Here is a 72,089-nt window from a genome sequence, read left to right as displayed (position 1 = left end):
ATCTAAATTTGTATTCTAAAATTTAAAGAAAGTCATATAAAGATGGATTTTAGCGAGCACACACTTTCTCTTTAAGAAATAAGAATGTAAATGACCAAAGGAATAATACAGATTAAAATCATTGGAATGATTCAGAGTACTCTTTTCCATTTTTGGTCATGAATTGATCAGTAATCTACTTTGTCACAAAGGATATTTTAATCTGTAGATCAATTAAAATACATTTGGAACTATATTTTCACACCACTGCTGACTCCTAGTTTCTTGACCTTCTACCTTATCCCTTCCTTTGAGTGTCTGCCTCAATTCCAGGCCAATGCATTGCCATGACCCCTAAGTAGTGTCATTGTCTATGGCTTTCATATATTTCCCAGGTCAGATTCTCTAAGCCCAGCTATGTGTCCTCTCCAGTGACCTTCAGCCAGCCTGCTCCTGGCATTTACCTAAGAACAGCATATTAAAACATTCCTTTGTATATGTTTGAAGTTCATACTCATTGCTCAGTTATTTCAGAAACATTTTAGAACAACTGTTCTACTTTTAAAGTGTCTGTAGACAGGTGTCATGGATGGACCTCTAAGAGTGTCAGAAGCCATTAAAGGATTAGTAATGTTATTCACAGAACACAATCCCAAATCTTGCAGGTCATCTGGTCCAATTCTTCATCTAATTCAAGAATTCCTTCTCTACCACTTGTGGAAAGAGGACAGAGAGGGAAGGAGCATGGTATTTGTGAAATCCTGGTTCCAGCTCATTTGACTCTTACGTTACGTTTGATCTTAATCAAAATACAAACTATCTGAATCTCAGTTGCACATTAAGCACTTGGGTACATAGTAAGTGCTTAATAAAATAATCTTGAATGAACTAACAAGACAGTAATATCGGTCTCTCAGAGTTGTACTTATAGTTTTCCAAATCATTCTCTTCATCTCAGCTGTGCTTTCGGACATTCTGTATTCTCTGTCTGGGATTATCTCTGCTTTTTCTCACTATTTCACCTAGTTAACTTGTACCTGTCCAAATAAATCTCTCTTATAATAGCCCTCTACCCCAGCCACCCTGCAGTCTAAGTACTATTTTTAAGCAGCCTGTGCTATGTCCATTATTGAAATAATCATGTCTCCACCTTATCTGCCTGTTAGAGTTCCAGGAATGAGTTCCATGAAGACAGGGACAGTGTTTCATTCCTTTATTTATATACTTTTCTCAGGTACAGATGTCAAGTTAATTAAACCCCTCTGTTCAGGGAAATGGAATAGAGACTAAATAATAGGAAAAAAACCCACTGAAACACTGAAAAGATAAAATAGCCAAAGCTTCAGCTGGACAAACCAAGGAAAAAAGAGAGAAGACTCAAATAAATAAAACTGAAATGAAAGACGATGTTGAATTTTGCAGAATAATTTTTCTCCATCTATTAAGATGATGATACAATTTTAACTATTAAATTGATTTGCAAAACTAATACCTCAGAAATGTGAAAGTTCATGAGACTACTATGAATAATTATGTGCTAATAAATTGGACAACCTAGAAAAAATGGACAAATTCCTACAAACACATAATCTACCAAGATGGAATTATGAAGAAATAGAAAATCTGAACAGCCCAATTATTAGTAAGGAGATTGAATTGGTAATCAAAAACCTCCCATCAAAGAAAAGCTTAGAACCAGTTGGTTTCACTGGTAAATTCTCCAAATATTTAAAGAAGAATTAATGTCAATTCTCAAACTCTTCCAAAAAATTGAAGAGGAGGCAACACTCCAAACTCATTTTAAAGGCCTGATACCAAAGCCTGATAAAGACACTACAAGGAAAGAGCTAAAATCCAATATCTTTGATGAATATAGATGCAAAAATTTCAACAAAATACAAGCAAAATGAATTCAATAGCACATTAAAAGGATCATTCACCATGATCAAGTGGGATTTATTCTTGGGTTACAAGGATGGTTCAACAAACACAAATCAATAAGTGTGATGTACCACATTAATAGAAAGAAAGATAAAAATCATATGATCATCTCAATATATGCAGAAAAATAATTTTTACAAAATTCAACATCCTTTCATAATTAAAAATTCTCAACAAATTGGGTGCAGAAGGAACATACCTCAATATAATAAAGCTCATATATGACAAACCTACAGTTAACATCATACTCAATGGTGAAGAGTGAAAAGCTTTTTTGCTAAGATCAGGAATAAGACAAGGATTCCCCCTCTCACCACTCCTACTCAACATAGTATTGGAAGTCCTAGCCAGAGCAATCAGGCAAGAAAAATAAATAAATAAATAAAAGGCATACAAATCAGAAAGGAAGAAGTAAGACATCTTCAATCTGTGGTTAGTTGAATCCACAGCTGCAGAACTCCGTAAGACAGAGGGGTGACTGTAGGCAACTGATATTTGACAAAGAAACAAAGGCAATACAATGGAGCAAAGATAGTCTCTTCAACAAATTGTGCTGGAACAAGTGGACACTACATGCAAATAAACAAATCTAGACACATAACTTACACTCTTCAAAAAAATTAACTCAAAATGGATCAGAGACCTAAATGTAAAATGCAAAACTATACAACTCCTAGAAGATAACACGGGCAAAAATCTACATGACCTTTGAAATGGCAATGGCTTTAGATATAACACAGAAGTCACAATCCGTAAAAGAAATAATTGATATCTGGACTTCATTAAAATTAAATACTTGTACTCTGCGAAAGACAGTGTCAAGAGAATCAGAAGTTAAGCCATGGACTGGGAGAAAATATTTGCAAAATACACACCTGATAAAATATGTACTGTTATCCAAAATATAAAAAGAACTCTTAAAACTCAACAATAAGAAAATAAACAGAAGGGAGGAGCTTCAAGATGGTGGAAGAGTAAGAGGTTGAGATCACCTTCCACCCCACAAATGCATCAGAAATACATCTACATGTGGAACAACTCCTACAGAACACCTACTGAACGATGGCAGAAGACCTCAGACCTCCCAAAAGGTAAGAAACTCCCCACGTACCTGGGTAGGGCAAAAGAAAAAAGAAAAAACAGAGACAAAAGAATAGGGTTGGGACCTGATCCTCTGGGAGGGAGCTGTGAAGGGGGAAAGGTTTCCACACACTAGGAAGCCCCTTCACTGGCGGAGACTGTGGGGGGCGGAGGAGGGGAGCTTCGGAGGCTCTGACGAGAGCACAGCAACAGGTGTGTGGAGGGCAAAGCGGAGAGATCCCCACACAGAGGGTGGGTGCTGACCAGCACTCACCAGCCCGAGAGGCTTGTCTGCTCACACGCTGGGATGGGTGGGGTGCGGGAGCTGAGACTAGGGCTTCAGAAGTCAGATTGCAGGGAGAAGACAGTGGTTGGCTGGGTGAACAAAGCCTGAAGGGAGCTAGTGTGCCACAGCTAGCCGAGAGGGAGTCCGGGAAAAAGTCTGGAGCTGCCGAAGAGACAAGAGACTTTTTCTTGCCTCTTTGTTTCCTGTTGCACGAGGAGAGGGGATTAAGAGTGCCACTAAAAGGAGCTCCAGAGAAGGGTGCAAGCCACGGCTACCAACGTGGACCCCAGAGATGGGAACGGGATGCTAAGTCTGCTGCTGCAGCCAACATGAAGCCTGTGTGCGAGCACAGGTCACTATCCACACCTCCCCTTCCGGGAGCCTTTGCATCCTGCCACTGCCAGGGTCCCGTGATCCAGGGACAACTTCCCCGGGAGAACGCATGGTGCACCTCAGGCTGGTGCAATGTCATGCTGGCCTCTGTCACCGCAGGCTCGCCCCGCTCTCCGTACTCCTCCCTCTCCCCGGCCTGAGTGAGCCAGAGCTCCCGAATCAGCGGCTTCTTTAACCCCGTCCTGTCTGAGCGAAGAATAGACACCCTCAGGCGACCTACAGGCAGAGGCTGGGGCCAATCCAAAGCTGAACCCCAGGAGCTGGGCGAACAGAGAAGAGAAAGGGAAATCTTTCCCAGCAGCCTCAGGAGCAGCGGATTAAATCTCCACAATCACTTGATGTGCCCCGCATCTGTGGAACACCTGAATAGACAACGAATCATCCCAAATTGAGGAGGTGGACTTTGGGAGCAATGATACATATATTTATTTCCCTTTTTCTCTTTTTGTGAGTGAGTATGTGTATGCTTCTGTGTATGATATTGTCTGTATAGCTTTGCTTTTACCATTTGTCCTAGGGTACTCTCTGTCCGTTTTATTGTTTGCTTTTTTTTTTTAGTATAGTTTTCAGTGCTTGTTAACATTGGTGGATTTGATTTTTGATTTGGTTGCTCTCTTCTTTATTTTTTCTTTCTTTCTTTTTATTACTTTAAAGATGTTTTTAACAATTATTTTTTATTTTAATAACTTTTATTTTATTTTACTTTAACTTCTTTCTTTCCTTTCTTTAGTTTTCTCCCTCTTATTCTGAGCCATGTGGATGACAGGCTCTTGGTGCTCCAGCAAGGTGTCAGGGTTGTGCCTCTGAGGTGGATGAGCCAAGTTCAAGACATTGGTCCACAAGAGACCTCCCAGCTCCACGTAATTTCAAACGGTGAAAATCTCCCAGACATCTCCATCTCAGTGCCAAGACCCAGCTCCACTCAATGACCAGCAAGCTCAAGTGCTGAACAACCTATGCCAAACAACTAGCAAGAAAGGAACACAACCCCACCCACTAGCAGAGAAGCTGCCTAAAATCATAATAAGGCCACAAACACCCCAAAACACACCACCAGACGTGGACATGCCCACCAGAAAGATAAGATCCAGCCTCATCCACCAGAACACAGGCACTAATCCCCTCCACCAGAGAGCCTACAGAATCCATTGAAGCAACCTCAACAACTGGGGGCAGACACCAAAAACAACAGAAACTATGAACCTGCAGCCTGAGAAAAGGAGACCTGAAACAAAGTAAGTGAAGCAAAATGAGAAGACAAAGAAACATACAACAGATGAAGGAGCAAGGTAAAAACCCACCAGACCTAACAAATGAAGAAGAAATAGGCAGTCTACCTGAAAAAGAATTCAGAATAATGATAGTAAAGATGATCCTAAATCTTGGAAATAAAATGGAGAAAATACAAGAAACATTTAAAAAGGACCTAGAAGAACTAAAGAGCAAACAAACAGTGATGAACAACACAATAAATGAAATTAAAAATTCTTTAGAAGGGATCAATAGGAGAATAACTGAGACAGAAGAATAGATAAGTGACCCCGAAGATAAAACAGTGCAAATAACTACTGCAGAGCAGAATAAAGAAACAAAAGAAAACAATTGAGGACAGTCTCAGAGACCTCTGGGACAATATTAAATGCACCAACATTTCAATTATAGGGGTCCCAGAAGAAGAAGAGAAAAAGAAAGGGACTGAGAAAGTACTTGAAGAGAATATAATTGAAAACTTCCCTAATATGGGAAAGGAAGTAGTAAACCAATTGCAGGAAGCACAGAGAGTCCCATACAGGGTAAATCCAAGGAGAAACACGTCAGGGCACATATTAATCAAACTATCAAAAATTAAATACAAAGAAAAAATATTAAAAGAAGCAAGGAAAAAACAACAAATAGCAGACAAGGGAATCTCCATAAGGTTAACGGCTGATCTTTCAGCAGAAAATCTGCAAGCCAGAATCTGGGAGTGGCAGGACATATTTAAAATGATGAAAGGGAACAACCTACAACTGAGATTACTCTACCCAGCAAGGATCTCATTCAGATTTGATGGAGAAATTAAAACCTTTGCAGACAAGCAAAAGCTAAGAGAATTCAGCACCAGAAAACCAGCTTTACAACAAATGCTAAAGGAACTTTTCTAGTCAGGAAGCACAGAGAAGGAAAAAACCAACAATAACAAACCCAAAACAATTAAGAAAATGGTAATAGGAACATACATATTGATAATTAACTTAAATGTAAATGGATTAAATGCTCCTACCAAAAGACATAGACAGGCTGAGTGGATGCAAAAACAATACCCATATATATGCTGTCTTCAAGACACCCACTTCAGACCGAGGGACACATACAGACTGAAAGTGAGGGGATGGCAAATGATATTCCATGCAAAGGGAAATCAAAAGAAAGCTGGAGTAGCAATTCTCATATCGCACAAAATAGACTTTAAAAGAAAGATTATTACAAGAGACAAAGAAGGACACTACCTAATGATCAAGGGATCAACCTAAGAAGAAGATATAACATTTGTAAATATTTATGCACCCAACATAGGAGCTCCACTTTCACCAATGAACAGATCATCCAAAATGAAAATAAATAAAGAAACACAAGCTTTAAATGATACATTAAACAAGATGGACTTAATTGATATTTATAGGACATTCAATTCAAAAACAACAGAATAAAGTTTCTTCTCAACTGCTCATGGAACATTCTCCAGGATAGATCAGATCATGGGTCACAAATCAAGCCTTGGTAAATTTAAGAAAATTGAAATTGTATGAAGTATCTTTTTTGACAACAACACTATGAGACTAGATATCAATTACAGGAAAATATCTGTAAAAAATACAAACATATGGAGGCTGAACAATACACTACTTTATAACCAAGATATCATTGAAGAAATCAAAGAGGAAATTTTAAAATGCCTAGAAAAAAATGACAATGAAAACACGATGACCCAAAACCTATGGGATGCAGCAAAAGAAGTTCTAAGAGGGAAGTTTATAGCAATACAACCCTACCTCAAGAAACAAGAAACATCTCAAATAAACAACCAAACCTTACACCTAAAACAATTAGAGAAAGAAGAACAAAAATCCCATAGTTAGAAGAAGGAAAGAAATCATAAAGATCAGATCAGAAATAAATGAAGAAGAAATGAAGGAAATGAGAGCAAAGATCAATAAAACTAAAAGCTGGTTCTTTGAGAAGGTAAACAGTATTGATAAACCATTAGCCAGACTCATCAAGAAAAAAAGGGAGAAGACTCAAATCAATAGAATTAGAAATGAAAAAGGAGAAGTAACAACTGACACTGCAGAAATACAAAGTATCATGAGAGATTACTACAAGCAACTGTATGTCAATAAAATGGAGCGCCTGGAAGAAATGGAGAAATTCTTAGAAATGCACAACATTCCAAGACTGAAGCAGGAAGAAATAGAAAATATGAACAGACTAATCACAAGCACTGAAATTGAAACTGTGATTAAAAATCTTCCAACAAACAAAAGCCCAGGACCAGGTGAATTCTATCAAACATTTAGAGAAGAGCTAACACCTATCCTTCTCAAACTCTTCCAAAATATACCAGGGGGAGGAACACTCCCAAACTCACTCTACAAGGCCACAATCACCCTGATAGCAAAACCAGACAAAGATGTCACAAAGAAAGAAAACTACAGGCTAATATCACTGATGAACATAATTGCAAAAATCCTCAACAAAATACTGACAAACAGAATCCAACAGCACATTAAAAGGATCATACACCATGATCAAATGGGGTTTATCACAGGAATGCAGGATTCTACAATATACACAAATCAATCAATGTGATACACCATGTTAACAAATTGAAGGAGAAAAACCATATGATCATCTCAATATACAGAGAAAGCTTTTGACAAAATTCAACATCCATTTATGATAAAAACCCTCCAGAAAGTAGGCATAGAGGGAACTTACCTCAACATAATAAAGGCCATATATGGCAAACCCACAGCCAACATCGTTCTCGATGGTGAAAAACTGAAACCATTTCCACTAAGATCAGGAACAAGGCAAGGTTGCCCAGTCTCACCACTATTATTCAACGTAGTTTTGGAAGTTTTAGCCACAGCAATCAGAGAAGAAAAAGAAATAAAAGGAATCAAGTCAAAAATAAGAAGTAAATCTGTCACTGTTTGCAGATGACATGATACTATACATAGAGAATCCTAAAGATGCTACCAGAAAATTACTAGAGCTAATCAATGAATTTGGTAAAGTAGCAGGATACAAAATTAGTGCATGGAAATCTCTTGCATTCCTATACACTAATGATGAAAAATCTGAAAATGAAATCAAGAAAACACTCCCATTTATCATTGCAACAAAAAGAATACAATATCTAAGAATAAACCTACCTAAGGAGACAAAAGACCTGTATGCAGGAAATTATAAGACACTGATGAAAGAAATGAAAGATGATACAAAGAGATGGAGAGATTTGCCATGTTCTTGGATTGGAAGAATCAACATTGTGAAAATGACTATACTACCCAAAGCAATCTACAGGTTCAGTGTAATCCCTATCAAACTACCAATGGAGTTTTTCACAGAAGTAGAACAAAAAATTTCACAATTTGTTTGGAAATAAAAAAGACCCCAAATAACCAAAGCAAGCTTGAAAAAGAAAAACGGAGCTGGAGGAATCAGACTCCCAGATTTCAGACTACACTACAAAGCCACAGTAAGCAAGACAGTATGGTACTGGAACCAAAACAGAAATATACATCAACGGAACAGGATAGAAAACCCAGAGATAAACCCACGCATAAATGGTCACCTTATCTTAGATAAAGGATGCAAGATTATACAGTGGAGAAAAAACAACCTCTTCAATAATTGGTGCTGGGAAAACTGGACAGCTACATGTAAAAGAATGAAATTAGAACACTCGCTAACACCGTACACAAAAATAAACTCAAAATGGATTAAAGACCTAAATGTAAGGTCAGACACTATTAAACTCAGAGGAAAGCATAGGCAGAACATTCCATGACATAAATCACAGCATGATCCTTTTTCACCCACCTCCTAGATAAATGGAAATAAAAACAAAAATGACAAATGGGATCTAATGAACCTTAAAAGCTTTTGCACAGCAAAGGAAACCATAAACAAGACAAAAAGACAACCCTCTGAATGGGAGAAAATATTTGCAAATGAAGCAACTGACAAAGGATTAATCTCCAAAATTTACAAGCAGCTCATGCAGCTCAATATCAAAAAAACAAACAACCCAATCTAAAAATGGGTGAAGACCTAAATAGATATTTCTCCAAAGAAGATATACAGATTGCCAACAAACACATGAAAGTATGCTCGGCATCACTAATCATTAAATAAATAGAAATCAAAACTACAATGAGATATCATCTCACACCATTCAGAATGGCCATCATCAAAAAATCTACAAACAATAAATACTGGAGAGGGTTTGGAGGAAAGGGAACCGTCTTGCATTGTTGGTGGGAATGTAAATTGATACAGCCACTATGGAGAACAGTATGGAGGTTCCTTAAAAATCTAAAAACAGAACTAACATATGACCCAGCAATCCCAGTACTGGGCATATATCCTGAGAAATCCATAATTCAAAAAAGTCATGTACCACAATGTTCACTGCAGCTCTATTTACAATAGCCAGGACATGGAAGCAACCTAAGTGTCCATCAACAGATGAATGGATTAAGAAGATGGGGCACATATATACAATGGAATATTACTCAGCCATAAAAAGAAATGAAATTGAGTTATTTGTAATGAGGTGGATGGACCTAGAGTCTGTCATACAGAGTGAAGTAAGTCAGAAAGAGAAATACAAATACTGTATGCTAACACATATATATGAAATCTAAAAAAAAAAAAAAAAAAAAAGAAATAAAATGGTCATGAAAAACCTAGGGGAAAGTCGGGAATAAAGACACAGACCTACTAGAGAATGGAGTTGAGGACATGGGGAGGGGGAAGGTAAGCTGGGACAAAGTGAGAGAGTGGCATGGACATATATATACACTACCAAATGTAAAATAGATAGCTAGTGGGAAGCAGTTTCATAGCACAGGGAGATCAGCTCGGTCTTTTTGACCCTCTAGAGGGGTGGGATAGAGAAGGTGGGAGGGAGAGGGATACAAGAGGGAAGAGATATGGGGATATATGTATATGTATATGTATATATATAAGTAATTCACTTTGTTATAAAGCAGAAACTAACACACCATTATAAAGCAATTATATTCCAATAAAGATGTTAAAAAATAAAGAAGAGATAAGAAGATAAAAGCCAAAAAAATAAAAATAAAAAATAAACTCTATTTTAAAATGCACCATGGGACTTCCCTGGTGTTCCAGTGGTTAAGACTCTGCACTTCCACTGCAGGGGGCATTGGTTCAATCCTCGGTCAGGGATCTAAAATCCCATATGCTGCGTGGTGCAGCCGAAAAGAAAAAAAAATGGGCCAAAGACCTTAGCTTACACCTCACTAAAGAAATATACAGATGGCAAAAAACTTATGAAAATATTCTTCACATAATATGTCATCAAGGAAATGCAAATTAAAACAACAGTGAGATTTCACTACATATCTATTAGAAGAGCCAAACTCCATAACACTGACAACATCAATTGCTGGCAAGTAAGTGGATCAACAGCAACTCTCAATTATTACTGATGGGAATGCAAAATGATACAGCCACTTCGTAGGACAGTTTGGTAGTTTCTTATAAAACTAAACATACTCTTACCATTTTATCCAGCAATTGTGCTCCTTGGTATTTGTTCAAATGAGTTAACTTACATCCACACAAAAACCTATTCATAGATATTTATAACAGCTTTATTCATAATTGCCATAACTTGGAAGAAATCAAGATGTCCTTCTTTACATAAATGCATAATTAAACTGTGATTCATCCAGACAATGGAATATTATTCAACACTAAAAAGAAATGAGCTATCAAGCCATGAAAAGATATGGAAGAATATATATATATATTACTAAATGAAAGAAGCCAATGTGAAATGCTTAAATATATATTACTGTAAAGTGAAAGATATATATATATATATTACTAAGTGAAATATATATTACTTAAATATATATTACTAAGTGAAAGAAGCCAATCTGAAATGCTACATACTGTCTGATTTCAATTATATGACTTTCTGGGAAGGCAAAACTATGGATACAATAAACAGATCAGTGGTTGCCAGGGGTTAGATGGGGGAGAGATGAATAAGCAGAGCACAGAGTATTTTTAAGACAGTGAAAATATTCTGTATGATACCATAATGATGGATATATGTCATTATATGTTTATCCAAACCCATCAAATGAACATAAACCCACAACATCAAGAGTGAACCTCAATGTAAACTGTGGACTTTGGGTGATTATGATGTGTCGATGTAGGTTCATCTATTGTAACAAAAGTACCACTCTGGTGAGAGATGTTAATAATGTGGGAGAGAGTATGTGTGTCTGGGTAGAGGATATATGGGAATCTCTGAATGTTCCCCTTAATTTTGCTGTGAGCCTAAAAGTCTCTTTAGAAAGTAAAATCTTAATGATAAAAAAATACAAAGGGTCATTAAAAAAAATGGAGGCTTACCATTGGTCATCATGATCTAAATGCTGTGGTTTCTCCCATCAAAGCACCCATACCCAATATTGTTGAGATGACTGAAGACAAAGGCACTTGGGAAATATTTTGCTCTCATTGACCTAGCCAATGTGTTTTATTCTGTTCTTATACTGAGGCTTCGCAGACTCAATTTGCCTTCTTTCAAGGTACGCAATATACCTTTACTTATTTGTCTATGGGATATTTAAACAGCCTTGTCATGGTCCATAACCTTTGTCACCAAGACCTGGATAATGTACCTACTTTGTTTCTACTCACCGCTGTCATTATATATGTGATATTCTCTTAAAATCTCAATTACTAAAGGTCATCCAGGAAGACCTGGATGCCACAGTGACTCGGTTTCAAGTCAGAGGTTGGCTATCACCCCACATAATGTTCAAAGACCAACAACTTTTATAAAATTCCTGGGTAATAGCCAAAGTTCTTGCTTTTGGTCTGGCCAATAGAAGAAGAACAATTTCATTATCCAGGATAATGAGCCATAGGGGCCATCCATTTGGCAAGAGCTGATGAGTATTGTCTTAAAATCTGGGTCACCTATGTCCCTGCTCATACCAAGGCCAACAGTACTGAGGCTCTTTTCAATGAACAAGCTGACCCATCCATGATAGGTTGTCCTACAGGCTCAGCATGCATCCACTTGCTAGGGGACCCATTTGAACCTAAATTTCCATCACCTAAAAATTTTCTATACTATTCAAGCAATAATGAATGGATGATTAATCCAGCCTTTCAGTCTCAACCCCTCAAGGAAATTGAAATTATTGCTCCAGGGCCATTTCCACAGATGATGTGGACTACCAAGAAGGGAGATGAGCAATTCCACTTGATAAATTAAAATCACACTTAAAAATAATGTTAGAACCAACACTCTACCCCATCATGATAAAACCAGAACCCCCTCCTTGGTAATAATTCATGCCAGACAGAAACACAAAGCAACAAAAAACCTTTAAGATATAGCTGTACACCATTCTGTTGGATCTTGGTCTTATTATGGGTTTAGGTACTTTCATTGGTTTGCAATCCAGACACACACACCCTCCAAATAAGCCATTATTTCAACCAAATATGGCAAATTCTGAGGCCCAAGTGCCATTGAATTTCAATAATGCAAACCCTGTAGCCCCAAATCTCAATGGCTTGCCCAACACCAACCAAGAAAAAAAATAACTGAGACAAAAACCCCATAGTAATTGGTTAAATTAGGGGGCTTGTCTGAAGCTAATACTGGAGCTCCAACCTCAGCCATGGATATTTTAATTGTCAAACCATCTAAAAGCTTATTAACCACATGGACCCAAATCAGGCCTTATGATTTAAAACCTGTTTGCAGCAGAACTCCTCTCATCACCTATCTGGGCAAAACCTTGGACAACTGAGAACTTTTAGATTCAGCTACTTTTAAGTGGAGCTTTAATTATGCCTGTCATGTTCTGGCACTTTGCTCTAATGACAGCAGTATCATGGATGCCAGCATCATGCTAGCTCTGCACCCACAAAACTTTTGACTTAAAAGATATTTGAAAATGAAGCTTCCAGGGCCCAACACTATCTTCACATTCTACAAGCTGCTCAGCCTCAGTTTAAAACCATAGAGCCACAAAGATATGACCCACTGCAACCTGAGTGCATATCTACATGGGAAGGATACTGCAGTATCACAGTGCCCAAGAGATGACTTCACCTCTGCCTCTCAACCAACAACCAGGAGTCCCAACTACACCAGAACTGGGAAAGCCTCACCACCCACAGAAGACCCAGACTCTTGATTTTTCCAATGATTTATTACTATTGAGTCCTGCTATAAAAGGTGGGACCCATCAGACTGGAGTGACTTTCCAGATATAGCAATTTGCTTGTTGCATGACCCAACTCTACATTTTGATACTTGTAAAACAATAAGTTCTATCCCTATGATTATAATTCAACCTATACCATGCTAAGCCCCTATGGGACCAAGTCCAATATCTTCACAATGTTCCCAAGATTCAGGTTGCTCTAATACCATCCACCGCTCCTTCCTAAAGGGCAGCCTTACCAAAGTATCCACACTGTGTGCTCTCCTAGCTTTAACAGGAGAATTCTTCTGGCCTCTCAGTGTTCAAACCATGCATTCCCCTTCATCCTCTTCCCCTCCCCCTCCACAGTTTTCAGCACCCACACCCACACCTTAGTCTGTCTATGCCTAAGTGTCTATGCCTCTTTCCCTCTAAAGGACTATAAGGCAAGTAAAATGCAAAACCAATACCCTAGACTCTTGAATATTTACACATCTAACATAGGCATACATTTGACTGAAATAGCCTCTCAGGCACTGACTACCCATAACTGTCAGACTAGCTATCAATCTGCTTCCACATATACCACACCACACATTTATTCAGGTGATATCTGGCCCAGAGAAGGAAAATATTGGGAAGTAGCCATCTCCCCTGATTCTGCAGCGCTCCCTCATGGCAAGTCACTGCTGTCATATTTCCTCAGTACATACCATGTAGGCGCTACTGACCCTCAACATATACTCAGCAAAAATTGCTGTCTTCCTCCAGTCCCATTCTTTGATAGTTACCATTTATCAAAATCAAGGTACAACTTTTCAATTTAAAGGCAACATCACAGAACTACACTGTGGTCCTACGAACGAGGGTCTCATCTCCTCTACTTTGCCCTTCCATTACCTCCCAGCCACAAGACACATGGATGAACTCCAGCCTCTAAGGATCTTCAATTTATATAAACTTTAATAATTTTTCCTGACCCTGGCCAAACATCATCGACATGCAGCATTTATACCTGTAATATTGGGATTCGCCACTACTCTGGGACTTGCTGGAATGGCCACATGGTTAGGCCATTGCTCTAACCCAACAGTCAAAAATCATTGAAACTAACCTACCAATGTCTGAAACTCTAGTATTTCATATTTCTAAAGTACAACAAATATTAAGCCTGCTTAATCAAGACCAGAGAACCCTGGCAAAAATAGTTTTTGACAATAGATTTGCCCTAGCTTGTCAAGGAGAAGTTTGTGATGTTATTAATACTTCCCTTTGTACACGGGATAAGAACACTAATCTAGTGTCCACTCAACAGAAAGCCTGGACCACAAAATCAACATCCTAAAAAGCATAACTTGTGCCTTTAGCGTACTCTGTAATTCAACCAAAATATTACTGGAGGCCTCTTTCATGACTGATTTATTCTTCTGGTTAACGTCAAACAAACGTGGAGCCTGGCTGCAAATCAGCCTTTCGGGATTCTTCATATTTTTCTTGCTTCTGCTTTCATTTCCTCCTTTTTACTGTCATAATGAAATGTTTTCTGTGCTGTTTAGGGCAACTTATATCCTACTCTCTAGAGGTCTCCTCTGCTATTCAGGCCACTCAAATACCCAAAATAATTGAGCTCAAAACTGATGTCAATCAATATATTTTTTCATTTACTCAGTCCTATAAAACACACAATGCAGTTTCAGAATTATTACACCTCTATCACTGTGAACAACCAGCTTACTAATTAGGGCTCAATATTTTTTAAGTTCTTTTTACCCTTAGACTGAGGGAATATAGTCAAAGTGCTGTGTTCAAAATTATTTGTTTTTGTTTTTCTATGTGAGGTGTTGTTCATTGGAAATACACTTGGGGTTTTTTATATTTACACTCAATTTTACTCTTTTCTCCAGTTTTGCTGATTTAATTTATTTTATTAATATGCATATTTAAAAATTCCAAAATCAAAACTATGCAAAACACACATGTAAAGAAGTGTCATTCATTCCTCACTCCTTTCTCCTTATCTACAAATCACCATCTGTTGGTAACCAATTTCTTATTATAATACCTTTCTAGTTTTCATTTGCAAAAATAAGGACTATATATGTATAAACAAACATGCGTACATGCATAGTTCCTCTTAATTTCTGACATTAAAAAGCATGCTACGGCTTCCCTGGTGGTGCAGTGGTTGAGAGTCCGCCTGCCGATTCAGGGGACATGGGTTTGTGTCCCTGTCCGGAAGGATCCCACATGCCGCAGAGCGGCTAAGCCCGTGAGCCATGGCCGCTGAGCCTGCGCTTCTGGAGCCTGTGCTCCACAACGGGAGAGGCCACAACAGTGAGAGGCCCACGTACTGAAAAAAAAAAAAAAAAAAAAAGCATGCTAACTTTACTTTTTAAAACAAAAACAACAGTATATGCTGAAAATCACAAATAATAATTCATACACATCACGCTCTTTTTTTGTATAGCTTCATAATATAACATCTCAAGTATGGGATTCAGATTATTTTTGATGTTTTGTAATTAAAAATAATGCTACAATTTTTAAAAAAAGAAAACTGATGTCAAAACATTAAGGGTTCAACTGAGATAGGTATAGACAAAATTTTTAATTTTAGTTTAATAAACTTTTAATTTATTGTGCTGTCTTGACTCAGTTTTGAGGCCCTGGCTAGAGACTAGACAGCTCCCCTTCTTGAACAACTGATTAAGTCCACACCTCAACCACTTTCCTTATCAGGCTCACACACTCTGGGGCCACTATACACTTATCCTAATCTCTACCAGGCCAGGTACCAGACAACTAGGGGACAAGCCCATGCCCCAGGGCCCACCAAACTTATTAAAATTAGCCAATCCATAGAGAGCCCGGGAAACCTAGCTAACCCCACCCTGCTTGCCATACATTACCTGCACCTACAGCTCAAGCTTGCTGTTACATTGTCTCCAGGTATAACCCACTGTGCCATCCTGCCTGGCAGCCTTCCCTCCTTCGGAGCTGTAAGTAACAGAAAGTTCTGCCTTTCAGTGTGTTGTGCCCCACCACCAAAGGAATCTTTAAATCTTATAAAATATAGTTCTACATAGGCTTTAATTACCATTTAATATATTAAAGCTGCCAAGTTTAAAAATTACTTTTTCTAAAGCTTTTGTATTTTTAGGCAGAAAATACAAATTATACTTAATCCTTGATGAATATTCAATCTAATGTTAATTCCCCTAAACATACAATGGAATTGATAGGCCCGGTTAACTAAAAGTTGCTTTAAATATTTTAAAATATATGAATTATAAATTTAGTTTATTGGAGTCTCTCAAATATTTCAAATGCCTGACATGTTAGTCTTTTACACACTTGACAAGTTAAAGGCCAGGGTAGGGGTGGGGGGAAGACTTTTCTAATAATTAAAGTAACTCTGGTAAAAGTAATAAATCAAATGTATGCATTAGTAAATTATGTTCTCTTAAATGTTTAAACACTGTAGAAACTTAAGAAAGTTCTCTTATACCTTTGAAATAAAATGGCTCATATACAATATTCTAAAATGTCAAGTTCTATTAACTGTTTTGAGCACCTTACAAATAATATTTCATAGATTATTCCAATGGTTAAAGTATTCCTAAACTCAATACAAACATGTTAATACTGTAGGTTTTATTAATTTCAACTTTACTGTTTTCACTGTTTTGCATAGTCGCTGACTAAAATAGAGAGTAGGGACATATGATCTCGTTGGGCTGAGGTTACTGTATCAGAAGATCAGGGTCAAGGTTGAAATGTCAATTAAAGAATTTGAGGGCTTCCCTGGTGGCGCAGTGGTTGAGATTCCGCCTGCCGATGCAGGGGACACGCGTTCGTGCCCCGGTCCGGGAAGATCCCACATGCTGCGGAGCAGCTGGGCCTGTGAGCCATGGCCGCTGAGCCTGCGCGTCCGGAGCCTGTGCTCCACAATGGGAGAGGCCATAACAGTGAGAAGCCCGCATACTGCCAAAAAAAAAAGAATCTGAGAGAGGAGCAGGGACACAGTTAGGTATTACCCAGGGCCAGGGAGCCTCCTCACGAGCCAAAGGTCAACATGTGGGTGTGTCCTTGAAGCAATGGAACTTTTCAAGCTCACACCATTTTGTACAACCTTGTACATTATGTGTATCTTTCCCCAGTTTTTAATGTTAATCTCTTTTACAACTTTTAATTGTCTGATTTGTTAGTCGATACTCCCTCTACAGGCTAATATTCTTCACCACTTGACTAAATTTATCTCTTTATTGCATGGTTGGAGTCTGCATGTTTTTATACTTTACGTATCTTGTTCATTATCGATAACCCTATTGTCATTTTATTGACTATTCCCTACCTGATTAACACAATCAATTTGATACTTATTTTAGAATATTACCTCTAGGGTTGCATCGAACTCACGATCTGTAGCTCACCTACATACACCCTTCCGTCTCTGCGGTTTGGGCTAGCAGGTGCCAGGATACAGTCATCGTACGGGAGTCTCCACTGTACCTTGGAGTTCCTGCCTGCAGTTCATCCATCTTATCCAAACATCCCCTCAATACCATGCATCTTATACCTCTTGAAAAGACATAAATCCATTGAAAGTATGGAGCTCTTGCCTTGGGAACTTTTGCCTATTTTATTCTTTGCTTCTGTCATGCCAACATTTGTTTTAATCTTTTAATTTGTTGTAAATATGTGTTCTAAACATAACTCTTTCTTTAAAAAAAAAAAGGAGTAAATAGATCTTTTATGGCACCATTGGGCAGGATAAGGCAGGTGGGCAAGATGTGAAATTAGAGGTGCTTAGTGATAATTTTCTGAAAGTGGAGATGAAAGGCTTGAAATATGACAGTGCTATCCTAGTAAAGGTCAGCACGAGGTAGGTGAATTCCTCCAAAGCCTTCCTTGACCCAGGCTGTTCTATGTGTCCTTTGTTGGTGTGACTTTAACACCTAGTTAGGTTTCTCTTGTTGCCTTTGCCTCACTGCTTTATAACTGTCTGCGGTTGAATAGTATTGTTTTGAGAAGCAAAAACGTTGAGACCTGGGTAGAGGTGATGTTAATGTGAAAACATGATGCTTAAGCTTCAGGACACTCCACTTGCTTGAACCCACTTCCAAGATCCTGGAAAGGCCCTAGAAATGTCTTCAGGTGGACATATGTTTACATAAAATTTACAAAAGATATTTAACCACAATTATACTTTGACATCTCACTATCATCAGGTTTCCTGTGTCAGATGTTGTTAGAGAGGCTGCAGGTATTTTGAGATCCAGATGAGGGAATGTTGAATTTTAGTTTGGGTTTAATGGGATATATTTATGTGGTTCACAGTCATTTCTGTATATTGATAATTTATTGCTAGCCATTATGGTAGCATCCACTATGCCAAAACAAACATGCAGAGCCCAAAGTCTTATCAAAATGCAAAAATGTTCTAACAGCTCCCAGCTCTGGAAACTGGTAGACTGTGGAAGAGAGACTGAAATGTAGAGACAGAGCAGACTGTCGGAAAAAAATTTCAATCACCAAATATATAAAATTGTAGACAGAGAATTTGGTTCTCATCCTAGTCAAGACAGAAATTTTTTTCACTTAGGAATAGATCTGATAGTACTTTATATACAATTAAAACCACATCATATTTTTTGATGGGAATAATACAAAATTAAATTTATGAGAATCCTGCTTGTAAGGCACAAGTGTGAAGCAGAACTTCAAATGTGTGTGAAGTTTTATGCATCCCATTATCAATAATAAAAAAAATTTAATCAACCAGGCTGGAAGCCTAAATTATCTTTCTATTCTCTCTATAGAAAATGATATACTTTTTGTCATATGAAGAGGTAATTGAAGGTTATGAAACAAAAATGTAAGGAAAAGGTATTACAGAGTTGTATCAGGCAGTTTAATACAAAATACTATATTATTTTTCTGGATTTTGTGATGTTTTGGTATTTGATAAATTTTTTAATGTTTGTTATGACTTTTTTGTCCTGAGTACATATTCACCTTAGTAACTAATTTTTATTATTAATTTTGTATTCTTTTTTGTGAAAAAATTAAATTTACCATTTTAAGTGTACAGTTCTGTGGCATTAAGTACATCGCATTATTGTACAACTGTCACCACCGTATCCATCTCCAGACCTTTTTCATCTTCTCAACCTGAAACTCCATATCCATTAAACAGTAACTCCCCAATTGCTCTTCTCTCAGCCCCTGGTACCACTATTGTACTTTCCAGCTCTGTGAATTTGACTATTCTATGTACCTCTTATTAGTGGAATTATATTTGTATTATTCCTTTGTCCTTTTGTGTCTGGCTTTTTTCACTTAGCATAGTCTTCAAGGTTCACCTATATTGTATCATTCCTTTTAAAGGATGGATAATAATCTATTGTACGTATATACTATGTTTTGCTTATCCATTCATCTGTCAACAGACATGTGGGTTGTTTCTACCTTTCGGCTATTGTGAATAAAGCTGCTATGAACATGGGTGTACAAATATCTGTTCAAGTTCCTGCTTTCAATTCTTTTAGGTTTATACCCAGAAGTGGAATTGCTAGATCATATGGTAGCTCTATATTTAATATTTTAGGAACCACCATACCATTTTCTACAGTGGCTGCACATTTTATATTCCCACAAACAATGCACAGAGGTTCCAATTTCTCCACATCATTGCCAACACTTGTTATTTTCTGTTCTTTTGGTTTTGTTTCGCTTGGCTTTTGATAATAGCCAACTAATGGGTATGAAGGGTATTCCATATTACAGAGGGTCCCCAAAACTTGGGTCTTCCTTGGACTCAGGTCTGAATTTCAGTTCCACCATGGTATATGGTCCATTTACTCAATTTCTCTATGATTTTTGTTTCCTCATTTATAAAATGAGGGTAATAATAAGCCAGCCTCTAGAATTGTTTTGAAGATTTGGTGAAGTAATATATGTGACACCATTAACACAGTGCCTACACTTAGAAAGTAGCAGTACTTTTACTATTATTTATTTACACATCTTTCTCCTGTACTATATTTGAGCTCCTCACTCATATTTTTATCTATAAAACCTAGCTTGGGGCCTGACGCACAGTCAGCATTTAACAAATATTTCATGGTTGAGCTTATATTAGTCTGTAGAACACAGGTCACAATTCTTTTAGCCACTGTGAATATAGGAGTTCAAAAGTTCCTTAATGCAGAACTGAAAGTACATATCAGAATTTTGCTGCTCTGTAATTCACTCTATGCAATTAAGGTCTTATCAGTATAGTAAACTCTGTATTGTTCTCCTTCTCTAATGCTCACTCATGCTCAGCAAATAGTTTTATTTTTCTCATAAAGTTATAAGTCAAAGAGCCTCTCTGGGTATTACTTTGTACAAATATTTGTCCTGGGTGGACTCTACCTGACTATTGCTCACAAGATTTTGGTGCCCCAAGGGCAGATGAGATCAGTAGCATGTGTTTTAGGGTACCACCTCAGCTGAGCTGATTTCTGCTTAGGTGCACTATATGTGACACAAAAGCCTACAAGATTTGGGGATCCCATTCGTAGGTGGGCCTTAGGGTTCAAAAAAACCCTAAAACTGTATTTGAAATTGAGGAGGGTATGTGAGTCTGAGAATATGTGCAGACATAGATAGGACTTTTATCAGAATCTCAAAGGAGTTCATGACCAAAAAGGATTAAAAATGACAAATCTAGAAGGCCTGGGGCACCTGACCCATTATCAAGTCAGAGTCTGAAGTTTAGGGAAAAAAATAGAGCTCTTTATACAAATTGTGATTTAGGTTCAGGCCTTAGGCAAGATAGGACTAAGCCACAGAATCAGCTCCCAGCCCCAAGTGTCATTGAAACTGGAGGGATAATTTAAATCTCCTTTAAACTTCCTCTACCTACACGTGGGATTGGTCCAGAGCCTGTAGATTGATGCTAAAGATGGTAATAAAGTCATAATAGTTGGGAGCTATTCAAAGAACATGCAGGGATCACACAAGTAAACATAACTTCCAATCAGTAAGGAACATAATAACATGAGTAATGGATGGAGGATGAATGGAGGACGTTGAGATCAATTCATCACAGTGCCAGGGTGCCCATTCATTTCCTCTTCAGGTAGAGGCTGAGAGTATGCTTTTTAAAAAGAACATTGTTCACTTGTTTCCTGTCAAGTACAACCTTTGCAGCATCTCAAATTGGGGTACCTATTACAATGTGAGGGACCCTGAGAAGCGGCTGTGGCCAAAGAGCTCTCCTTTTCTAGCCTGTACTAGTCCATGAAAATGTTGTTGAAAATATATTCTTTCACTTGAGTTTAAAATCACTATATAAAATGCAGATGTGACTGAAAGAAGTTAACGTATAAAACCATTTTCTGCCATTAACACACTGATGTGAATTCATTTCAAGATGGTTAACTTGCTAAAGTTAGACAAACTTGGATACAGGGTTGGAAGGTAGAGAGATGTGTCCTAGGCAGTCCAATGTCCAAAGTAGGATAGACAAGAGGTAGTATTAGAAAACCATAAACTTGGAAAAGAGAGAGTACCATGAAAGATAAAATGGAAGTGAACAAGGAAGTAGGACAGCAAAGCCATTTCACAAATGTGTTAACAAACTGCAATCTTGACCTCTGGTTTCCCTAAAGTAAGAGCTTTCACAAAGTAAACATGTTATTTTAAAGTGTATCTGAGACGGCCTTGCAATTATGATGTACAGTTTAATTGGAACAGGGGAGAACCTCAGAGGAAAGAGCACAGAAAACAGGGTACATACAAGTGAGAGGAGAAGAAAAGTGGCTACTTGCTTCAAAATATTCTTAGCTGTCCTGGTCTGCCACTAAGCTGCAGCCTTCAAACTCCAACTGCAAGGGAAGCATTTTCTGAGCCTCCTTGGAGAAAACCCATGACCCCAAATCCTCCCATTAAAGCTCTGTCCAGAGACTTGGTACTGGCTCAAGGAGAAAGTCAGATTTAGTTTCTGGGAGGCAGGACATTGTTGGGAAAGTTGTAAGATTGACATGATGGTGATGAGCCTGGAACTTCCTGGTTTGATGCATAGCTATTAGACCTTTTAAGGAATAGGACACTACCCTCCCCCCTCCAGATATTACATAATTATATCTATCTGGAGCTTTCTAACATGTTTCTCTTTTTCAAAAACACTTAAATTTTAAGAAAGACAGAGGGTGAGTCTTGAAAAAATTATAAGGAAACCCAAAAGAGCTTACTGTGCATGTCAACTGCCTCAGTTAGAATAAAACACAATCATCAAAAGGGTATTTATGTTTGTTTTATAGAAATAAAATGGAAAAAATACTTCCATATGCTTAAAGCAGTTATATACCACAACTAAAGACAGAAAGGATTTTTTTAATTGCAAATGCAATTCACAAATAATCTGCCTTCTTTTCCCTCCAATACTCTGTGTTTTTATTTATTTTTTAATGTGAGTAGCTGTAAAAGTTGAGTCCTTCATCTCCTGTTCTTTCCAGTCATATTCTCTTCAAGGTAACAAATGTTACCAGGTTGGTGTTTTTCCACTCACTCTTCAATGAATGCATAAGCATGTATACATGCAAGACATGTGTTATATACAAAATCAGGATCATATTATGTTGTTGCTCTGCAATTCACTTTTTTATTTTTACATCTTTATTGGAGTATAATTACTTTACAATGGTGTGTTAGTTTCTGCTTTATGACAAAGTGAATCAGTTATACATATACATATGTTCCCATATCTCTTCCCTCTTGAGTCTCCCTCCCTCCCACCCTCCCTAACCCACCCCTCTAGGTGGTCACAAAGCACCGAGTTGATCTCCCTGTGCTATGCGGCTGCTTCCCACTAGCAATCTACTTTACGTTTGGAGAGAGTGGCATGGACATATATGCAATTCACTTTTTACACTTAAAATATTACAAGCACGGTTGCCTAGGATCATTATTTCAGTCTTTAGGCTACTTTGAAATGCCTTCTCTCACAAACTCTGATTCAATTAGTGTCCTTATACTTCAAATTATTTTGGTCAATTCTTCAGTAGCATAGAGTTCTAAACATGAGATTTAGGGACCCAAGTCTATATCCATTTATAATTCAAATGAGTATACAAACTTAATGATTGTACCACTTTATGCTTCCATAAGAAATATCAATGCTTTGCATTTTACCCCCCATTCTTTTGGTTTCTCATTGCTTTGAATTTCATTTTCCTACACAATGGTCACATAGAGAGTCTTTTCACACACTATTGCCTATTGGTGAGCAGAATCTAAAAACTCTTCTTTTGGATGCAAAAGGCAAAAAACGCCTCTTTGTGTTTTGTGAGAAAGGGCATGGTGGGCTTCTCCCCTCCTCAACTATGTGGGTTAGCAAATTCTGCACAAAGTTGCAGTTCTTCCCCAGAGCTTCTAGAGTTGATCTCCAAGAAGCAGGCTGCACACTGGAAACTGGCTGGTCAAATTTTCTCCAAAGACCAAGGGGGATCCACTGGGCTTAACTGGTTGTCTGCACTCTGAGAGCCAAAGTTTCTGAGTTTCTCACCCTAGTACATCACGCCTGTTTCCAGCCAGAAGCCACTGCCTTCCCCAGTTCTGTAAACATTGATGCCCACGTTCGTGTGTGTTCTTAAGACTTTGTATTTTGGAGACCCACATACATTTCTTATCAACTGGTTGAATCTTGCCAGCAAGGCATTGACAAGAAGAGGGGGTCATGGATTTGAAATCAGATTTTCATCTTTCCCAATTTTTTGTTTCTTCTTCATCTGTGTCTTAAGAGATTATGGCCACAGTTGTTCTCCATGAACTTAAAAACAAATTAACAAGTCCAGGCTATATTGAAGGCGAAAAGCAGAAAATGTTTTAAATATTAAAAGTGGATCAACCCTTTATATATTTATCTAGAATAAAACCCACACAAAGTCTATTAAGTGATTTACCAATTCTTGCAAATGCTAATCTTAAAGTAATATCCTGTGTATGGATGGGTGCAGGACACTGTGATATGAAGACCATATTTGGCTTCCCTGACCTGCAATGTAAAAAATTCATTTTACCATAATAATATTAGGGAGGCTGTGTCCAACCGAGCAGGGTTCACTTTCTTAAGTGATAGAGGTTTATCATGTCAGGTAAAGTTTCAGAATCATTTAATCTCACTTTTCATCATCCATTATGGTGGAGCCGAAGCTATGTACTTCTAGATTTATGTGCCTTTAATTTTTTCACATTGCTACAAAGTGAGGCACCTGTAAGTTTACACCCCAGATAATCCTCTGTTTCTGGAATGTAGAAGTTATTCTTTTTCATAACAGATGCAATATAGTCTGTCAAGCAGATATTATGACTCAATTTAGAGATCATCACCATTGCATAGGCTGAAGACGATCTAACAAATCATCCTGCTTCATGCAGCTCAGCTGCACTTCTGAGGCCAGAGTCTTCCTGGATCCCCTGCCCCATCTGTACACCCACCTCCCCATCGCTTCTTGGATCTCTTAGCTGTTGTGACTTTTCTCATCCACCTCTTAGCCAAAGAGGGAGGGCAGAAGGCTGCCTTCAGAGCCAAGTAGCAGCTGTTGCTGCCAGTACCATGACCAGAAGCTGAGGACCCACCCTCCCCAGCCTTCTCTAGCTGCTCTGTCACCACATACCCCTTGGCTGGCACAGTGGGGTGGCCAATATTCAGGCTAATATGATACTTTCACCTCTGTCACAATTTATGACATATTAAAAATTGAAACATTTATTCTCCAGTTAGGAGGTTTAAGGTTTCTGTTACTAAGATTAGACCAAGTCTTAGGTAAAGAGACAGTATCCCTTTCCTGAAAATGGAGTGCTAAAATTCTGGCCAATTTTCCTGAGACGAGATGATTCTTAGCTTAGTGTATATTACAACAGTCTTCCTCGATTGAAAATGCTGTCATTCCAGCTCCAGGCACATATTCTGGTGGCCTGACATTGCTTGTTCCCAGCATCACACACATCCCATGGAAATAAATGAACAAACTCAACTCCCTTGTTTATCCATCCAACAACTGACAAATATTTATTGAGGATCTGTAAAGGATAGTGGAAGATTCCTAGCCATCCTATCATCTAGTGGAGAGACAAGTATACACATAAACGTAATCAAGGATTGAATATGAGAAGTGTCATAAGAAAGATACAAAACAGGGCTTCCCTGGTGATGCAGTGGTTAAGAATTCGCCTGCCAATGCAGGGGACATGGGTTTGAGCCCTGGTCCAGGAAGATCCCACATGCCGTGGAGCAACTAAGCCGGTGCGCCTCAACTACTGAGCCTGCGCTCTAGAGCCCATGCGCCACAACTAATGAAGCCCGCACACCTAGAGCCCGTGCTCCGCAACAAGAGAAGCCACCGCAATGAGAAGCACGGGCACCGCAATGAAGGGTAGCTCCCGCTCACTGCAACTAGAGAAAGTCCACGTGTAGCAATGAAGACCCAATGCAGCCAAAAAACTTGGGAGAGTATGAATTTCATGAAAGTCTTCATTAAGGAAATACTTATCATCTGAGATGCACTTTGAACAATAGGTTGGATTTTCACAAGTGGATATGTGTGTTTGGGCTGAGAAGCTGTGTGTTTCACATGAAAGTGCTGCACGTGGCAAAGCCTGAAGGTGGAGTGAGACACAGAATCAACTTGGGGATAACATATAATCCTCTTTGACTGAAACATAAACAATATGAAGGGAACTAGCAAGATACAAGACTAGAAAAATAGATTTGCAGCCCTTGAATGCCAGGCTGTGCAATTCACATTTTATACACAGTATTGGGAAGCTGTTGCGATTTAACAGACCAGGAGTGAGCTGATTGGTACTAGGCTTCAGGGCTATTATTCTCACAGAAGGACTTGAGCTGGATTGGAGGGGAGAGAGGCTCAGGCAGTGAGGCCAGGTAGGATGCAATTTTATGTCAGCAGGTGAGAGGCAGTGGCAATGAAAAGGAAGTGGAAGGGAGGAATGCCAGAGGTGTTGTGGAGATAAAATGGACAGCATTCACATGAGGAAGCCTAAGGAAAGGGAGGGAGAACGTGAGAAGTCCAGGCCTGTGGGCTTAGACCCTGACCCTGGGCTTTGGTGGCAACATTAACCGACATAGTGGAGGCAGGAGGAGAACGACCATGATATCATCTGGAGGCAGGAAGAGCTCAGAGTGAGGGCAAGTCATTCAGTTAGTGCTGATCTTTTAGCAGAAAGATCAAGTAGATAAGTTTTTAGTTAAAGAAGTAACATTTTCATAGCTATGCCTTGCAAGTATGTAAGTCTACACTTCTTAAATGATTAACAGATGGAACACTTGACAACATTCATCACCTGCATGAACAGAAATATTTATTGTGCTGTGCTCCTGTGTGTGACACTCCACCAGGAGCGGGAAGGATATGGGTAAAAGTTAGGGTTTATGGGGAGGGGGAAGGGTAAGCTGGGACAAAGTGAGAGAGTGGCATGGACATATATACATTACCAAATGTAAAATAGATAGCTAGTGGGAAGCAGCCGCATAGCACAGGGAGATCAGCTCAGTGCTTTGTGACAACCTAGAGGGGTGGGATAGGAGGGTGGGAGGGAGAAGCAAGAGGGAGGATATATGGGGATACATGTTTATGTATAGCTGATTCACTTTGTTATAAAGCAGAAACGAACTCACAATTGTAAAGCAATTATACTCCAATAAAGATGTTTAAAAAACAAAGTTATTGTTTAAATTAACTACTAAGAAATTGGAGTTGCTCCCATTAGTAGTAAAAGTAACAAGGGGCAACCTGAAGCCAAAGTGTTGAAAAAGAAAACTGTTCCCTTTACTTTTTCCTTAAACTGTGAGGGGATGAACATGCCACAAAACACCAACCATGATGACTAAGGAAAGCTGTGTAGACTTAACAGCCCTTATAAAATAAAACTCACATTAAAATCAATCTGACTTACCTTCGTGCTATTGTGCCGCAGGGTAATTAAAGGTGAACAGTGCACATAAATGACTTTATTGATAATCATTTTGCCAAAACATACATTTTCAGCTCTCCTTAACCACTTCCTCTTATGTGTCTATTATTGATATTTACTTCAAATATTAGCACTGATATTTTCTTCAAAATAATATATGTTATCTGCCTAGAAAATCTGATAGAATCAATGGGTGACCAATTGGAACTTAGAAAATCCAGTAAGATCACCAGACAAAATAGCAATGTAGAAAAATCTACTCCTTTCTGCTATATCAACCACAGTCGATTAAAAATATCCAAAGAACAATACTCTTTACAGTAGTAATAAAACTATTACTTTATCATATTATTTCGAGCACCCCTATCCCTGCCCCCAACACACCCAAAACACACACAATTATACCTGCATTTTAGAAAGCAAAATCCCTGGATAATTTTAAGCTCAAGATGAAGCTAATTTCCCTGACTCTCCTTCCCTAAATGTGCCAAGCCCATCATGCCCAGGACTGAAATTCATCTCTTTTCCCCATTTAGCCACTTTCCTCCTCAATACACCACCACCACCACCACCAATCTCTGCCACTATTCAATGAATCTTTGAGAAGCTGCTCTCTGCTCCCTAACTGTGGTGGGCTGAATAACGGCCCCCAAAGATGCCCATGTCCTAATCCTCAGAACCTGTGAATTTGTTACTTTACGGGGCCTTTGCAGAAGCAAGTAAATTAATGATCCTGAGACGGGAAGGTTATTCTGAATTGTCCAGGTGGGCCTGATATAATCACAAGATTCCTTATAAGAGGGAAGCAGAAGAGCAGAAAGAGAAAAGATGCTAAGCTGCTGGCTTTAAAGATAGAGAAGGGGCCATGAAACAAGAAATCCTGGCAGTATCTAGAATCTAGAAAAGGCAAGGAGTGAGATCTCCCCTAGAGCCTCGAGAAGGAATGCAGCCCTGCTAATATCCTGATTTTAGCCCCTAAGACTCATTTCAGACTTCTGACCACATGAAGTGTTAAGAGAATAAATTTGCATTGTGTTAAGCTATTAAATTTTGGGTAATTTGTTACAGCAGCAGTAGGAAACTACTATATTACCTCCATGCATCTTTTGCCATGAACCCCGAACCATGAAACTGTGGGCTGCCTGCTCAGAGTGAGGTAACTTATATGATCAGTGCATAGCTCAGGATGACAGTAGCTGGAGAACCAGTGCTGAGAGCACTGGTTCAGAGAAGAAAGGAAGAAGTGAGATCCAAATAGAGCTTCTAGTAAGGAGCCCCCACTGTATTTCAGACATTGTGCTAAATGCTTTACATGTATTACCTCTTTGACTTTTTCTCCTTTATTATCCTTTTCAATGTCTTTGAGATATGCAGTGCTTGTCTTCTTGAGTATATGTAGTCTTTGATTGTAGTAAGCTCATCATCTCATCATTATTTGTGGGAGTCCTAAATTCTAAATTGGGCAATCTTTCCTTCAGAGAGGTCAGTATACAGTGGCTATCACCCCCGACGTGGGCCAGTTCAGTTCCCTTGAGAGTCTTGGCTCAGCAGGAGAGTCATGGGTTCAGATTCCAGCGGTCCAAGCCTCAGAATTGTCATTGGTACCCATTCTAAGGGTGATGCCATGCCTGTCCCTAAGACCCAGTTCTCAATTTAGGGGTTTATTTAGGAGACAGAGTGTGAATTTCCTGAAAGGATCAATTACCTCTTGCATGACCAGAATTTTCTCCAAGAGTGAAATCTCTCCAGACCCGGTAGTTCTGCAAGAGAGAACTCGTGGCAAAGGGGTAGGTGCTATGAAGTTGGGCAAAAGTAGATGGACTTAAAATATATTTAAAAGGAAGAAAATATTAAACCTGCTAGTGTTTTTTTAATAGGTTTTATGAAAGGAAATGCTCAAAAAAGTCTCCCAGGGTTCTTCCTCAAGAAATAGGGAAGGTAGTAGTGCCACTTATAGGTGGAATACTGAGAGGAAATATTGTGGAGGATGGGAGATTAGAGTTACATTTTGGACATGTTAACTTTGCTAGCTTCTGTTACATTCTAAAAAGAGCTTTAATGTTGAGTGCCCAGGCCGAATTTTTAGTTATATATGTTTCAGGTGAACAGTGTTATAGTTCAACACCTATACACACTACAGTCATCATCACCACAAGTCTAGTTACCATCCATCACCATACAGTTGACCCCTATCACCCACTTTGCCCACCCTCCAACCCTTTTCCCCTCTGGCAACCACTAATCCGTTCTCTGTATCTATGAGTTTGTTTTTTGTTTTGTTTTATTTTATTTGTGAAGTTTGTTTTGTTTTGTTTTTAGACTCCACATAGGAGTGAAATCATATAGTAATCAATATTTATCTTTCTCTGTCTTATTTCACTTACCATAATATCTTCAAGGTCCATCCATGTTGTCACAAATGTCAGAATTTCATTCTTCTATATAGCTGAGTAGTATTTCATTGTGTGTGTGTGTGTGTGTGTGTGTGTGTGTGTGTATACCACATCTTCTTTATCCATTCATCCGTTGATGGACACTTAGGTTGTTTCCATATCTTGGCTATTGTAAATAATGCTGCAATGAACATAGGTGTATATATCTTTTTGAATTATTGTTTTCATGTTCTTTGGATAAATATCCAGAAGTGAAATAGCTTGGTCATATGATATTTTTATTTTTAATTTTTTGAGGAATCTTGGTACTGTTTTCCATAGTGGCTGTACCAATTTAAAGTCCCATAAACAGTGTACATGGGTTCCATTTCCTCCACATCCTCTCCAACATTTGTTATTCCTTGACTTTTTTATAACAGCCATTCTAACAGGTGTGAGGTGACACCTCATTACAGTTTTGATTTGCACTTCCCTGAGAGGAATGTTGAACTTTTCATGTGCCTGTTGGCCATCTCTATGGCTTCTTTGGGAAAAATGTCTTTTCACATCCTCTGTCCATTTTTAAATCAGGTTGTTTCGGGGTTTTTTGTTGAATTGTATGAAGCCTTCATATATTTTTGATATTACCATCTTATTGAATACATGATTTGCAAATATCTTCTTGCATTCAGTAGGTTACCTTTTCATTTTTTTTTACATCTTTATTGGAGTATAATTGCTTTACAATGGTGTGTTAGCTTCTGCTTTATATCAAAGTGAATCAGCTATACGTATACATATGTTCCCATATCTCTTCCCTCTTGCATCTCCCTCCCATCCTCCATATCCCACCCCTCTAGGTGGTCACAAAGCACCGAGCTGATCTCCCTGTGCTATGTGGCTGCTTCCCACTAACTATCTATTTTACATTTTGTAGTGTATATGTGTCCATGCCACTCTCTCACTTCATCCTAGCTTACTCTTCCCCCCACCACGTCCTCAAGTCCATTCTCTACATCTGCGTCTTTATTCCTGTTGGACCCCTAGGTTCTTCAGAACCCTTTTTTTTCTCTTAGATTCCATATATATGTGTTAGCACATGGTATTTGTTTTTCTCTTTCTGATTTAACTTCACTCTATATGACAGACTCTACGTCCATCCACTTCACTACAAATAACTAAATTTCATTTATTTGTATGGCTGAGTAATATTCCATTGTATATATGTGCCATATCTTCTTTATCCATTCATCTGTCAATGGACACTTAGGTTGCTTCCATGTTTTGGCTATCAAAAAGAGTCATGTACCACAATATTCACTGTAGATCTATTTATGATTGCCTTTTCATTTTGATGATGGTTTCCTTCACTGTACAAAAGTCTTCTATTTTGATGCAGTCTCATTTGTTTATTTTGGCTTTTGTCCCCTTGCCTTTGGAGTCAGATCCACAAAAACATAACTAAAACTGATGTCATTGAAGTTACCACTTATGTTTTCTTTTAGGAATTTTATTGTTTCTGGTCTTACATTCAAGGTTTTAATCCACTTTGAGTTAATGTTTGTGTATGGTGTAAGATAGCAGTCTATTTTCATTCTTTTGCATGTAGCTCTCCAGTTTTCCCAGCACTATTTATTGAAGAGACTGTCCTTTCTCCATTGCATGTTCATTTCTCCTTTGTGTAGATTAATTGTCCATATTAGTTGTCCATGTGTGTTGGATTTATTTTGGGGCTCTCAATTCTGTTGCATGGATCTATATGTCTGCTTTTGGGCCAGTACTATATTGTTTTGATTGCTATAGCTTTGTAGTATGATTTGAAATCCGGGAGCTTGATACCTCTGGTTTTGTTCTTCTTTCTCAAGATTGTTTTGGCTTTTTGGAGTCTTTTATGTTTTCATACAAATTCTAGAATTGTTTGTTCTAGTTCTGTGAAATATGCCATTGGCATTTTGATAGACGTTGCCTTGGGTAGTTTGGACATTTTAGCAATATTAATTTTTCTTATCCATGAGCACAGAATATCTTTTCATTTTCTGATATCTTCTTTAATTTCTTTCATCAGTGTTTAATAGTTTTTACAAGTCTTTCACCTCCTTGGTTAAATTTATTCCTAGATATTCTATTCTTTTTGTTGCAATTGTATGGGGGATTATTTTCCTAATTTCTCTTTCTGTTAGTTCATTATTAATGTACAGAAACCCTACAGATTTCTGTATATTGATTGTGTATCCTGCAACTTTCCTGAATTCATTATTAGTCCTAACAAGTTTTGGGTGAAATCTTTACAGTTTTTCTATATATGGTATCATATCACCTGCAAATAGTGAGAGCTTTGTTTCTTCCTTTCTGATTTGGATGCCTTTTATTTCTAGCCTAATTGCTGTGACTAGGACTTCCAATATTATTTTGAATAACAGTGGCAAGGGTGGGAATTTTTGTCTTGTCCCTGATCTTAAAAGGAAAAGCTTTCAGCTTTTTGCTGTTGAATGTGATGTTATCTGTGGGTTTGTCATATATGGCCTTTATTATGTTGAGTTATGGTCCCTCTATACCCACTTTGTTGAGAGTTTTTATCATAAATAGCTGATAAATTTTGTCAAAAGTTTTCTCTGTATCTATTAAGATAATAGTATAATTTTCATTCTTTGTTTTGTTAATGTCATGTATCACATTTGATTGGTTTGCAAATGTTGAACCATCCTTGCATCTGTGGAATAAATTCCAGTTATTCATGGTGTATGATCCTTTTAATGTATTGAATTCAGTTTGCTAATATTTTATTGAGGATTTTTGCATCAATGCTTATCAAGAATATTGGTCTATAATTTTATTTTCTGTGTTGTCCTTGTCTGCTTTTGGTAATAGGGTAATGCTGGCTTTGTAAAATGTGTTTGGAAGTTTTCCCTCATCTTCAATTTTTGGAAGAGTTTGAGGATAGTTCTTAAATCTTCTTTGAATGTTTTGTAGAATTTGCCAGTGAAAATTCTGGTTCTGGTCTTTTGTTTCTTGTGTGCTTTTTGATTGCCATTTCAATCTCCTGATTAGTAATCGGTCAATTTAGATTTTCTATTCCTTCATGGTCCAGTCCTGGAAGACCATATGTTTCTGGAAATTTATCTATTTCTTCTAGGTTGTGCAATTTGTTAGCATATAACTGTTCATAGTAGTCTATTCTGTGGTATCAGTTGTAACTTCTCTTTTATTTCTGATTTTATTTGAGCCCTCTCTTCTTTTCTTGACTTAGTTTTATTGATCTTTTCTATTGTAGTTTTGGCCTCTATTTCACTTATTCCTCTCCGACATTTATTATTTTCTTCCTTCTATTAATTTTGGTCTTTGTTCTTTTTCCAGTTCCTTTAGGTATAAAGTTAGATCATTTATTTGGGAATTATTTGTTTGTTTCTTTCTTGAGGTAGGCTGCATTGCTATGAACTTCCCTCTCAGAACCACTTTGCTGCATCCCTTAAATTTTGGTATGTTGTATTTCTGTTCTCATTTCTCTATAGGTATTTTTTAAATTTCTTCTTTGATTTCTTTGACTCACTGGTTATTCAGTAGTGTGTTGTCTAATTTCCATGTTTTTGTGGTTTTTCCAATTCTTTCCCTTGTGATTGATTTCTAGTTTCATACCATTGTGGTTGGAAAAGATGCTTGATGTGACTTTAATTTTCTTGAAATTATTGAGACTTGTTTTGTGACCTAACATGTGATCTATCCTGGAGAATGTTCCATGTGCACCCATGAAAAATGTGCATTCTTCTGCTTTTGGATGTAATGTTCTATATCTATATATATATATCTATTAAGTGCATCTGATAATGTGTTGTTTTAGTCTGCTCTTTCCTTATTGATTTTCTGTCTGGATGGTCTATCTATTGATGTAAGTGTGGTGTTAAAGTCTCCTACTATTCTTGTAATGGACCCTTTAGGTTCATTAATATCTGCTTTATATATGTTGGTACTCCTATGTTGGCAGCATATATATATTTATAAATGTTATATCTTCTTGCTTATTGACCCTTTTATCATTATGTAATGCTTTTGTTTGTCTTTTATTATAGTCTTTAAAGTCTATTTTGTCTGATATGTGTATAACTACTGTAGCTTTCTTTTATTTGTGTTTGCATGGAATATCTTTTTCTAATCCTTCACTTTCAGTCTGTGTGTCCCCACTTCTGAAGTGAGTCTCTTGTAGGCAGCATATAGATTTTTTTTTAAATCTATTCATCCATTCTGTGTCTTTTGATTGGAGAATTTTGTCCATTTACATTTAGAGTAATTATTGAGAGGTATGTACTTATTGCAAATTTGTTCACTGTCTTCTGGCTGTTTTGTGGTACCTCTCTGTTTCTTTCTGCTTCTCTTGCTCTCTTCCCTTGTGTTTCTGCAGTGTTATGTTTAGATTCCTTTTTCATTTCTTTTTGAGTATTTACTATAAGATTTTTCCCTGCATTCAACCATGAGGCTCACATACAACATCTTATGTAAATACTTATGTAAATAGTTTGTAGCAACTTAAATTTGAATACATTCCAAAGCTTTATTTTCCCCCCTTTTATAATTTTGATGATACATTTTACATATTTTTAGTTTATGTACCTCTTAGCTAATTCTTGTAATTTTAGTTAATTTTACTAGTTTCGTCTTTAACTTGTATGCCTGCTTTATAAGTGATTGATCCACTACCTTTATTACATATTTACCTTTTCCAGTGAGATTTTTACTTTCATACATTTTCTTATTATTAATTAGTACCATTTCTTTCAGCTTAAAGAGCCCCTTTTAACATTGTTGGGCCAATATAGTGGTGGTGAACTCCCTTAGCTTTTGTTTGTCTGAGAAACTTTTAAACTTTCCTTCAGTTATGAGTGATAACCTTGCTAGGTAGAGAATTCTTGACTTGAAAGATGTTTTTTTCCTTTTAGCACTTTGAATATGTCATGTTACTGTCTCTGGCCTGTAAGCTTTCTGCTGAAAAATCTGCTGATAGCCTTACAGGGTTTCCTGTGTATATAACAAATTGTTTTTCTCTTGCTGCTTTTAGGATTGTCTCTTTATACTTCATTTTTACCATTTTAATTATAATGTGTCTTGGTGTGTGTCTCTTTGAGTTCATCACATTTGAAACTCTCTGGGCTTCTTGGGCCTGAATATCTGTTTCTTTTACAGATTAAGGAAGTTTTCAGCCACTATATCTTCAAATAATTTTTATTCTCTCTTGTCCTTCAGGGACCCCCTATAATGTGAATGTTATTCTGTTTGATGTTGTCCCAAAGGTCCCTTAAAGTATCTTCACTATTTTAAATTCTGTTTTTGTTTTGCTGCTCTGTCTGGGTGAGTTCCATTGCTTTGTCTTCCAGCTCATTGATTCATTCCTCTACTTCATCCAATCTGCTGTTGAATCCCTCTGGTGTATTTTTCAGTTCAATTATAACTTGTTTGGCATTTTCTTATATTTTCTGTGTCTTTGTTGAAGTTCTCACTGTGTGGTCCATTCATTTCCCAAGTTCAGTGAACATCTTTATGACCAATTACTTTTAACATTTTACCAGGTAGATTGTTTATTTATGTTTTCTTTAGATCATTTTCTGAGGTTTTGTCTTATTGTTTTGATAGGAACATATTTCTGTGTCTCCTCATTTTGCCTAATTCTCTGTTTTTGTTTTTATATACTGGGTAAATCTGCTGCCTCTCCCAGTCTTAAAGGAGTACACTTATGTAGGGTATGTCCTGTGAGGCTCAGAAGTGCACTCCCAACTATCCACCAGAGCCAGATGCTCAAGTGATGTCTCCTATGTGGGCTGCATACACTCTCCTGTTGTGGTAAGGCTGAAGCTGCTGCTGCAGTGCACTGGTGGGCAGGGATAGCCACTGGAATGGCTCTGGAACACAGCCATGGCAGCTGCTGGGCATTGGTGGGCAGAGCTGGACCTCAGAACTGCTATGGGGCCTGGCCATGGATGCTGCCAGGTGCTGGTGGACATGGTTATTGCCCAATCAGCTGTAAGTCCTGGCTAGGTTGCAGGGGTGAGCAAGGCTCTCTGCAGGTGTGCCCACTGAGGCTAACAGGTTAGATGGAGATTTCCAAAATGCCACCTGTGCTGGCATTAACAAGGTGGCTCCTGTCAGTGTCTCAGTCCCCAGAGAGAGCATTCCAACTGGTCCCTGCCTCTCCAGCAGATACTTCAAAGTTAGTAAGTGGATCCCCTTTACCTATGGTCCATGCAATTTTCAATCTAATGCTTCTGTGCTGGTTTTGGGGTCAAGTCTGTGTGCAAGCCCTTTAAGAGTGAGTTTCCCATTCCCTGTAGTTTTAATAGTTTTCCTGGATTTCCCATTGATCTTCAAAGCCAGGTGTTTTGGAAGCTCATCTCTTCTGTGCAGGATCTAAGGGTTGGGATGCCTGATGTGGAGCTCAAATCTCTTGCTTCTCAGGGAAAATAATCTTACCTTTGTGATCCTTCCTGATTGTGGATCACCAAGCCTGGGATATGGTTTTTTCCTCAGCATGACCATATCTCAGTTTTTCCTACTTATCTCAATGATACCCTTTTACCCTTTGTTGTGGAGACTCTGTTCATCCACTTTTCATGTCCCTTTCAGAGGGAATTATTTCATATGTAGTTGCAGATTTGTTGTGTCTTTGGGAGAAGATGACTTCAGGATCTTTGTAGGTCACCATCTTGAACCCACCTCCTGGGCCAATTTTGATATTTAATTTTCACTTGATAGGTTGACAAGTAAAGATGAGTAGTGTCTTTAAAACATATGTATTCTTATTTTCAGGGGATACTGGTATTTCAACTTATAAATAAAATCTGGTTGGCTTAATTTTCTATTTAATATATGAAAAAGTGACTATTTCATGCATGTAGGGTTGCAGGTGATTAAAAAAAAAACTATAAAATCTCATATTTTTTATCTTCCTGGAAGGATTTATAGGAAAAGGACTATGTAATTTGTTCCCAAAGACTGGCTGACAAAAATTTAATGGAGCTTAAACTGTTCTTTCTGTATCTTTATGTCTTTTGTTTTTTAATTTCTTCCATTTAACCAAATGCTACAACCAAGAAACATAATCTGTCTGGAACATTACCACAAGCTCTCTGGTTCCTCCAAGGAATTTGGTCTCCTCATTGGTAGTCATATATAACACTAGTAGATGGTTTTTTAGCCAGTTATGCTTACTTTAGGGCTCAGTTTTCAGAGAATCTGGGTATTCCAGAGTAACTGAAGGAGGCCAGTGTTCATCATGGGCCATGGTAAAATGACTTTTATTATAACTGTCAACTAGATGTAAAGTACCACTGCAAGCAGCTTCCACTGGGTTCTTACAAAGATGAAGAGAAAAGAAAATAACCTTCAACAAAATTGGTCTTCTGTTTCTCCAGCATCCCTTTCTGCCTCACTTTTATCTCTATGTCAGCCTTTCTTTTAGTTTGAGGCCCTTTGTTTTTCTCCTTTCAAACCCTCTCCACCAATTAAAATTAAAATTCAAAAGGTCCTGATGTTATCATTTGCATTTGGTCAAACCTCATTTTTCTTTATGTTAGCTAATCCAGGTTTTTCTATTTTTAAGTATAACTTATATTTCCCTAGGCCTCACCCACCAACCTATAAGGCAAATTAAATCACTGATTTCTTGATCTGACCTGATAGAATAAGATTCTCTATACTCCCACCTCATTCAAAACCTCACCCCATTTTCACCCTTGGAATCTTTCTGGATGTTTTGTATGTTTAGAGGCAAGTCTGCTCATGTTCCTTCATCTGCCTTCCTGTTATATCCTTACTTACCTCAAAAGCGTTTGAAAGAGGTGCCATCCCACTACCTTGGCTGCTGAAAACCTTTGTGGGAATGCTACATCCCTGACTAGGGTAAAATCCATGCATTTTTTTCCCCAACTGCACTACTTCAAGATATCAAGTTACAGTTTACTTCTTTCAGTTCCCACTGTGTTCAAGGTACTATGTGGTATTTTGTGAACTAATGGGTTGAATGTCCCCCAAGTTATTGCAATTTGTCAGCTGGGCCCTTAGACAATTTTGCTTTGGACTCTGATCTTACAAAATCCATTTTAAAGACAGTTTCTTTGGCTTCTACCTGCCATTTTGCTTTTTTTTTTTAAGGAAATAAGAACTTATTGGTAAAATTAAAGCCCTTAGTCTATACCTCCTGTTCTCTTTCTATTTTTTCCTTCCTAGAGGTGACCATGATCACCTGAAATTCATGGTTACTTTCCTCAATTATATTGTTTGTTATTACTACATAGTATAAATCCATAAATAATACTTTGCATTGTTATGTATATTTTACACTTTATGTAATTGGTATTATACTATATCCATTGTTATCCAATTTAACTTTTTTTTGCTTAGTTTGCTTACATTTTTGAGATTTATCTGTGTTGATGCATATAGTTCTGTCTATACTCCATTGTAGGGCAATGTCACAATGTATTTGTCCATTTCTCTGTTGGATGATATTTGTTTCCAGCTTTTACCTATTAACTACTGCAAAAAAAATGCTTTAATAATTTTGTTTTCCTTCTAAAGGGATTTGAAGCAATTGTAGTGTGGAAAACTTAGAATAAGGACGTATTCTTCAGAGATTGTGGTTATAGCTGTCACTGAAGGTACTTGGGGTGGGGTATAGTTTGGGAAAAGAGTGGTAAGAAGAAAGAGTTGCTCTCCTAGAATATTCCTTCCTTTTCTCTTATCTTCTCCCTGACTCTAACAATGTTTGCCTCTCCTCTTTCTGCCATTAAGGTTCTCGTATATTACCAATCCAGATCCCATCAAATCTCTTATAGTAGAAATAGTCTGCTTTTGGAATTTCTACCTCTATGAAAGTTTAAACAAAGTGGTATAACCCAACTAAACTTTATTTTTCTGATCCATAAAAATTAAAATGATATTAATGACTTAAGAGTGTTATTGTGAGGAATGAAAGATAATATCTGGGGCCTTATGGCAGACTGGACTCTTCCCAAAGATAGCTAGAGTAGATCCCCTCCTGTTGAACCTGGGGGGCTCTGTGACTTAGGACCTCTTAACATGATTTCTACAACAGAGGATCAACTTTTTAAATGGAGGCTCAGGCCTCCAAGAGATTATTTCTGGAGAAAGAAAGTAGAAGGGGTCAGTCTCGAGGCCTGAGCCTGGAAATTGGTAAAGTTTCTTTCACCATATTCCATTAGTCAAAGCATCAATAGATGACTGGAATAGCCCCCTAAATGATCTATTCAATCATAAATTCTTTCTTTCTTTCAAACCTATTAATAATTTCCCATCACATTTAATATAAAATAACTTTACATGCTTAAGGGTCTGAATGACTGTTTCCCTGTCTACTTCTCTAAACTCATTTCATATCACTTTCCCCTGCTCACTATGCTTCAGCTTTGGTCCAGTTCTTTTGCAGGTAACAGATCACCCAGAAACTCCGTGATTTAAAGCAACTATTTTTTATCTCATATTTCTGTGGTGTGGGGGTTCAGGGGATTAGGAGGGTTGTTCTTCTGGTTTTGCCACTCATGCAGCTGTATTTAACCAGAAGATCAGCAGGAAGCAAAGTTCAATTAGGACTCTGGGATGATGGGGCTTTGCTCTCCAAGTGGTATTTCCATTTGAAGGAGGCAAGACCAGACAGGGCTTTCTCTCATGGCTCATCTGTGTTCCGAGTAAGCACTTATCAAACTTCTGTTGTTCATGGATGTCCCATTGGCCAAAGAAGTCATGTGGCCAAGTCCAAAGTCAATGTGGAAGAGAGCTTCATAAGAGCATGGATGCCAGGAGGCAAGATTCATTGGGCGTCATAAATGTGACAAGACCCAAAGGCCTGATTTCATTTCCTAGAATACACCAAGTTCTTTTCTACTTTAGGGTCTTTCCATAGTTTCTTCTTTTAGGCATTCAACAAATATTTAGATACCCGCAGGTACTAGACAAAGTGCTCAGGGCTCTTATGAGGTTTTCCTTCTAAAGAGGGGAAACACACAGTAAGCAAGTGCAACGACAAACAAGATAATTTTAGATGGTGATAAGAGCTCTGAAGAAATAAATCAGGGTAATGGGTAGAAAGTGACTGGCAAAAGTGGAGAAGTTAAGTTTAGAAAGGTCAGGAAGATCTGAGCGGATGGCACTGAATCTGAAATCCAAATGATGAGAAGGAGCATTACAGGCAAGGAGTATTCTAAGCAGAAGAAACAGCTCCTGTATCTCCACCACTACTCTCCCTGGCCACCTCCTGACTTCCTCTTTACACAGCTGGTGACTTCTCATCTCAGCTTGAAGATCACTATTTTCAATAGGCTTTCTCTGTCTGCCTAATATAAAGTATCCTATTCTTGCCCTCACTACTCCTTACCCAGTTTACTCAAAGAATTTATGATTTTCAGTAATTTGCTTGTTGTTTACTTATTTATTATAAGTCCCCAATAAGCTATAATACCCATATAAAATAGGGTCATGTCCCAACATTTCTTGAATATTTTCATACAACAATGATTATTCAGCATTCAAATATAATTGCTAAATGAATAAATAAATGAATTAACATAGTAAGTCCCAGTCTGAAAGTGTGACCACAAATGCCTGGAGTAGGACATCTTCATATGTCCGATTCCTGGTAGGTCCAGACTACTGTTGTCCTTCTTGTTCCAGGTTGGTTTGGGACTCTCCACTTTCTGGGGATTTCATTTTCAGAAGCTCTTTGGAACTTCCAGGACTCTGAGCTTAGGTCAGCACTGCCCAGTCTACCCTAACAGGTTTCCATAAATTTAAATTCCAGAAAGGAAGCTTTGGGGTATTGATCCTTATTCCTTGAAGAACTCTTCTGAGATTCTTATACTAAATTCCTACCTCTCTCTCCTGCTACTTTCAAATTCTTCATGAAAAATAAAAGATTTAAATTCTATTTCATTAGACTTCACCTCCATAAATAACGATAACAGCTGTCAATCATCCTAGTTTGCTTACCAGGTACCAGATACTTGAAACATAATTTAGCCCTCACTACAGTCCTGCAAGGTAGGAATTCTTTTCCTCATTTTTCAGATGAGGTAAAAGAGACTTACAGAGGTCAAGAAACTTCCACGGTGTCATCTAAGGATTAAATGGTAGAGCAGGTATTTAGACCTTTGAGTCTAGATCTGACTGTTTTCCTACCACCCACATTGCCGTTGTATTGACCCGCTCAACATAGGAGAGGGAAATACAGGTCCACTATGACTTGCTTCCAACTCTGAAATCCCAAACTTTCTGAAAACCAAGTTTTTCTGCAAAAATCTGACCCGACTTGACCTGAACTCATTTGTGAACAAAACTTGACCTGAACTGATATGAAGCTAATTATAGTCCTTATTTATTCCACTTATTATGATTGCTTATACATTTTGCTATAAAAATAGTAATGTGTTAAATTACAGGGTGCTCCACCAGGCACCACTAAGGGCATTACTTTTATAATATTTGCATTGTAATGCTCTTATAAGATCTGAAACATTCTACAGTCTGAAGCACATGTGGTCCCAAGTGTTTCAGATGAGCAACTGGTAATCTGTTATATTTGTGAATGACTCTATAGTCCACAAAACTTTTTCAAAGTTGAAGTAATTTTATATTATTTTCCTCTCATGCACAAAGAGGAATTTAGGAAATTTTCTAATGTGCTTTATCTTCTTGGTTTCTTTAAAGTAACTTATTCTGTGATTCCAAGGTATTACCTGTACTTGATCCCAAGAGAAGTTTGGGGTTATTTGTTCAAGCAAAAAGACATTTAATTTTAAAATTAAATAACATGTTAAGGGGGAAAGGTAAGGGCCAAAAAAGTATACCAAGAATACTATCTGTATTTTTTGAAAGAGAAAATATATGCAGTTATTTTCATGTATATCCATCAACTAGAAGAGTATGAGCAAAATTGATAGCTTTGTTTCTCTCTGGGATGATGGGAGGGAGATATTTTTATTTTATTCATAAGTTTAGAACAAAATGAACTTATTATCCATTCAAAAAATTAAAGTCATAAATAAATATATCCATGGATGATTTTTCACAAAGTGTGAGAGACTTAAGACACAAATGTTACCCAAGTCAGCTGAGTTACAAGTGCACAGCCTGGCGTTAGTCATTAGTGTGGCACATAATAAATGGTTCATGTTCTTCTTGCTTTCACCTTTTTCCCATTTAGGCCAGATGTTTTCCACACATTTTTGACCACTGAAGAGCACACACTGGCCTTTGTTTTTGGCTCATGCCTGGCTGCACTATCCCTCGGTTGCTTAGGTCCTCGGACAGTATTCTTCTCTGGCAAGTACTCTCAGCCTCTGGTCTAAGTGGTTATCTGAGCCTGAATTCAACTAATGGTCACAGAACAGGATAGAATAAGAGGATTCTGGATGAGAAGTTGAGCTAAGCTGGCAGGCAGGGGGTGGGCAGAGAAGGCACATGGATCCTGAGGCAGGCAGCAGTCCATCTGTGATGGCCATCCCCAGACAAAGGCAAGGTCAGAGTCCAGGTAGGAGGTCCAGAGAGCAAAGTTTCTCTGGATGGCATTGGATAGAACTGAACCTGGGCATACAAGTGTAGGTTTGACATTCAAACCAGGCACTAAAAACAGAGTTAAACTTCCAGAAAAGACAGGTTCACACATGTTTACTCCAGAATGGAACTATGGCATCCCCTCTGGACTGGTTTTAAGCACTTTTCCTCCTGAGGACAAATCAGAGAGAGGCAGGAATCTGTAAGTGTTACTTGTAACATGTAGTGAATGTGATTCTCTCCCCTCCCACATGCAGTGCTGTCCAGCCCAATTTTATACCCTAAGAAGTGATGGATCACCGAAGTCCCAACAAACTTTCACTGTCCATTGCCTGGAGTTGGGTTGAATGATCTGGTGGCAGCCCTGATGATTAAGGAGGCAGGCTGGTGACCTTAATGGATGTGTGCGAGTAATTGTGAGTCATGAAGTCAATCCATAGCTCATTTCAACAACCATAAGTTGTGGTGCCCGACTGCCGTGGTACCATTTGTCTTATGCTTTGTTCATATTATGATGAGGGGATTAAGTTGTGCTCAATATAGCTTTCTCTAGACACTGCAACTCAAATCTTCGGTGAGTAGCTGCATTTCAATCCTACTAAATTTAATAGATTTAAATATTTTTTCAGGTGCATGCATTTATCATCAATCTTTGCATTGGCTCAAGCAGCCTTACCAGTAACAAAAATAATATATCACTACCTTACCTCTAGGTTCTCTGAAGAGGTAGTGGAAAGAATTGGATTTTCAAGCTCACTTTGGAAGAGGTAAGTAGGAAGGAGACTGCAAGCAGATCGTAAATCAGTTGGTTTAGGCAGGACACCTGCTCCGTCAGTCTCAGCTACATCCAAATGGAAAAATGAGTGATCTAGGATTACCCTCACGCAATGCCAGTGGCCAAGGCACTGAAAGGTCACATCTATTATGGTTGGCATTTCTCTCCCCACTGGGCTGTTTTTTGAGTGGATGTCATACTCATCTCATACAGAAGGCATGTTCATCATGCCAGAACATTGCTGCTAATATTTGATCTAATAAAAGTCACCCTATCTTTTCTTCAAGCTTTATGATATTTAACGGCTGCTAAATGATGATTTCCTTTCTTCCTCACCACTCCAACTTTATGTTTTAATGCCTTGAATCCTTAAGCAAAGTTTTGTTTGCCACCTCTTATTTTAAACTTAGAATGATTCTTTTAAAAATGTAGTAACCAAAATAAATGTCACAGTCAGCCTTATTTCCAGGAGTGATTTTATGTTAATAGTTGATGCTCCTTTGAAAGGAGCCACTGGCCTTTACTAATAATATCATGCTCACCAGCAAACAACTTGGCACTATATTTGTAGTATCAGAAGTTGGGGGAGGACTAGAAACACAATCTTAACCAAAAAACAAACTTAGGATTGAAAAGTGTAGCAACAGCTGGTGCCAGCTGCAAGCAACCGCACAGTTGAATCCTGTCCAACTCTGAGGGAGATCTCTGAGAACTCTTGAAGCCTGCAACAGGAGCAACAAAAGACCACATTGTAAGAACGTCAAATGTAAACCCAGCTAGCTAGCACCCCCAGAAATTACCAACAGGGGGAACTGATAACATTGCCAGGAATTCATCTTCCCCAGATCAAATCACTGCATAAAATCAGCCCTATTTGTTCTAGGAAGTTTATGCTCATAAGCTTCATTCTAACTGGAGCTTTGTTCATAGCCACTAAGGCCCTTAAGGAGTCCTTTGGACTCTGTGAGTCTCCATTTTAAAAGCAATACTGACATGAACCTGGGGAAGTGTTTTTCCTGGAGTTCTTTCTCACCGGACTGGTTCCGGCTGCCTCCTGGGTGATGACGGAAAACTAAGGCACTAACCTACATGTCATTGCCTCATTTTGTAATCTTCAGGCAGTTGCACAAATGTTGTGTGGAACTTTACCAAGTAGTTAAAGGCACAGTCTGGGGCAGTCTTAAAGGACTTAGGATTGTTACTGAACTACCTAACTATTGCATATTAAGGAACTCCACCACAGGCCAGATAAGTGAGGTGTAAGAGAATGCAGTCAACACCTTTTCACTCTCAACCCTGAAGTTTGGAAACCCAAGGCCTTTCAAGTCACAGTTGAGAACTGTTGCCCAAGTAGCCTCCCCAAAGTTTTCTGATTCCAGAAAGGAGCCCTAAGAAACTACAGGAAAAGACCCTGTGCACTCTCACTATGTGAGTCAGTGCTAAAGGAAGAGTTATATTTTATCAGAGATCTTCAAGAATTCTTAATATTCTTCACTTACTTGTAGCCAAGTCTATCTTTGAGATCAGCTTAGTATAAGTTATATATTTAGGTAGCTCTCATTTGCCTAGAGCAACATTTTTTTTTTTTTTTTTTTTTTTTTTTTTTTTGCGGTACGTGGGCCTCTCACTGTTGTGGCCTCTCCCGTTGCGGAGCACAGACTCTGGATGCGCAGGCTCAGCAGCCATGGCTCACGGGCCCAGCTGCTCCGTGGCATGTGGGATCCTCCCAGACCGGGGCACGAACCCGTGTCCCCTGCATCAGCAGGCAGACTCTCAACCACTGCACCACCAGGGAAGCCCCCCTAGAGCAACTTTTTTAAAAATTTAAAGAAAAGCAGAGAAAAGTCAGAATAAGACATATGGCCTTTAGCAACTAAATTACACAAGTAATCTCTTTACAGGAGACAGGATCTGGAAGGACTTTCATTAAAATCTTTCTATTTAGCCTTTAGCTAAAAGCAATGATTGTTTTTGAAATCTTGTTGTAGGGAGAATCTAATATAAATTTACTTTTTCTTCCTCCAGCCCTAGAAATATAAGGGAGGAGGATCTATTATGTTCCATCCTGTGCTCTGATCCTTCACCCTAGGACTAGAAGAAATAAAGTAGATTTTTGTGGAAATGTGGAGATATGTGTTCATGAGTTACACTGCAACCAGGGAGTTGAAATCATGTGTAGCTTGGTTTCTCTACAGAAATGTTAGAAGGGTAGACACCGAAAGAACATCAAGAAGGTTGTGTGATAGCTCTGTGGGCCTGGACAGCCTGGCTGTGGAGATGCAAAAACCCACAGCAGCCATCATTCAGGAAAGATGATGGCCCATATAGCACCCTGACCCCTCCCATGGACAAAAACCAAGCCCTGTCTGTGTTGACATTAAGAAGTCTATTTTAAGGAAAATACAAAGACTGTTTGGGAGGTAATAACTAACCATATCACTGAACTCTTTTTTAATAATGAAGTACAAAGTGATGAAACACTATTTTTAGTTTGATTTTATAATTCGTCACTGGAAAGGATGCTTGATACAGAGCTTGAAGACACTGTTCTAACACTTACATCTAACTTTGGGTAAGTAGCTTAATTTTCTCATCTGTGAAAGCCTCTTTCTTCATTTTGAAAGAGGGATACTAACATTTGTTCTACTCAGCTCACAATCTTCTTAAAAGTTATAAGTAAGATCATGTGAGTATAATTACAGTGAGTAAAAACCCCTTTCTATGGGCCTGTTCTAGAAGAAAGGGTTTTTTCTTGAAAAGCATCTATAATCATTCCATTTATTTCTTACCCATTTCTTAGAGAAAAAAAAAAAACCCTAGGGAGGATTAGCTGATTAGCTAATATACTTCATCAGTCAAAGTCTTGGAAGTTCTGACACAGACCTGTGTCCTCAACTCTCAGGGTCATTTAACTCTCCCATCCAATTTAACCACAACCCATGCAGTTTTCCATTATTAGTAGTACACTCAGTGAAAATATAATAGCTATGTTTTACTGTGCATCTGCTATGTGCCTTTATCTCTAATCCTCATAAAAAAGCAAAACCTTCAAGGTGAGTACAATCATTAACCCACTTCACAATAAAGAAATAGAATGACTCAGAGAAATTAGGTTAGACAGACAAATTTTAGTTAATGCTAACACCTGAAAATAGCTGTGACTCTAAAGAAAGTCTTTAGAGACCAAAGGAGGATTGTAGCTATGGCTTCATCCACATTAGGTGTCTGTATTCACTCTTTTTTTTTTTTTAACATCTTTATTGGAGTATAATTGCTTTACAATGGTGTGTTAGTTTCTGCTTTATAACAAAGTGAATCACTCTTTTAAGATCAGTAAAGGGGTTCACTGTAATGTACTTCTTTTGTACACTCTGAGTCATTCTGCAAACCGGTACTTCAATTACTGGTCTTGCCACTTTTCTTTGGTAGCCCGACTAGGACAGGAATCAGTTAAGAGAGAACTAAAATGGCAACCTCTTGCATGTAGGCATGGATATTTCCACTACTAAAAGGCATTTGGTTATTATGCTTGTCTTCACTTAACCATGTATCCGACTTGAGCATTTGATTCAAAAACCCCTGCAGAGAACGTCACCACCCTGTTCTTAGCACATTGACCCAACAGATAAAAAAGCATCAAAAAAAAAAAAAGAATGAAAAAAAGATTTTCTCCTCTGGAGTCAGGTACTAGTAAAAGCATTAAAGGATTTTTAAAATCTTATGAGGATAAAAACTAGTAAAACAGTAAATAATTTTTCAAGTGGCTGCTAATATTTGGTATTCTTCCTAAAAGAGGAAGGCATGTGAGGAAAATGACATTCCACTTAAAAGAGTGTTTGTAAAACTGTCCAAATGTGTTTTAAAATGTCACCTTGGAATGTTCATTAAAACAGATTCTCAGGCCTCCTGTGAAGAGATTTTGATTCAGTAAGCGTTACTTCAGTATTAATAATGTCTTTGTTAATATAATCTAATGCTTAATAGGAATGCATAATAGCATCCTAATCAGGACCTAGGATCTTCAGAATGACTACTTATCATATCTACAGCTAACTCAACACTGAAAGGTTAGTTATATACTATAAAGGATGTTAGAAATAATTTTGTGCTCATGAAATTAGTGGTATCAAGAGTAATAAGTGACTAGAGAAAATTTGCTAGAACATGAACAAGATATATGAGTGGACAAGTACAACACTTGGATGCCATTGATGTAGTATGTAAGTCTAGGCCTCATTGGGCCCCAGTGGACCCAGCCGTCTGAACCAACAACAAAGATCACCAGTCCTGATATCATCAAAGCGTGTTTGAAGTGAGTCCTTCATTCAAGGTGCTGGGTGATGAGCCTCACTTGCAGCAAGCCCTCCTGAAACTGCAGACAAGTCACATGACTATTTTGTGCCAATTTGCTACTAATGAATGTACAATGGAGGGAGTCTGATCAGAGACTTGCTTTCATTGAAACATATCTTTAGTAATTAGATTGTGAAGGCAGATTCCTATAGCCTCCGGATACGTCTAAAATGGCTACCAATACCTACCAGCAGAGCTTGATACACGTTAGCAATCTAAATTGCATCAGGTCATCTCACAAAAGTAAGGGAGTGGATGAGACATGCATGTGCATTTTAATTCACATATATGTGAATCTGAGGCAGGTGATCTACAGATTGTACATTAAGAAACACGGGATTAAGAGAGGACATATTCAGTTGCAAATGTATTTTAGAAATCTAGTCTTTGACAGAAGGGTTTGAGAGCTAACAGAATTATTTGGGGGAGTCAATAGAAAATGTTTTTAAATCTTCGGATAACTTTTAGGTAGATGGACTCCAACAAAGGTTGCATGAAACATCTTAAGATAAGGTGACTGATGTGACTGACCTTCACCTCCCTTAATATTTACATTTGAGAATTTATCTCCTTTCATGTTTACCTGTGGGATTTAGTTTAATCTGTGGTAAGCAGATGTCTTTCACTCAATTGTTTGAATTTCAGGCCACATGCAATCACTCGAACTATTTTATTTTATTTCGTGTATTTATATTATGTATTTATCTGAGAGTTAAAATCAAACTTTTTTTTGAGTCTGAAGTTAATCATTTACATTTGTGCAGTATTTTAAGGTTTATTAAGGATTATGCATGTTATTTTCTTTTAAGATGAAAAATATTGCTTAATTATGTCATCTGTTATAGAGGAGCTCATCAATTCCCTAAACAGTTATAGGAGATAAGACAAATATTATTTTGTCTGTTTTAAAAATAAATATATAAAAAAAAAAAAAAAAAAAAAAAAAAAAAAAAAAAAAAATAAATATAAAGATGGTACAATTAATCTGCACAAGTTACCCATTCATCCAGTAGAAGAGACTCCTAACAATTAGCTTAAAAGTGCACAAGCCATAAGAACCTGCTATATAAAAAAAAAAAATTCAAAAAAATTTTAAATAAATAAATTTTTTTAAAGTACACAGCCTATATTTTCAGTGTATTCAGTATATATCACTTCAACCAGTAATTTCAATACGTATGACAATCAACTAGGTATATTTAAAATGTCATGTTTTCAAAAGCAAGAAATTGTAAGAAATTGAATGCCTCTATGCTGTGGGTTAAAATAGTTACCTATGTAGAGTTGACTAGGTTAATAAAAAATATTCACTAGTGAATTTTAAAACTGTCTTCAAAAATAAAAATAAAATGTTCCAAGGCAGGAAATATAAGGTTGAAATTTTTTCTTTTATTACAGTAATAAAATCCATGAGTTATGGATCTGTGAAATTTCTATGTCAAAAGTTCAAACCACATTTCAAGAGTTAAGTTTCAATACTTACAAAGTGTCAAAAAAGTTGACACTTATAAAGACCAATGTTCTTACTCTCCCAGCAATGACTGACAGACACAGACGGGTCTCTTCATTCCTCCATTAATAGAACTGAGATAGGAAAGGCTCTTTTTCCTTAGTTCCAAATACGAACATGAGTTCACCTCCAGCAAAACTCATTCACACACCCCTGAGTTCAGACCAGTACGTTTGGGTGGGTGCAGTCCCTGATGAGTGTTTTTTCTTCTAAGTCTTTATAGAAATACAATAATTGAAGTTTAAAATGACCACTTAATTGTTCTCTCTAAAGTATTTATTGAACACCACTGTTTTCCATGCAGTGATTTAAAAAAATAAAATGGTCCATCATTATCCAGGTATCATTATAGAGATGGTTATAGATATTAAGCAAGTAAATAAATGAATTTCAGTATGCAAAAAAAATTAATAATTTCAGGATGCAACAAATGCTATGAAAGAAAGAAGACAGACTGAATTAATAGAGGGACTGAGAAGCAGGGATATATTAAATTTAGACATCAGGAAACTTGTCTCTGAGGAGGTGAAATGTGAGCCTGTGTAAAGATCTAGATACAAAGGCATCCAGACAGAGGGGACAGCAAGTGCAGAAGTACTAAAATGGGAACAAGCTTGGTATGGATGGAGACAAAGACATCCACTGGAAAGAATAAAGTTCGTAAGACATCTTGTTACAAGTGGAGAGAAAGACCAGTTTGGAAGAAATAATAACTGTGAAATCCTGATAAACCATCCTGCCATTTAAACTGATTCAGCAGAATTTCCAATTGTCTTACTGTAGAAATGTACAAGATAATATAACCATTTTCCATGACCCACTTCTCCACTAGAAATAAGCTTTCTCTTGTCACTCTAAACAATATCAATTCTGGAGAAGCAGGGAAATTAGGGAGCAAAGTGAGAGTTATGCCAAATTTAATAAACATGACACTTGATTTTCACTGTGTATATTTCCTTATTTTAGGGAAAATATGGGTCCCAGGGAAGCCACCTAACCTTATGGAATGCTAAGGATTATAGAACTGTATTGCCTTTTGGAATTTCTTTTCAGTGGCATTTAGCAGATCTCTACCATAGTTAGACACAGCACTGTTTCACATTCCTAGTTCCTTCCATACCAAAGAATTATTTTTTAATTATAAATTTAAATTTGAAACTCATCATAATTTACTTGCCTTCATAAGAGTTCATGCTTTCAGTTTTAAAAGACTGAAGTAGGAATCAGAGGAAAATGTTCATTTAAGAGATTAGGAGGAAAAAAATTCATATAAGAAATGCTTAATATAATTTAAAATTAGCTAAACATGGTTTTCAAATTTTGTAAAACACTGAGAAAATGTCTCTGCTTTTTTGAAAACATTTCAGGGCACTAAAAAATCTTCAACAAAGTTAGTTGATGCTACTCAATAAATAAATGTAATAAGCTATTAAGTAACTTTATGTATTTATGTATGTATGTATGTATGTATTTTATTGGCCACAGGCCCATGTGGGATCTTAGTTCCCCAACCAGGGATTGAACCCTCAGCCCCTGCATTGGGAGAGCAGAGTCCCAACCACTGGACTGCCAGGGAAGTCCTATTAAGTAACTTTAAAGCAAATGTTTTATAGACAGCCTGGTAAAATGGTGGTGTAATAAAATAGAGAAGAGGATGCACTTATGAGTTTTAGAGGTAACCAGAAATGGATTCAAATCCTGACTCTTCTTGAATTTTCTGAGCCTCAGTTATTCCTTTTAAAAGTGGGGTGAGACTAACCTAACCCTTAGGTCTACTGTGAGAACTGAATTAAGTCATTATTTTAAAGGATCTGACAGATGGTAATTATTCAATGAACAAAAGTCTTTTCTAGCCTTCTCCAGTACCCCTAGATGAGTGCACGGTGAAATAGCTCTCCTTAATAATAATAGTAAATCTTTTTATCACTTTTCATAATTCTTTTTGCTTGTGTGTTTGTTGCAAGAATTTTATGTATTGTGAAAGAAGGCCAAGAGATAAAATTATGGCATATGGTTAAAGGGCAAGATAATATTAACATTTTATCTTTAAATATTTTTTTCAGTAAATATTTGGCCTCTTAAAATTCCATTTCATAAGGTAAAGAAAGAAATCTTTCTTTCCCTTCTACCCTCAGCCCATTAATACATTTTCATCAAATTTGCAAATTAAACCAATGTAATTATTAAAATTAAACATTCTGCACATCATTCTTTCAACATTTAAAAATCTCTATTTAAAGTACTACAATTGTTTTTTCCATATTATTGACATATAATTGGCATATAACTTGATACTTCTAAGAGTTACCAATCAGCCAATTCTCTATCAAAATTATTTACGTAGTTTTACATTACTTTTTTAAAAACTATAGGTTTTTCCATCAGCCTACTTGCTCCTGATTCAATTCCATGTACATACGGATTTATTTGGAATATTCTAACAGGGGAAAAAAAAGCCTTCTTCAATATGTGTTTATATACTTGATGGTTTTAGGGAATAAACTGTTTAGATTAGAAGAGCAGAGGCTGTGTAGACTGAACTCCTTGGTATGCAAAAGCAGTCCAAAGATCACAGGCCTAGAAAATTATACTGTGAGGAGACTACAGGTGAAAGTAAAGAGAACACAAAGTGAGACATATTGGATTTAGTACAGATATTAAGCTGAAAGAGGCAAAGTTTGTAAGCAGAAAAAGAGGAATAAAAGTAAATGGGAGGAGTGTTATGTTAGGACTTAAACCATAGGTGCTCATTAAATTTTACATCCTTTCTCTATATAGTTTTCTGCTTGTAGATGTACACAAACACACCCTGGGTACATAATGGAATAAAGGGTCATAATGGTTAGGGTTCAAGGTAATTTAGTGCCTAAAACTTTAAATAAAATGCAATCCCATATGTATGTTAAAATATTCATGTGATGAATTATCACATAATCATGTAATGAAAAGGAAGTTGTCCTTTTTTCCAAATAGGTTGATTAATATAGTAGTTTGATTTAAAGTTACTTTTAACAAAGTAGCAATTAGGAGGCATCTGGCAAAGAGTAGCCTGTTTCTATCACTCCATGAGCTTCTGGCCAACCTGAGACTCTGGGTCTAGAATGAAGTAGCCCAAGGGTCAAGTCTGACTACTTGTCATCTTAAGCCAGACCAGACCAGATTAACCAATCCAATCCTCCAGAAAACAGAATCAAGTTGAGGTCAACGGGCATTTGTTGATAGTGGAAGGTTAAGAAAGAGTACAAACTTTGGAGTTAGACAGATCTAAGTTTAAACCCTAGGCTTGTAAGATATAAGCAGCCACTTACAAGCTTTGCATAACCCTGAGGAATTGCCTTCAATTTCCTCTTATGTGGAATACACATTTTAATGCCTAATTTGGTTATTGTGAGAATTAAATGAATTACTGCATATAAACTGTTTAGCCTAGCATTTGAGTAATACTGGAGCTTTAATAAATGGTACCTTTAAAAAAAGTTCCCTTTTAAGTAATAGTTTCTTCTGTCTACTAAAGTGTGGAATGGAAGCTTGGGCCTCTTCCGACTTTGTTCAAGAGCCATACATAGTCCATCTGCATCTGAGCTAGTTGGCTATCATTAGCCAAAAGGGACAAACAATGTGCCTCTGGTCAGCCTTGCTAAAAATTGTGCCAGATTCACTTATTTCAGAAAGCCTAGGTAACTCAGAAAATTCCAGAGTGTGAAAGGAAGTATGACTACCAAGGCATGGAAATCAGTCATTACTATGGAAGCTTATATTTTCTGATTTTGCTTCCTCTGAGCACATTTAGAGCCTTGGAAATATGGACCTAGGCAGTCTGACACATACTAATTGGTTTTCTTTGCCTCCTTGAAAAGTTCTGTAGATCTTCTCATCACTCAACAGGTGGCAAGTCTCACCTTGGTCCAAGCTTAAATTGGACTTAAGAGAATTGTGGGCATAGAAAGAGAATTAGGGATCATCCACCTCATAGCTCACCCAGTGTGGCATTCAGCAGAGGTGTAGTAAAGAAAACAACTGGACTTGGAGGCTCAAGTCTTGGCTTCTTGGCTTCTTGGCTTCTTGCTAGTTGTGGTGAAGACCCTCAACATCTCTCAGCCACAAGATGATAATTCTCACTGTATAGGATTTATGAGTGTAGTGGTGATGGTAAAATAAAATAATATGAAAGTGCTCTATAAATTGTATAGAACTATACAGAAGAAAGCCTTCTATTCCAGTAGACCTGTATTTGATGTGTAACATAAATTTTGGAACATATTTAATTTCAATATTAATAAAATCTTCTCCATTTATGAATACCAACTCCTTTAAAAATGGACTTTATTCTCATCATGTGTGTCTTTGAAGTGTACCATTATGAATAATATATATTACAAATAATTAATGATTCTGTTACCTGATTTTAAATTAACATCATGATACTTGTTCTGATCAGCCTGTAAACATGCAAATTATACTTCTTACTAAATTACTGTTGCTAGTATTGCTTAAGTGTCCAGCAAGGGTAAAAATTGGAAATCTCAAGTGCACAGTCATTTTCAGTTAGAAATTCAAAGAATCATATATGATAATAGTCAGCCATATCTTCTACTAACATGAGAGAAAGAGTGCTTGCTTTTATAAAAGCTAAGATTTCCATATTTCTCTCTTACAATATAAGAAAATAAAACAATTGGAACTGACCTTACCCTTGTGGGCTTCTTTTACAATATCTTTTTTTTTTTTTTACATGCATATACTTCCTGATAGGTAGAGATGATGAAATAGTAACCTATTAAGGACAGAGACGGTTCTATAAAACCCCACAAACTGTGGTTTCAGTTGTCTACTGCACATTCAGTTGCAGTTAGTTATTTCAGGTATTATCTTTGTTTTCAGAAAAAGAAAACTAAGTAGAAGATAATGGCAAGTCCTGACTGGGGATATGATGGTGAAAATGGTAAACATTCTTCTGTTCATGTAGATCAAATAACAGCCTCTTCCCTTTTCCAATAAAAGAGATATTGAGCACTTAAAGTACCTATGTAGTCATAGATTAATGGTTTGGTTTGCCTGACTTTGAATTATAATAGCTCTGCATGTATTCTTAGCAGTTGTCCTTTGGGTCATTGTTGTCTACAAAATGCATTCTGTCTCTCTTCCTTTCTCTCCCTCTGTCTCTCTCTCCATATGTGTATATTAGAAATCTATTGCTATAAAGGTAAAATATGTATAGTCTGATCCCACAGACTATGAGCATATTATTTGTATTGACAAATACACCATTTTATAGTATAGCATAGAAAAGGGGCATTCTCAAACACTGAATTTCCATTAAGTTAAACAGAATATCATTTAAGATCCTCAGTAAATCCTAATCTAATAAACAAAGTTATATTCCTAAAACATTGGATTTGATCAAGTTTTGATTGTAAGTGTATGTTTGTCCTGGTAGGTCCTGAACAGTGGGGCAAGCTGTACCCCATCGCAAATGGAAATAGCCAATCTCCCATCGACATCAAAACCAGTGAAACCAAACATGATGCCTCTCTCAAACCTATCAGTGTCTCCTACAGTCCAGACACAGCCAAAGAAATCGTCAATGTGGGACATTCCTTCCACATAAACTTTGTGGACAATGATAATCGATCAGGTGAGCCAAAAGACCCTTCTAATTTTTCTTCGACTTTACTGGGGAAATTAAAACAATAAGGCTTTAAGAAACACAAAAGACCATCTGCAGTCTTTTGTGCACATGTGTAATGTTGCTGGAATCTGGTGAGGCATCTTGAATATCTAGAAAATTTACAAGTGGTAAAGATGATTTTGGGGACTCCCAGATCTGTCTTTTTTCAGTCCCTCTCCTTTTCAGGGACACTATTCCATTTCTTCTTGTTTCCAATGTCTTTTTGCTCACTTCACACCCTCTGAATAAACAGTAGCTTTTCAAAAAGGTCTATGGACCATCATGAATATAAAAACTGAAAAGGCAAATATTTTCTAATCGAGATGAGGGTGGAGGATCCTATTAGGGAAGAAAAACAGAGGTGAAGAATATATTTATTTGTGTGACCAGAAAAATGGGTCCGTAACTGTGAAGTGCCAGTAAGAAAATGGTCTTGTGTGCATCTTGCATGGAACAATTCTGTGCATAAGTATACTTGTCTATATTCCCCTCTCCTTACTAGGCCATAGTGACTGAATTTTTATCTTCATATCCCAGAATCTAGCACATAGTAAAATTTTCAAAACTGTTTACTGAATAATTTATTAAATGACAATTCCATAAAACAACTCTACTGACAAAAGGCAAAATTTGTTTTAGCACTTTCCTACAAGGTTATGAGCCTAAATTTTAGACACCTTGCAGCTATGTCCATTGTTAGGATTAGGTCTGGTATTATGTGTGTTTTATTAATCATATGATTGGATAGACTCTCTAAAGAAACATGGTCATTCAATGTTAGAATTTTAAAAGTGACCTTACTGTTCTGCTGGAATATTCTTTTGGTCCCTGGCTAGGGATTCTCAACAAAGCTGTCAAGATACCCTCTTGTGTCTTGATCAGTTACAAGGTATGTGTTGAGTAATTTGTTACTAAAAATAAATTACTAAAGATCTTGATGCATACTGCCCACTACTGTCTTTGTTAAAAGAATGAATGAATGAACTTGCAAATTAAAGCAGATTCAAGGAAAGCCCTGTAATCATATAATTCACTCATTTTCCAATATGCTTTCTTAAAGGCAGAAAAAGGTAAAATTACAGCTCATGTGCTGAGAATTACATATAATTAATGCACTATCGTAGGGTGCACCATACATATGAAGACCATCATTGTGGATGTGGGGAAAAAAACCAACAAGATGGAAACTTTGGCGCTACTGTTTGTTTTCATTTCTACTCAATCCAATTTAATGTTAGTTTATATTAAATGCAAAGATAAGCTGGAGCTTATGATTGTAACAGTAATTTCCTTTTTCTTCTAGTGCTGAAAGGCGGTCCTCTCTCTGAAAGCTATAGGCTCCATCAGTTCCATTTTCACTGGGGTGTCAAAGATGACTATGGTTCTGAGCACTTGGTGGATGGAGTCAAATATTCTGCAGAGGTAAGGTAGCTTAAGGAGTGAGAGAGAACTACACTGAGAGTCCTCCCAGAAGCAGCTCCCTTATAAGACTCCATTATAATAGCTCCAAAGGAATGAGCATTCTGGTCCCTGAAAAGCACTCCCAGGCTCCATTAAAATAAAATACAGACACACTGTGTTTGGCAATAGAGGGAAATTTTCATGTGAAAGAGGCAGGTGAACTTGGAGTCAGACTCATGAACCCCAGAATACTCTTTCATTTCAGAATGCCTTGAAAAGTTATCTTGATGTCAGGCTAGCCTCAAGGGGAAATGCTGCTCTCCTTTTAAAACTCCAACCCCCAAATGGAGAACACCATCATTCTCTTCTTATTTAAATGTTCAAGTTTGGACACACCAGTAGCATAGGTGTAGCTAGGCTGGAACACTTCAGTAAGTCTCTACTAAGAGTGCAAGTTTAATCACAGGAGTCATCACAGAGTAGCATACTCTAGATGAGGGTTTGAGGTTCCCTGGCTCAGGCCACTACCCTCTGGCCTCTTGATTCACCCCCACATGGAAGTTTGTGATCCAATTCAAGACATTCTGTCTGTATATCCATGGAAAAATAAAGAACATTTGCATCAAACTGTCAACAGAGGGTATGGGAGACTAAAAACAAAGAACTTTTGCTCTTCATATGTATGAATATACAATACATTTGTACCAATATAGACTGGTTGGCTTTTTTATTTTACTTTTATAAAATGAGTTCGTAATACATATAGTTTTCCAACATGCTTTTTTTTCACTTACCAATTTATCATGATCATTTTTTCAAGTCTGTAGGTTTAATTGCACCTCTTCTTTTACTGTCTGTACAATATTTCAGTGTATGCATGTTAGAATTTATTAGCTGAGCCCTACATATGGACAATTACAATGCCTTTTCCTTTTTGTTCTGTTCTTTTTGCTTTTACCAAAAAAAAAATGCTGCAATAAATACATCTGTACATGTATCTTACACCCTAGTGAAAGCAATTATGTAGAGCAAATTTTCATAAGAGAGATTGTTAGGTACAGAGTTATGCATTTTTCATTTTAATAGAGGATTTGGGAATAGTATACAAATATAACTTACTTTATGTTACATTGTAAAGCCAGGCTAATAACTTTCAATGTTGCAGAAATCCATTAAATGTATTTTTCCTATTTCTCCCTCATAAAATTGAAGGTGGACTAAAATCAAATGGGCTGAAAGCCTAAATTAGTATTAGTAACATCTTTGGGGGAGGACATTTGGTTGTATTTAAGAAATATAAACTGGTGATTCTCTCATTTAATTTGAGAAAAATAAAATTAATCCAGGGTAGAGATGACAGGCACTTAGCCACAAAGTTCAACATATGACAGATGGTGGGATGGAGGATGGAAGGGAGAGCAGGAGAGAGGGAGATGTGGGGAGAAAGAGAGAGAGAAGAGACAAAGAAGAGGGAAAGAGGGGAGGGGCGGGGAGGGCAGGGGAAGAGAGGGCAAGGGAGGGGAGGCAAGGGAAGGGAAGGGAAGGGAAGGGAGGAGAAAGGAAGGGAAGGGAAAGGAAGGGAAGGGAAGGGAAGGGATACATGACATGGAGAGAATTGGTTTGATTTAGAGTGATACAAGTGACCAGATGATCACTTTACATTGGGTGGTCAGGAAAGGATTTTTTCAGAACTGGCATTTGAGTTCAGCCTCAATTCAAGTCAAAATACTGCTGTTGAAAGATTATGGGGAAGGACACCCCAGAGAAAATCAGCAGCTAATGAAAAGACTCAAAGTTGTAAACCAAGTGAAGGGGTATAATCTATGAGATGTGCTGAAAGATGGATGTTGATAAATAGAGAAAAGTAAGAAATTAATGACAACTGTTGTATTTTTTGGTTGAGCAATTAGATGGAAGGTGGTGCCTTTTCCTAAGAAGGGAAAATAAAACAGGTCTGGCAAGGAGGAAGTCAAGAGTTCTAGTTTGGCCATATTAAGTTTGAGATTCATATTAAACATCCATGTGGAGATATCAAGAAAGTATCAAGAAGACATACACACATACTTGGGTATACAAGTCTAGAGTTCCACAGAGAGGTTAGGCTGGAGATGTTGGCTTGAGATGTGTCTGGATATGCTCAAGAGAATCTGTCCTTGGCCAAGACTCCAGATACTTCAGGAACCCCTTCTCATAAAGTTACTAAGTACCTCAAGTGAGAGAAAATTAAGTTTTTGTCCCCAAACTAGTTAGCCAGAATTCCTGATCTTCTTATACCAAAGTTTTTTTTAAAAAAAGGAGTAATATTTAATAGTTATGATATTGTGAGAAAAGACATTTTATTTACTGGTTCCAGTATTTGCATTTGCCCACTCTGTTCAGCACACAGATAACTCTTCTTAAGAGTGAGAACATAGCCCTTTCCATGCCCTGGATGAAGGGTCACATAAGTTTTATCTATCAAAGCCAAGATATATCTTTATATATTAACAAGTTAATGTCTAACTTACTTTTTACTTTCACAATGGTATAAATAACTACTCAACCACATTGTCATTTTTAGCTTCATATAGTTCATTGGAATTCTGCAAAGTACTCCAGCTTTGCTGAAGCTGCCTCACAGGCTGATGGTTTGGCACTTATTGGTGTTTTGATGAAGGTGAGTTATAGAGAGTTACAGAGCTCTGCTAAAACTATTTCTTACCAATCAGACCTCAAAATAGGATGAAATAAGACAAAAGAATATTTGAGTCCTTCTTTTTCTTTTTGGAAAGTTCCCCTTCTACTAATGGCTGACCATAGGTGAACGAACAGTTCCCTAGTGTATTTTAGTTTGTTTTCTCTTGGCTTTTCCCACTTGAAGAGAGAAATAAATTTCAGGTAGAGATGAAATGAGAAGGTGTTGAAGGTGTAGCTAATTTTTTTTTCAGCTCTTCCAAAGTCTCTTTCTTCTAAACTTCCTACCTCATAGAGTCAGGAGTTTATCAGTTTAATGTTTCATAAGAAAAATATATTGAGAGGATTTTTGTCCCATAAAGAAAGTTCAATTGATATTTAAAATGGGAGATTTGTTCACATCCTCTGTAGGAGAGTCCCTGAAAAGTTCTATAGGGAAGTTATTATTAAAGTGGGTATATTTGGGTGACTAACTTTTGGAATTATAGTGATTCTAGTTAACCTTTATTGAACACTAACAACATGACATTCATTGTACTAATTATAATTAATAGAACAAAAAGTAGGAGGTTTGTTTTTGTATTACAGTTTTGTTAAATTCCGATATTTTGACTTGCATATTTTTTCTTCAGTTACTGTTTTTAATTGAAAAAAATTAAATAAATAGGATTTGACTTGATAACAATTTTTATCTCACACTTTATTTTTTTTAATCTCCAGGTGGGTCAGGCCAACCCAAACCTGCAGAAAGTACTTGATGCCCTAAAAGCAGTTAAAACTAAGGTAAATAGACTAATTAAGTTAGTTTAAATCAGAGAACAAGAATCTGCAGAACTACAGAAGTCATTTAATTGCATATTTAATGTGAGGAGTAGGAAGGCCGAAGCACAAACTACCAATCTGAAAATCAAGGTACTACTTAGATGTTCCTTGCTTCTGAAAAGGTCTCTGACTCAGATATTTGTTTTATTTTAGTTTTGTTTTTCATAGTTATTGGTCATCTATTTTGGCAGGATGAAGCCTGTAGAAGAATGGGTTTCATAGTTATTCAAATTTGTTTAAAAACTATAACCAACTAAAATGTGAATTTTTTACATCATGGGGAAAGATATCTTTATTTTTATCAATACAAAAATACAGAAGTTAAGGGTATTGTTTTAAAATCCCTTTAATATGCAGTGTCTGATAACCATGATTCCCCAAGTCAGCTTAAAAAAAAAAAGAAAAAAAGATGGATTTTATGATATATTTAACCTTAGCTTTACTGTTTTAATAGCAAATAGTTAAATCATATGTCAGAGATATGTCATTTTCTTTCATTGTATTTTTATATAAAATAAATCTAGTTCATGTTGAGTCTAAAAAAATTAATCTTCAAATGGATATATTATAAAGTGGAAAGTCTGAAGATAAATAAGCACTCAACTCAGGAATATAAAAAATAATATATGAAAAGAAAATAGAAGGAAATAATTAATGAAGATGAAGCAAAACATTAATAAAATAAGAAAGAAAATGAATATATACAAGGTAAAATTTTATTACTAAAATGAAAAGCTGATTCTTTGGATAAAAACAACCAAAAAACACACTTTTGGCAAGTTTGATGATGGAAAAAAAGGTACACATACAAAAAATTTATTAGAATTAAGGGATTGGGTCATAATTAAAGATGTGGTAAAAAGTTTTAAAAGAGAAAAATTTGTACACTTGACCCTTGAACAACATGGGTTTGAACTGCACAGGTCCACTTATTCATGGATTTTTTTTTTGATAAATACATGCTATAGCACTACAAAATTGGCACTTAATTGAATCTGCTGATGCACAACCGTGGTTATGAGGGATGACCATAAAGTTATACGTGGATTTTTGACTGTGCAGGGGTTCAGCACTCCTGGTTCAGCACTTCTAACCCCCACATTGTTCAAGGGTAAGCTGTATAATACTATACCAGTAAATTTGAAAATTTAGATTAAAAGGATGAATTTCTAGGAAAATGCAGAGAAACTGACTCAAAATGTGAAAGCCTAAACAGATCAAGAATCTAAAAAGAAATTGAAAAAACAGTAAAAATCGTATCTAGTGAAAGAAAACTCTAGGCCCAGACCACTTTATGGGGAAGTGTTACACAACTTTTAAGAAACAATCATGCCACTGTTAACTAAACTGCTCAGATGAGAGGACAGAAAACTTTATTTTGATTTAATTAAATGAAACCTAATACCCAAACTGGGTAAGAACACCACAAAAAGGAAATCATAGGTTAATCGTTCTTAGGAATATAGCTAAAATAAATATTAAAATCAATTACAGCAAATCATATTCAACAGTATATTAAAAGAGTAATGTTTCCAAACTAGTAGACTTTATCCCCAGGATGCAAGGATAGTTTAATATTAGACTATCTTCCAATATAAGTCATTACAGTAACAAATTAAAGATGAAAAACCATATTACAAACTTGTTAGATGCTTGAAAAGCATTTGATAAAAATTCAATGCCAATTCCTGAAGATAAAAAAAAGAAAGAAAACTCTCTGAAAACTTATTGAGCTTAAGAAAGAATATCACATACCAACTTGGATCAAACATCAAACTTAGTAGTGAAATATTTGAAGCCTTTCAAATTCAATCAAGAAAAAGACCAGGGTGTCAACTGTGACCACCACAACTGACCATTACAATAAATGTCCTAATCAATGTAATAAAGAAAGGAAAGAAATAAGAGTACATTTTTGGATAAATATTAGGGAAACAAAGACAAATCTATCCTCAAGCGCAGAGGATATAATCATTGGCATCGACCTGGAAAATACAAATCAAACAGGTAAAAAACAGAATTAATACACAAGTTTAATAAAGTTGACTACATAAAATATTAGCATACAAATATCAATTCATTTTCTATACACCAATATAACCAATCAGAAAAGAAAATAGGAATAAATAGAATGAAGATAAAACATACCAATATACATGTCAATAAATATCTTTACCACTGGAACAGTATCTGGTATCATTCCTAGAGAAGCAATAAATGTTTTATACTGGAAATTAACTATCGTTTTAAAGAATACAGATAATAAAAACTTTTTGAATCTTTGCTTGTCTTCAACCAAATGAAGAAGGAGGCAGATTGCTCAGTCAAAATTCCAGTGTAGCATATTTTCAATCTTCTATTACTTTTATTGTTTATATCCACAAACACACCAGTCATGAAATACTATATAGTAGAAAAATTGATTAACTTCTTAGCTAAGATCTATCTACCAAATAATATAACATATATGTCATATATGTAATGATGCAACTAGTTTATATCATGATATAATAATATATTACTTTTCTTTTTCTTTCAGGGCAAAAAAGCCCCATTCACAAATTTTGACCCCTCTGTTCTCCTTCCTTCATCCCGGGATTACTGGACCTACCATGGCTCTCTGACTCATCCTCCTCTTCATGAGAGCATAATCTGGATCATCTTTAAGGGAAACATCAGTATTAGTTCAGAACAGGTAGAGTATCAAAGGTGAATGAGTGAGCATTAGAGGTGCAAAGCAGGAATACCATTTCAATTCATAGAATTATTGGGGGAAATTATTATTTCAATTAGATTTTGAAGAGTTCATTTTCCCTTCCAACTGAAAAAGGTTTATTTGTGACATAAGGTCTATTGAATAATCAAAAATAAAAGTGTATTTATAAACACTTTTTTTACTTTATGTAGAAAAAATATATGAGATTCAGAACTCTTGCTATTCTTTTTGCCTTAATAAGGAAAATTCCAACTTTGTTGAATATCTTCCTAAGAGTTTCAAAAACAAGAAAAAACTGGCACTAGAAGTACTATTAAGACTTTGGGGAATTGTGACTCTCAAGTGGCATATTTTGATAGCTGACATGGGTTTTTGTTCTTTTTTGAAACTTAAGCTCGTAAATATTCAACAAAATATCTCATTAATTATTGTTTATAATTATGAAAATAGTAACTACCAATGATTGAGCAACTACTTTTATTAGGTTACTTATGTACGTTTTGTCAGTCAATTCTCATAACAAGACTTTAGGGCAGGCGGTGTGACCTATTGGTAACTAACACTTCTTGAGCATATGCCATATGCCAAACACCATTCTAAGAACTTTACATGTATTGACCCATTTAGTCTTCACAACAATGCAATGAAATAGTACTATATGGAAACTGAGGCACCAAGCAGGTAAGTCTCTTACCCAAGAATGAGAAAGCTGGTATTCTAATCCAGTCAATCATCAATAATTTAAGCCAAATGCCTAGTGCAAAGAAATGTGAAGGAATTTTTGGCTTCCTCCCTTCGTATCTGTGAAACCACTGCAGCCTTCAACCTGATTTTCTAAATATCAGTGCATCAATTATACTAGAAGAAAAGTGTTCTGTGTAAATTTAATAGCTTTTGACTATTTAAATATTTTATCCTCCCTCCAAGCTGGCACAGTTCCTCAGTCTTCTATCAAATGTCGAAGGTGATAAAGAAGTCCCCATTAAGCACAACAACCGACCACCCCAGCCTCTGAAGGGCAGAACAGTGAAAGCTTCATTCTGATGGGCCCAAGAAGAAATTTATCCTCCCTCAAGAAGGGAGGCTCTGCTTCTGATGTAATCCAATAAAGCAAATTTTAAGAAACAAGTTTATTTTAATACTAGCAAGACAGCCTACTTTCAAATTTAATCTGCAGAACTAAAAAGCTTTAATTTTTATTCTTAATGCTTAACTCAAATAGTAATCTGTAAGTTTACAAAACTTGTGCTTAAATTCAAGTCTATTTTGTTGAATTCTTTATAACACAATTAATTTCTTAGTGATTTGTACTTAATTTCTTAGTTATTTGTATCTCTTTCCATTTTATTCATTTTAATTGAACTAATAAAATAATTGTATCCCTGTCTTCTTGTCTATTATGTACTCTATTTTTAAAAGGCATTAGGTTTCTACCTCATTTACATTCAAGAATTTTAAATGCTTTATTTGCAACATTATTTTGCCTCAAATGTAATAACCTAAGAGTAGCTTGAGATGAAATGTTGAGAATTCATTTGCTTACTCTTGAAGACAAAGACAGCTAGGATGACAATGGATTTAATATTATTATGCTGGGTCCATGTTGCTACCATTTGTATACTCTGTGATAAAAATGATATATTTCATACAGGAAATGATGCTTCTGGTTATTGCTTCCACTCCCCCCCCCCCAACATTAGCAAGTTCATTGTTTTTGTTGGGGTTTTTTCCATTATTATAACTAGTTAGCTAGCATGGAGAATCTGTACTTCAAATTTGGAAGAAAAGTTACCAGTGAATTATTTATAACAATGATAAAGGAATCATTTGGCTTAGAATCATATAGAAATATCACATATGCTTTTAGTCAGATGTGTACTTAACCTGAAGCCATTCTTTCTGAAGCCATATCTACATTCAGAATTCTGCAAATCTTGTGTCCATTGTTTAGTCTTGTGATTTACTTATTTTCTCTTCTCTGAGAAATCATATTAGAGACGAAAGAGCACATCCATTCCAATGTTCTAGTCTTGTCTAATGTCAGAGAATCAGTCAAAACCTCTCAATGACTGTAATCGTACATAGAAAGATAGACAAAGCAGATTCTTCATAGCTCTGAGGTAGCTTTTGTGTAAAGGCTGTGTTTATTTTGTACCTAAAAATCCTAGGAGACATCTTTTGATATTTTTATTTGGAGCCCAGAATTTAAGTGAATCTTCTTTAATAAAAATGTAATGGACCCAAGTAACACTTCATTTAGCTCAACCCCCATAATCTGTCTATAAAAATAAAATACTTTCTTTGCAAAAGTAATTTGACTGTGCATATTAATATATATTTACCAGATATTGAGAAAGCATGAAATGGTTACACCTGTCCTATGACCATCTTATTTCACTTAAGTTACCTTGAAAGGATTTTAATCTAAATTTATCAGTGGTCATCATGAAGGTCAAAAGAGGAGTATGAGTTTAATTTAAGAAATATATTTGCAAAAGATGCTCTTGACCTACAATGTTTGAAAGTGTTTTCTGAAAAGAAATTGCGTGGAACACACAGGAATATGGCTTCTGTAGCTGGAGTGTGATCACTGCAGGGGGACCGTCAAGATGGCGGAAGAGTAAGACATGGAGATCACCTTCCTCCCAGAAAATACATCAGAAATACATCTACATGAGGAACAACTCCTAAAGAACACCCACTGAACGCTGGCAGAAGACCTCAGACCTCCTAAAAGGCAAGAAACTCCCCACGTACCTGGGTAGGGCAAAAGAAAAACAGAAAAAAACAGAGACAAAAGGATAGGGACGGGACCTGCACCAGTGGGAGGGAGCTGTGAAGGAGGAAAGGTTTCCACACACTAGGAAGCCCCTTCGCGGGCGGAGACTGCGGGTGGCGGAGGGGGAAAGCTTCGGAGCCGCGGGGGAGAGCACAGCAACAGGGGTGGGGAGGGCAAAGGGGAGAGATTCCCGCACAGAGGGTCGGTGCCGACTGGCACTCACCAGCCCGAGAGGCTTATCTGCTCACACACCGGGGCGGGCGGGGGCTGGGAGCTGAGGCTCGGGCTTCAGAGGTCGGATTCCAGGGAGAAGACTGGGGTTGGCTACATGAACACAGTCTGAAGGGGGCTAGTGCACCACAGATAGCCAGGAGAGAGACTGGGAAAAAGTCTGGACCTGCCTACGAGGTGGAGACCATTGTTTCGGGGTGCGTGAGGAGAGGGGATTCAGAGCACCACCTAAACGAGCTCCAGAGACGGGCGCGATCCGCAGCTATCAGCGCGGACACCATAGATGGGCATGAAAAGCTAAGGCTGCTGCTGCAGCCACCAAGAAGCCTGTGTGCAAGCACAGGACACTATCCATGCCTCCCCTCCCGGGACCCTGTGCAGCCTGCCACTGCCAGAGTCCCGTGATCCAGGAAAACTTCCCCGGGAGAACACACAGTGCACAGCAGGTTGGTGCAACTCACGCTGGCCTCTGCCGGTGCAGGATCTCCCCGCATTCCGTACCCCTCCCTCCACGAGGCCTGAGTGAGCCACAGCCCCCTAATCAGCTGCTCCATTAACCCCATCCTGTCTGAGCAAAGAACAGACGCCCTCAGGCGACCTACACACAGATGTGGGGCCAAATCCAAAGCTGAACCGCAGGAGCTGTGCAAACAAAGAAGAGAAAGGGAAATCTCTCCCAGCAGCCTCAAGAGCAGCAGATTAAATCTCCACAATCAACTTGATGTGCCCTGCATCTTTGGAATACCTGAAGAGACAACGAATAAGCCCAAAATTGAGCTTGGTGGACGTTGGGAGAAATGATAGATAGATAGATAGATAGATAGATAGATAGATAGATAGATAGATAGATAGATATATTTCCGTTTTCTCTTTTTCTGTGTGGCTGACAGGGTCTTGGTGCTATGGCCTGGTGTCAGGCCTGTGCCTCTAAGGTGGGACAGCTGAGATCAGGACATTGGTCCACCAGAGACCTCCTGGCTCCATGTAATATCAAATGGCAGAAGCCCTCCCAGAGATCTCCATCTCAACTCTAAGACCCACCTCCACTCAACAACCAGCAACATACAGTGCTGGATACCCTAGGCCAAACAACTAGGAAAACAGGAACAAAACCTCGCCCACTAGCAGAGAGGCTGCCGAAAATCATAACAAGTTCACAGACATCCAAAACACACCACCGGACATGGTCCTGGCCACCAGAAAGACAAGACCCAGCCTCATCCACCAGAACACAGGCACTAGTCTCCTCCAACAGGAAGCCCACACAACCCACTGAACCAACTTTACCCACTGGGGGCAGACACCAAAAACAACGGGAACTACAAACCAGCAGCCTGCAAAAAGGAGACCCCAAACACAGTAAGTTAAGCAAAGTAAGAAGACAAAGAAACACACAGCAGATGAAGGAGCAAGGTAAAAACCCACCAGACCTAACAAATGAAGAGAAAATTGGCAGTCTACCTGAAAAAGAATTGAGAGTAATGATAGTAAACATAATCTAAAATCTTGGAAATACAATGGAGAAAATACAAGAAACATTTAACAAGGAGCTAGAAGAACTAAATAGCAAACAAACAATGATGAACAACACATTAAATGAAATTTAAAAATCTCTAGAAGGGATCAATAGCAGATTAACTGAGGCAGAAGAACAGATAAGTGACTAGAAGATAAAATAGTACAAATAACTACTGCAGAGCAGAATAAAGAAAAAAGAATAAAAAGAATTGAAGACAGTCTCAGAGACCTCTGGGACAACATTAAATGCACCAGGATTCAAATTACAGGGGTCTCAGAAGAAGAAGAGGAAAATAAAGGGACTGAGAAAATATTTGAAGAGATTATAGTTGAAAACTTCCCTAATGTGGGAAAGAAAATAGTTAATCAAGTCCAGGAAGTGCAGAGAGTCCCATACAAGATAAATCCAAGGAGAAACACTCCAAGACACATATTAATCAAACTATCAAAAATTAAACACAAAGAAAAAATATTAAAAGCAGCAAGGGAATAACAACAAATAGCAGGCAAGGGAATCCTCATAAGGTTAACAGCAGATTTCTCAGCAGAAACTCGGCAAGCCAGAAGGGAGTGGCAGGACATATTTAAAGTGATGAAAGGGAAAAATCTACAATGAAGATTACTCTACCTAGCAAGGATCTCATTCAGATTCGAAGGAGAAATTAAAACCTTTACAGACAAGCAAAAACTAAGAGAATTCAGCACCACAAAACCAGCTTTACAACAAATGCTAAAGGAAATTCTCTAGGCAGGAAACAGAAGAGAAGGAAAAGACCTACAATAACAAACCCAAAACAATTAAGGAAATGGTAATAGGAACATACATATCGATAATTACCTTAAATGTAAATGGATTAAATGCTCCAACCAAAAGACATAGACTGGCTGAATGGATACAAAAACAAAACCCGTATATATGCTGTCTACAAGAGACCCACTTCAGACCAAGGGACACATACAGACTGAAAGTGAAGGGATAGAAAAAGATATTCCATGCAAATGGAAATCAAAAGAAATCTGGAGTAGCACTACTCATATCAGACAAAATAGACTTTAAAATAAAGACTATTACAAGAGACAAAGAAGGACACTACATAATGATCAAGGGGTCAAAGGAGAAGATATAACAATTGTAAAAATTTATGCAACCAACATAGGAGCATCTCAGTATATAAGGCAAATGCTAAAGGTCATAAAAGGGGAAATCGACAGTAACACATTCATAGTAGGGGACTTCAACACCCCACTTTCACCAATGGACAGATGATCCATAATGAAAATAAATAAGGAAGCACAAGCTTTAAATGATACATTAAACAACATGGACTTAATTGATATTTATAGGACATTCCATTCAAAACCAACAGAACACACTTTCTTCTCAAGTGTTATGGAATATTCTCCAAGATAGATCATATCTTGGGTTACAAATCAACCCTTGGTAATTTTAAGAGAATTGAAATTGTATCAAGTATTTTTTCCAACCACAATGTTATGAGCTAAGATATCAATTATAGGAAACAATCTGTAAAAAATACAAACACATGGAGGCTAAAAAATACACCACTTAATAACCAAGAGATAACTGAAAAATCAAAGAGGAAATCAAAAAATACCTAGAAACAAATGACAATGAATACACGACAACTCAAAACCTATGGGATGCAGCAAAAGCAGTTCTAAGAGGGAAGTTTATGGCAATACAATCCCACCTCAAGAAACAAGAAACATCTCAAATAAACAACATAACCTTACACCTAAAGTAATTAGAGAAAGAAGAACAAAAATACCCCAAAGTTAGCAGAAGGAAAGAAATCATAAAGATTAGAACAGAAATAAATGAAAAAGAAATGAAGGAAACAATAACAAAGATCAATAAAACTAAAAGCTGGTTCATTGAGAAGATAAACAAAATTGATAAACCATTAGCCAGGCTCATCAAGAAAAAAAGGCAGAAGACTCAAATCAACAAAATTAGAAATGAAAAAGGAGAAGTAACGACTGACGCTGAAGAAATACAAGGCATCATGAGAGATTACTACAAGCAACTATATGCCATTAAAATGGACAACCTGGAAGAAATGGACAAATTCTTAGAAAAACACAACCTTTCGAGACTGAACCAAGAAGAAATAGAAAATAAAAACAGACCAATCACAAGAACTGAAACTGAGACTGTGATTAAAAATATTCCAACAAGGTCTTCCCTGGTGGCGCAGTGGTTTAGAGTCCGCCTGCCGATGCAGGGGACACGGGTTCATGCCCCGGTCCAGGAAGATCCCACATGCCGCAGAGCAGCTGGGCCCATGAGCCATGGCCACTAAGCCTGAGCGTCCGGAGCCTGTGCTCCGCAATGGGAGAGGCCACAACAGTGAGAGGCCCGCGTACCGCAAAAAAAAATATATATATATATTCCAACAAAAAAATGACCAGGTCCAGATAGCTTCACAGGCGAGTTCTATCAAACATTTAGAGAAGAGCTAACACCTATCCTTCTCAAACTCTTCAAAAATATAGCAAATGGAGGAACAATCCCAAATTCATTCTACGAGTCCACCATCACCCTGAAACCAACATCAGACAAAGATGTCACAAAGAAAGAAAACTACAGGCCAATATCACTGATGAACATAGATGCAAAAATCCTCAACAAAATACTAACAAAGGGAATCCAACAGCTCATTAAAAGTATCATACACCATGATCGAGTGGGGTTCATTCCAGGAATGCAAGGATTCTTCAAAATATGCAAAGCAATCAATGTGATACACCATATTACTAAATTGAAGGAGAAAAGCCATATTATCCGCTCAACAGAAACAGAAAAAGCTTTTGACAAATTCAGCACCCTTTCTTGATAAAAAACCTCCAGAAAGTAGGAATAGAGGGAACTTACTTCAATATAATAAAGGCCGTATATAACAAACCCACAGCCAATGTCGTTCTCAATGGTGAAAAACTGAAACCATTTCTTCTAAGATCAGGAACAAGACAAGGTTGCCCACTCTCACCACTATTATTCTACATAGTTTGGGAAGTTTTAGCTACAGCAATCAGAGAAGAAAAAGAAATAAAAAGAATCCAAGTTGGAAAAGAAGAAGTAAAGCTGTCACTGTTTGCAGATGACATGATGATATACATGGAGAATCCTAAAGATGCTACCAGAAAACTACTAGAGCTAATCAATGAATTTGGTAAAGTAGCAGGATACAAAATTAATGCACAGAAATCTCTTGCATTCCTATACACTAATGATAAAAATCTGAAAGAGAAATTAAGGAAACACTCCCATTTATCACTGCAACAGAAAGAATAAAATACCTAGGAATAAACCTACCTAAGGAGAAAAAGGACCTGTATGCACAAAACTGTAAGACACTGATGAACGAAATTAAAGATGATATAAACAGATGGAGAGATATACCATGTTCTTGGATTGGAAGAATCAACATTGTGAAAATGACTCTACTACTCAAAGCAATCTACAGATTCAATGCAATCCCTATCAAACTACCAATGGCATTTTTCACAGAACTAGAACAAAAAATTTCACAATATGTATGGAAGCACAAAAAACCCCGAAACACCAAAGCAATCCCGAGAAAGAAAAATGGAGCTGGAGGAATCAGACTCCCTGACTTCATACTATACTACAAAGCTACAGTAATCAAGACAGTATGGTACTGGCACAAAAACCGAAATATAGATCAATGGAACAGGGTAGAAAGCCCAAAGATAAACCCATGCACATATGGTCATCTTATCTTTGATAAAGGAGGCAAGAGCATACAATGTAGGAAAGACTGCCTCTTTAATAAGTGGTGCTGGGAAAACTGGACAGGTACATGTAAAAGAATGAAATTAGAAAACTCCCTAACACCATACAGAAAAATAACCTCAAAATGGATTAAAGACCTAAATGTAAGGCCAGACACTATCAAACTCTTAGAGGAAAACATAGGCAGAACACTCTATGACAAAAATCACAGCAAGATCCTTTGTGCCACACCTCCTACAGAAATGGAAATAAAAGCAAAAATAAACAAATGGGACCTAATGAAATTTAAAAGCTCTTGCACAGCAAAGAAAACCATAAACAAGATGAAATGACAACCCTCAGAATGGGAGAAAATATTTGCAAATGAAGCAACTGACAAAGGGTTAATCTCCAAAATTTACAAGCAGCTCATGTAGCCCAATATCGAAAAAAGAAACAACGCAATCCAAAAATGGGCAGAAGACCTAAACAGATATTTCTCCAAAAAAGCTATACAGATTGGCGACAAACACATGAAAGATGCTCATAATCATTAGGGAAATGCAAATCAAAACTACAATGAGGTATCACCTTACACCAGTCAGAATGGCCATCATCAAAATATCTTCAAACGATAAATGCTGGAGAGGGTATGGAGAAAAGGGAACCCTCTTGCACTGTTGGTGAGAATGCAAATTGATACAGCCACTATGGAGAACAGTATGGATGTTCCTTAAAAATCTAAAAATAGAACTACCATACGAACCATCAATCCCACTCCTGGGCATATACCCTGATAAAACCATAATTCAAAAAGAGTCATGTAACAAAATGTTCATTGCAGCTCTATTTACAATAGCCAGGACATGGAAGCAACCTAAGTGTCCATTGACAGATGAATGGATAAAGAAGATGTGGCACATGTATACAATGGAAAGTTACTCAGCCATAAAAAGAAGCGAAATTGAGTTATTTTTAGTGAGGTGGATAGACTTAGAGTCTGTCATACAGAGTGAAGTAAGTCAGAAAGAGAAAAACAAATACCGTATGCTAACATATATATATATATATATATATATATATATATATATATATATATATATATATACAATCTAAGAAAAAAAAGAAAAAAGTTCTGAAGAATCTATGGGCAGGAGAGGAATAAAGACACAGACGTAGAGAACAGACTTGAGGACACAGGGAGGGGGAAGGGTAAGCTGGGTGAAGTTGGAGAGTGGCATGGACTTATATATGCTACCAAATGTAAAATAGATAGCTAGTGGGAAGCAGGCACATAGCACAGGGAGATCAGTTCATGCTTTGTGACCACCTAGAGGGGTGGGATAGGGAGGGTAAGAGGGAGATGCAAGAGGGAGGAGATATGAGGATACATGTATATGTATAGCTGATTCACTTGGTTATAAATCATAAACTAACACCATTTTAAAACAATTATACTCCAATAAAGATGTAAAAAAATTAAAAATAAAAAAAATTTTAAAAACAAAATGAAGAAATTGTGCGATTTAAACATAAATATCATGACAAGGACCTGAAAAATATTTGACTTGATGACCAATATTCTTTAAGAGGGTTAAAATGGATTCCAGGATTTAAATATAAATCTGTAAGTCTTATTATGAAATGGGCAAAGAAGTGACAGAACTTATATGATGGCCATCAAATTTTATCCCTAAGCTAAATGCCAACTGGGAAGCATGTTTCCCCTTACTTGCTTCTGCCAAAATTTCACATATTTGGCAGAACAGACAAGGTGCATTATGGGAGCTTTCCACTCTTCTCTGAAGTAGCCGATAAAAG

General features: G+C 37.2%; 1 protein-coding gene across 3 annotated transcripts; it reads left to right on the top strand.

Annotated features, from left to right (window-relative positions):
* Positions 1-16,085: 16,085 nt before the first annotated feature.
* CA1 (carbonic anhydrase 1) lies at positions 16,086-63,127 on the top strand. 3 transcript variants are annotated; one of them, XM_060035195.1, is made up of 10 exons: positions 16,086-16,163; positions 42,323-42,481; positions 42,779-42,832; positions 53,585-53,645; positions 54,141-54,338; positions 55,675-55,793; positions 58,333-58,428; positions 59,166-59,228; positions 61,807-61,962; positions 62,911-63,127. In XM_060035195.1, the coding sequence occupies exons 4-10, from the start codon at positions 53,609-53,611 to the stop codon at positions 63,025-63,027; spliced, it is 786 nt and encodes a 261-aa protein (XP_059891178.1). In that variant the 5' UTR covers positions 16,086-16,163; positions 42,323-42,481; positions 42,779-42,832; positions 53,585-53,608; the 3' UTR covers positions 63,028-63,127. The 3 variants fall into 3 exon arrangements, with proteins under 3 accessions (XP_059891178.1, XP_059891179.1, XP_059891180.1); XM_060035196.1 differs by having other exon boundaries at positions 42,323-42,639; XM_060035197.1 differs by lacking the exons at positions 16,086-16,163; positions 42,323-42,481; positions 42,779-42,832 and adding an exon at positions 45,351-45,412.
* The last annotated feature ends 8,962 nt before the right edge of the window (positions 63,128-72,089 follow it).

The sequence above is a fragment of the Delphinus delphis genome, chromosome 17 (genome assembly GCF_949987515.2).
Source record: "Delphinus delphis chromosome 17, mDelDel1.2, whole genome shotgun sequence".
NCBI lineage: Eukaryota > Metazoa > Chordata > Mammalia > Artiodactyla > Delphinidae > Delphinus > Delphinus delphis.
The sequence above is the reverse complement of the archived record's forward strand: the minus strand, read 5'-3'. Positions and strand labels throughout refer to the sequence as shown.

Bases quoted from the DNA above. Each gene is read 5' to 3' on its own strand.
- CA1 (XM_060035195.1), top strand. From the start codon at position 53,609: ATGGCAAGTCCTGACTGGGGATATGATGGTGAAAATG. The intron at 53,646-54,140 runs GTAAACATTCTT...TTGTCCTGGTAG, and splicing joins GGGATATGATGGTGAAAATG to GTCCTGAACAGTGGGGCAAG. The intron at 55,794-58,332 runs GTAAGGTAGCTT...TGTCATTTTTAG, and splicing joins GAGTCAAATATTCTGCAGAG to CTTCATATAGTTCATTGGAA.